This window comes from Trachurus japonicus, chromosome 7 (genome assembly GCF_045865225.1).
Source record: "Trachurus japonicus isolate A0001 chromosome 7, Traja_1.0".
In the NCBI taxonomy this organism is placed as follows: domain Eukaryota; kingdom Metazoa; phylum Chordata; class Actinopteri; order Carangiformes; family Carangidae; genus Trachurus; species Trachurus japonicus.
In genome coordinates this window covers 35206148-35278236 of record NC_140913.1, presented here as the reverse complement: position 1 = coordinate 35278236, position 72089 = coordinate 35206148, and the positions used below count along the sequence as shown (strand labels likewise).

The 72089-nt window shown below is 43.0% G+C and overlaps 2 protein-coding genes across 2 annotated transcripts in view; both read left to right on the top strand.

Annotated features, from left to right (window-relative positions):
- The window catches only part of LOC146985241 (uncharacterized), a 1637-nt gene extending 910 nt beyond the window's left edge, over positions 1–727 (top strand). Inside the window, exon 1 of the mRNA XM_085783190.1 lies at positions 1–727. This exon is cut by the window's left edge and continues 910 nt beyond it. Coding sequence (XP_085639316.1) covers positions 1–581 — 581 coding nt within the window. The 3' untranslated portion in view covers positions 582–727.
- A 39006-nt stretch (positions 728–39733) lies between these two features.
- Positions 39734–41531, top strand: LOC146985240 (uncharacterized). The gene has a single exon (XM_085783250.1). The coding sequence runs from the start codon at positions 39744–39746 to the stop codon at positions 41283–41285; it is 1542 nt and encodes a 513-aa protein (XP_085639376.1). The 5' UTR covers positions 39734–39743; the 3' UTR covers positions 41286–41531.
- The last annotated feature ends 30558 nt before the right edge of the window (positions 41532–72089 follow it).

Sequence of the window (72089 nt, the reverse complement as noted above, 5' to 3'; positions counted from 1 at the left end):
TTAAAATGCGCAAGTGCAACCTCGAACAGATCGACTTTGAAACCACCATCAAAATGCTGAGAGAAGGTCATCGTGCCATGACCCAAGTCAAAACACAGTGGACAAAGATGGTGCAGTTCTTCCAGATGATCTCCAACATTGTCAAAGTTAGACTCAGTAAAAAACTAAAGGACTTTGTTGATACAACTAAACTTGCAAATGAACTTTCCTATGACGATAAGCTCTTCTTAAAAGACGACCTGCACCAACAGGCCTTCCAAGCCTCCAGCATGGCCGGTCTGGTCAACATGCTCTCAGGGACCTACACTGAAGTGTCCAACAAGTTCCTGATGGACAGTGTCAGCAACCTGGGACAGCTCATGGTCATAGATAAAGATGACAAAGAGTTCCAAGCCAAACGTGAGAAGATGCACGAGTCATGTGAGAAAGCTCAGGAGGGAATTCTGGAGCTGGTCGAGAAGAACAAGAAAGAATATGATGAGAAGACCGAGGCCAGGATGCTGAAGATGGACAGAGAACTGAAGGCCGTTCTGCCAGCTCAACCACAGGAGACTGACAGGATCAGAGAAATCACTGAGTAACAGTTTGATGGATAATAAGATTGATTACTGCTCGGCTAATTCAAGCCATCAGATCTTCAAATCAGATGAAAACATGTCAGTGGACAATCACGATACAGAGAGAAGCCTCTCATGCTTTTAGCTAGTAATCATAGAGCCTTGTTAGTTTCCAACACACAGATGTGTTTGATCAAGTTTAAATTCATATCCTTAATTTTTTTCTCTTTCTTTCTTTTTATTAATACAAAGTACTGCTAGTCCTATATAGTAATGACACATATTAAATGTTGATATATGCATGTTGATATATATCTCACATGAGTTATTGATTTGAGAAATGATAATAAAACATAATCAATTTCTATTGTATAATGTCATTGCAGATGATTTTTTAGTGTCTAGTGCTTTTAGATTATAGAGTATTAATATGATGTTTTTGTCAAACTAAAAATAAAGTGAACAAATAAGATGACTCATCTATAACTGTCTGGTTTTCCCTCCATTTCCTGCACCACTTTCCACGCAACGTCACAATGAAGTCATGATCCAAGCCGAGATTAATATCCAACCACCGTAGTAGGAACATATGCAACATACCATAACAATATGGCCGACTCCTAACTTTCATTCGTGTACAGATGACGTTAAAATATCTTTGTTTAAAGCGTACTGTACACCACTGTAGACCGCATACCTGTGGGTTAACTACAAGAAAGCAAGTATGAAAAAGTTACAGGTTGCGTATAATGATGCATTAAGAATCTTACTTAAAAGACCTTGATGGTTAAGTGCGAGTGAAATGTTTGTAAATGCACATGTCAACACCTTTAATGCAGTACTCAGAAACCTGATGTATAGATTTATGTGTCGGCTTGATGCCTCAGAAAACCATATTATCAACAGTCTGACCCACATCAACTGTAGTTCCATCAGGTATCAATCTCTGTTCTGGAGACACTGGTACAGTTGTCTCTTTGTCTCTTTTTAACTTTATAGTAATTCTATTTTTGATATCAGTGGTGTAAATTTCTATTTCTATGTTTTAGCTTTTTTTATTGTCCGTGTTGCGTTGTCTGTTGTTGTGTTGTATTATGTCTTGTGTTGTGTTTTTGTTTTTTGCTATGGATCCAGAGTCCGAAATAAAGAAATATATATATATATAACTGAGCCGATGCAGCACTAGTGAGATGCTACCCCCTAGTGGCCAGGAGTAGTCCTCATATGTGAAAACAAGAACTAGTCAGAGGGGAAAAAACAGACACACGGACACCAAGAAAATGAAACACTATAATTCCTGTGACAGTGACAACTGCTGGCCACAGCTGGCCATGGTCGTCCAGGTCAATTGACATATGACACCAGGAGAGATCTGATCTGTTTGTTCAGACTACAGATGCATTGGCAGATATCCGATTTGAATCTGATTTATTTCCACATATAACGGGGCCTGACAATATCCGATTCCATGTGTATTTGTCCCGTTTACACATTCATTTTACAGATCTGATCTGAGCCACTTGAGAGGAAAACATCGGAATTGACCATCAGAATAAACCATGCAGTGTAAACACAGCCTTAAGCCGGGTTCAGACTACACAATTTCAGGCCGATTTTGACACGATTTCCTCGGGCCGACACATTTCCAGCATCGTCCAAAAACCACACTGTGTTGAAGACAGTGGAGAGTTGTATCTCAGTGTAAATGTCTGTACTTCCATCAGACTGAAACAACTTTCAGAACAGAGCCTGTGCAATTTATGAGGAATGTTGCTTATATGTAGCCTATATCATCAAGTTATTTCTGAGAGCTTTTATTTGTAGTAGATATATTATAAACAATTAGAAAATGAATTATCATCAATAAAAAGTCAAGAACACAGAAGCTTTCCACTCTCTTTACTTTCTCTTTGACTCAGAGCTGAATTATCACCACATCTGTGAACACAAACAGGAAGGGCTGCACCTCCTGTGGGATTTCTGCTTTTTTGTACACAGCAGATCTGGTGTAGATGTGGTTAAAAGTTTGGATTGTTACAGAGTGAAAGTACGGAAGCCGAGAACGGCCACGTCCATAATATTTTTTTATTATCGTTTTCTCGTGATAACGACTTATTATTTCGTTATCTCGAGATAACGAAGTCCGTTTTCTCGTGATAACGAATTAATTTATTTCGTTATCTCGAGATAACAAAGACCGTTTTCTCGTGATAACGAAATAATCATAGAATGTGTCGTTGACATGGTTGCCTAGCAACATGTTTCCCCGGTGCAATCGCTTCTGTTTACGGGGTTAATATAATCAAAGATATAAACCGTCTTTGATATAATCAAAGACGGTTTATATAATACATCCATGGTAGCAGCTGGTTAGCCGCTGTATGTTCGTAGCAGCAGGCTACTAAAGCGAGTCTGTTGGAAACACTACACATCTACAGATCTAACGTAACAGAAGAGATGTTTTCGTGGGATAATTGCCCAAAACCATGTGTAGAACTCAAATCAGTGAGCTGATTAATGTGATCACATCATCCTGATTTCAGCCTTCAAGAGCTGCCACTAACGTTAGTCTGCTCTGAGGAGCTGTCAACAATGAAGTACCGGTAAGTTACACTTAACGTTAGTTTGTTGACTGAGCTGGGTTTATTTAAGGGGCTACAAGTTAGCATAAACACATGAGAGTAGACTACGTTATGGCAGCTCCAGCTAAGGTAATGTTAGCTAGTTGCTGCTCAGATAAAGCTCATGAACACTGCTGTCTTGCCAAATTAACATTAGCCTACATGTCAGTGGTCGCAGGCAACAGGTGTCTGATGGTTCGAGATAAGGTTGTGATTTCTGACAGCAGCAGCAGCCAGTAGCTAACGTTAGCTTAGCTGAAACAGGATAGATGGGACCACCGGCCGGTAGCCCCTTAAATAAACCCAGCACAGTGACGTTATACAAACTAACGTTAAGTGTAACTTACTGGTAAGTTATTGTTGACAGCTGGTGTGGACAATAATCACACCAGTGAGTAGGCTAGAGTAGAAAAGTTAACTGCCCCATGCTCGACCTGAACAGTAGCCTCCTGTTGCTGGCAACCATGGCAACCATGTCAACGACACATTCTATGATTATTTCGTTATCACGAGAAAACGGACTTTGTTATCTCGAGATAACGAAATATTAAGTCGTTATCACGAGAAAACGGTAATAAAAAAAATGTATACGGACCTGGCCGTTCTCGGCTTCCGTATGAAAGTGTCTTCATTCACTGAACAAAACTTGTTAGCTAACTGTGTGTTTTTATTCCACAACTTCATATCTAACATTGACACAGTAAACAGGCTACACATGTTCAGTAAGTTAGTTTCAAACATCTCCTTTGATATTAACTCCGTGAGTGCTGTGTCAACACGTTCTCACTCCCAGTGCGTCAACAGCCTGACGAACGGTCACTGTCCCTCCTCGTCACATGCCTGACTCATTAGGTGCCCGTTTTTCGTCAGGTTTTGACGCGCTCGGCTTTCAGTTGATTCCAATGCAGTTCCCTTCGCGGCGATATGTGACGCTCAGAGCAAGTGATCCAGCCGACCCGGCTGCGGCACTGACAGACGCTGTGAGCAGAGGAAAACTTTTTTTTTTTTTTTTTAAACTTTTCCTTAAATCTTTATTGAACCTGATGCTGCTGTGTCTGACGTAGCTTTCGGCAAGGACGTCCTTTCGGTTATTTATTTATTTATTTAGTGATCATGGTGTTTGGTGCAGAATAATCAATCAATAAATAAATAAATTACGTCCTTGTCGGAAGCTGCGTCAGACCAGGAGGGGGGGGGGTGTGGATTCTACAGGTGAAGACCACTTCCGCGTTCAAAAAGCTGCTCTGTTTAATCAATATTCTGAAGAAAGATCTGATTATTAGCCATAACGCTGTAACCATCCAAGGAAGACTGTGTAACAATATTGTGTGCTTCTGCTGAGTCCAAAAGCCCTGTGTAATATCAACTTTATTTTAAGAAAACACGCTTTGTTTCCAATGTCATATCACGGAGAAGCACTACATTACCCATAATCCTCATATTTATCAGCGACGTGTCTGATTGGTTGAGCTTGCTGTTACCAGCAAATGAAAAAATAAAACAAATTGAGCTTATATTATTTTCTTAGTAACTAAAAGGTCTTAACATCTTTTTTGTTTTCAACATTGAATAAAAAAAGGGTGCTATATTGTTAAAATTCAACAATAAAGTGCATAAAAGTTGGCTTGACTTCTTTCTTTTTTTCTTTTTTTTCATAATTTTCACCAGCATCTTTCTGGTCCACATCACATCACATTTATTGTAATTTTTAATTCAATGAGTGACATTTTATTTTTTATCTGAAAAACATTATTATGAATTCAAGGGTCAGAGGTCACTGATTAGTGTTAAATTGAACCTTTTTGACCCTGTTTCCTTGAATAAATCACTAAGACTTTGATGCGGGAAGCTGAGATTTTGATTTGATTTTGTTCAGAGCACTAGGGACAAAGTTTCTGTAGAATTTCAGACCTGTCGGACGTCCAGAAGGGTCACAGCTGACTGTCCAGGCTCGTTTCTCGGCCTTCAAAGCCTAGATTTAGAAGCCTTTTGTCTAATAACGTCTACATCCTTGGGGTTGTAAGGCTGAAAGTTTCATGCATTTGTCCGGGGCCTAAGGCCATCCACCATGTGCAATTTCAAACCCGTGCGACCTTCACAAGTGTCAAAGGTCGCTGATCTGTGACCTTTTTGACCCCGTTTCCTTGAATAAAACACCAAGACTTTGATGCGGGAAGCTGAGATTTTGATAGGTTGTCCAGAATGTCTAGTAGATTGTGTGTGCAAAAGATTCAGAGCTCTGTGACATTCAGAAGGGTCACAAATAGCCAAAAAGCAATGCTCCTTTCTCTGACCTCTTATTAAAGGAGAAATGCAATTCTTTAATAGCTTCCAGATGCTTTGGCCTATCAGGCTGAATTTTTAGCTAAAGGAGCTGGTGTACGATCAGGAAGTAGGGGAGCTGTGCATAAAGCCAATTGGTAAGTGTCAAAGGTCACAGGGGTCAAACATCAAAGTGAATCCAGCCATTCCTGCTTTTTCTCAACAAAACATACACGCTTTAAGTTATCATCATGAAATATTAATAGGTTGTATATCAGAGAGTCCTCTATCAGAATATTTTGGTCCCGTAGCTCTAGGGGCCCCAGGGGGCCCCGGGGGGCCACTTGGCTTTCCCATGCTCCCACAGAGTTGGGTCTCGGGGTGATGGATAAGGGCCTCACCATGAGTCCACAGGCCATGTTTCAAGTGATTTGGTCGGTTTCTATGGAAACGGCGGCCTCAAGGATACAGAGGAATGCGACTGTTTGAAGCCCCGCCTCTCGAAAAGTAATGGCTCAATCAGGACCGAACACACATCTACGCGTTCGTCTTGGGCCCCCGAACCATATATCACGAAATCAGAACTGTACGACTTTTGGAAATGTGTTTTGTCTATTTCGGCTTTTCAGACTCAGAGTCTGTCAGACTTAAAGCGTGAGAGACCCTCTTAGTCGAGCGCGTCAAAACCTGACGAAAAACGGGCACCTAATGAGTCAGGCATGTGACGAGGAGGGACAGTGACCGTTCGTCAGGCTGTTGACGCACTGGGAGTGAGAACGTGTTGACAAGACGGACATTACATACGAGCAGCATGGAGGTATCTGGATGTTTTTTGGTGTGTCTTTTTGTTACAAAGACAGTTGGTATCCATTAGCAACCGTCATATGGACATGCACTGCTACGCCGAGACCCCCTGTAACTCAGAGAAGCCACGGAGGACTCTGAAACTTCTCCCAGCCCTTAGTCCACATGAGGGGGAGGAGATCATGAGTGAAATCTCAATTTTGGGTGAACTATCCCTTTAATATCAAATTGAATTTTGCTATAGGTTCTATATAGTATATTACCAATAATACTTTTATTTTAATTTCCACAGAGAAAGGTTATTTACGGTGGCCGTGAGGGGCCAGGACACTGCAAACTCCACAACACAACACATTAACTCTTTGACTGCCAGCCATTCTCACAGCAGCTTCCTCCAGCTTGCCAGGCATTTTCCAGCTTTTTGACTGATTTTCATAGACCCACCATATATTATGTACTGTTACTACATACACATTCAACCCATCAAATGAAAGATGAGAATCTCTACTTTTCCAGTCTTGTGAAATTGGCGGTTGAATATAGGTTAGTTTAGCCCAAAATGCCATTTTGGCACCAAAATCTTGAGAAAAAGAGGTTTTTGTGTCGGCTGTCATTTTCAGGTGGACCAGTACAATTGGCTCCATTATATTTTGCTTTAGTGACGCCTCAACATCTGTACAGTTGTTCTCTTGTAAACAACAACAAAATCAACACTGACAAATGACTTTTGATGTTTTGACAAAACATTTAGCTACTGACACACACTCGACTCAAACCTTTTTTCTTTCTTTTCTTTGAGTGAGGCTACAACTTTTTCTTTCCTTTTTTTAGTGTGTGTGTGTGTGTGTGTGTGTGTGTGTGTGTGTGTGTGTGTGTGTGTGTGTGTGTGTGTGTGTGTGTGTGTTCGGATCAGTTCGACAGGTTTTTGTAGCTAAAACACGGCACTTTAGATCAGATCCAGCTTTCTCTGGTCAGCAGGCAGCGTCCTCTCTCTGTCTCACACACACACACACACACACACACACACACACACAGCCTACAGCTCTGGCTGACGTGCCCCTAAACTCACAACCACAGACAGTCTATGTACGCTGAACAGACCACCTTTAGCTCACTCCACGTTCGCCGGCGCCGTCCGCTCCTTAAACACTGCTGATGCACTGGCTTGAATTCATATATGAAAGTATTAACCTAAATTATCCCCCATATTTGAAACAGTATCTTTTTTGTTTTACATCAACCCACCAAGTTAGACATACCTCTCAGCCCTTCACCGTTCACCGTTCCTCGAGTTAAAAAGGCCATCGGCAAAAGAGCCTTCAAGTTCAAAGCTCCTGCTGATTGGAATGATTTACTTGTGTAACGGAGGTCCGCAGACCTAAGTGACAGGTTGTGGCGGTAGCAGTACCGGAAGTAAACTCACTCACCCATAAAGGCTGTGCTAACCAATTTGTCAAGTGATTGTCAACTTCTTGGCGAAGCGGTTAGCATCGTCGCCTCCGGTGCGGGAGGTCGTAGGTTCGATTCTCACTCAGGGCAAGTCCGAACCAAACAATATCGGTCACACTTGCAAACATCAGATCCCTCCCTACTCTTAGTCTGTTCAAGCGTGCATTGTCATCTCACTTTAAAGTAACATTGCGGAGTTTTTCGGCCTTAAAATAATGTTTCCAGACTCATTGCAATGGTAGAAAAATGGTTAATAGGATGAATGGTGCTGCCGCTGCAGCCTGAGCCGGGTCGCCTCGGCTGAAACTGCACTATGTAACTTCCCTGCACGGGTACGAATCACCGCCCCCCCTCCTCCCCCCTCCCCTCTGCGTCGGAGAGAGACGTGGTGGGTAAAAGCGAAACTTACGGTCCCCTTCGGTCGTCGTCGCCGTTGTCGCCGCCGCCTCCCCCGACCACCCGCCACACAGTCTCCTTGCAAACGTGGGAAATACTGTCGTTTATTAATGGGAATAAACGCTGGATGCGCTGGCTGATAAGTTTCGTTTTCGTTTTTCCCCCCAGACGATAGCGCTTCTCAACCAGATGGTGGAAGCACTGCGCTGAAACTCCGCAATGTTACTTTAAGGTTGAATTTTCATGTATGACCTGAAACACTTGACTGTTCATGGGTTGTTGAGGCCCCCATTTTATTTCACCATCTCCCCATGAGATGGACCTACCTACTGCCCATTTCTGAGTAGCTGTACACTGATGCTATGTACAGCTACTATACACCATAACATGCTATGCATTCAAGTTAACTGCTTGTAATAGCGTACTATTTCTTGTATGCTTAGGCTGTAATGTTTGTAATGTCTGTATTATTCTTTCCAGTGTTTGTGTGTGAATGTTGTGTATGTTGTATTTGTTATGTGTTTTTGTTTTTTTTCCCTTATCCTTCTTTCTTATTTTTTACTTGGGACGATCTCGAAAACGAGGTGATACACCTCAAGGGGTTAATCCTAATAAATAAATTTGAATCAAACACACTAGATCGCAGGATTTTCAAGCTGCTATCCGAGTGATTTCTCGCAAAATCTGGCGACTTTCCAAACGCTCTTGATGACTAACGACGAGCGATCAACGGGGTTGTTGTTACTAACGTTTGTGCTTTGTATCACGGAGCTGCACGGAGCTTCGACGAGCTGCCGAGCCGCCATGAGCCCCGCCGCCGCCCCCTAAGCTCTCACCGGTGGCGAGCAGTGTCACGGAGCGGCGCTGCTGCAGTCAGACACCCGCTCCGCTACGTGGGGGGGGGATAGATACGCTATACTTTTATATCTCTCAACCCAAATGTGTTTTTCTGCACTTTATTTTGATGATACAAGTCTGATCTTCACAGAGGAGTAGGGCAAGACATTCAACATGGCGTTGCCATTAAAAAAACGCTAAGACGAGTTATCTTGTCTTTGGCAGACTACGCTTGGTGAAAGAGTTAAGAAAAACGCACTGCAAATTCCACAACACAACAGATTAAGAAAAACGCGTTGTTTCCAAGGGACACTTGAAAGTGATGCACAGCCACTGTGGTATCATACATTGACAAATCTGTTACCACTTACCTCTTTGAAAAAAACTCGTCCTCTATGGTCCTAATACAGATTGGTTTGAACATTCATTGATTCAGACCGGCAACAGGATGTGGGTCCGCTTCTGATTATGGTCCCCCTGGAAAACACTTCCGTTGTGTTGTGGTGCTTACCGCGCGTTTTTCTTAATGTGTCGTGTTGTGGAGTTTGCAGTGCATTTTTCTTAATGTGTTGTGTTGTGGAGTTTGCAGCGTGCTGGCCCCTCACGGCCACCGTAGTTATTATTGTAATTGCACTGGTAACTGACAGCTACTATCTCTCTTTCACAGAAAACAACTTCTCCTCAAGATGTTAGGTAAGCAAACACCACTACAACAGCTATATCAAGGCCTAAAATATCAGAATCAGAATACTTTATTGATCCCCAGGGGGAAATTTATTTTTGTTGCAACAACGTCTTGAACTCAAAGTGTACAAGTTAAAGAGCAAAGTAGTCAAGAAATATATTAGTAAGGGCAACATATGAAAATCTGGGAACTAAATCCTTACCAAGAAATTTCTTCACAATTGTCGTTAGGTACATGCGTAATATGATGTCTTAAAATGTTGAAATTCAACTCCCGTGGGAAACCCCTTAAAAAACTACTCAAAGTTGGGGTACCCGTAACTGGATTTTTGAACATTCCTAAATGTTAAATTTGGCCTTAAGTAACTTGTGAGGGGTCAAACTAGGGGTTTTTCATGACTCTGAGTTGATTGCAAACATTAGTTTTACGCCCAAAACACTCCTTGGTGGAGAAAAAAACAGCCACACCCACTTTTCTTGTTCATCGAAACCCCCACCACCACCAATAGAATGCATTACAGAGAAGCCATTCCTTAGCATTGCAGAGGCAAGGCAAGGCAAGGCAATTTTATTTGTATAGCCCGTTTTTACAAACAGTTTGTCTCAAAGGGCTTTACATGGCATCGTAACAACATCCTCTGTCCTTAGACCCTCACATCGACTGAGGAAAAACTCCATGGAAACCCTTTTAACAGGGAAAAATCGGAGAAACCTCAGGGTGAGCAACAGAGGAGGGATCCCTCACCCAGGACGGACAGACGGGACAGAGATGTTGTTACAGACAAGAAAACAGTTTACAGTTTGTCACAGAATGTGCGAAATATGGAAATGTTAGCAGGAGTTGATGAAGGCAGTCTCTGGTGAGGGGAGGGGGGGGGCAGGGAGAGCCGGTCAGCTCGATGGGAGGGCTGGGTGGCAGACTGGTCCATGGGAAGGAAGGGGAGGCCGGTCTAACAGCAGGGGAAGGGGAGGGAGGGGGGGCGGTGCAGGTGGCGGCTGGTGCAGAGAGATGGAGCTCCGGTGGATCTGCGGAAACACAGAGAGGTTGTGTCACTACTAAATACTCAATATAATATAACTTATATTCTAGCCCTTTTTCTATAGGACATTATACAGACCCTCCAGGATTTTGTGATGTCACGATTTCAACTATTAATGCAAATTCAATCATGAATTCTTTGGCCTTGCCACTGCAACTTTTCAGCAAATTTGCTATCATAGACCGCTGTGGCTAGCTGTGGTCAGCTGTGGCCACAGTGTTTCCATTACGTTCTTTTGCATGTCTGTGTTTTTATTACTAGTTATTGTTTTCATATAACATTAAGTTTTATGCGGATCGGGAGCGAGAGAGAAGGAAAGACATGAGGTGCACACCAGATTTCACATACCAGTAAAAACGGAAACATACACATAGCCTACACACACACACACACACACACATCTCACTATTGGGTACATGTACATTAAAATGTTGCTTTCTTCTACTTTTTATTTATTGCCATGGTAAATCGGCCTAAGTATTGTTTAGTGGTAGTTGTAGTTGGTTAGCATTAAAAGTGAGGAATTTTGGAGTTAGCTAGTGCTAGACATGTTGAAGCCATTTACAACCTTCGATCATTGACAGACATACTACTTTTTACACCTTATGTGTGTTATCTCCTTTTTTTTTCCAAGAACTTGAAATATGTCATGTCATTGCGTTGATAACATGCATAAGAAACTTAAAAATTGTGGTAACACTTTATTTGATGCCTATCTCTATAATGCATTATTATCATGCTTATAATGGGTTATAATAATAAAAGTTATAATGCAGTTATAGCACTGTATAACTACAGTTATAAACACTCATAAATGATCATAATGCTTTATAACAATAATCATAACACACTATAAAGCATTTTATCTTGACTTATAAGGTCAGGTATTAATATGTTATAACTATTAGGAACTCGCTGACAAAGCCCACATCGATAATGCATTATAAATATAGTTATAATGCATTACAATTGGCTCATAGTCGTGTATAACTATCATAATAAACACTCATAAATTATCATAAGGCTTTATAACAATAAGCATAAAACATTATAGAGCATTATAACTCCATTATAATACTTGACCTTAAGCCATTATAAAATGCTCTATGATGTGTTATGCTTATTGTTATAAAGCCTGATCATTTATGAGTATTTATAATGATGGTTATACACTTCTATAAGCCAATTATAACACATTATAACTATATTTATAATGCATTATCGATGTGGGCATTGTCAGCCAGTTACTAACAATTATAACGTATTATAATACCTGACCTTATAAGTCACAATAAAATGCTTTATAGTGTGTTATGATTATTGTTATAAAGCATTATGATCATTTATGAATGTTTATAATAGTTATACAATGCTATAACCACATTATAACTCATTATAAGTATGGTTATGCATTATAGAGATAGGCGTCAAAGTCTTACCAATATGGCTGTTAGTTGGCTAACAGTAAATAATATGGTTAGTTAGCCAACTCCTATGTACGACTGAATCTGATGACCATCTGACCATTTTATTTTCCTAAATGCTAGCTGACTGCTCCATTAGCTATCAAGCTAGGAAAACATGGTGTAGGCCTAATTGTCTTCACGAGGATTTTTGCAGTTAGGTTTAGTCTATTATAATAAAGGTGATCTACTGTACTCAATAGAATACATTAGAGATACAGTAAGCTATTCCTGTGCATGACAGAGGTTTTCTTTAATGTCACAAAAAAGCGTCTACTATTACTACTGAATACTTAATATAACTTATATTCTACCTTTTTGCATTGTTGGACATTAGTCTAGCACACACGTCAATGTCATGTCTGTCCTGCGATACTTTTATTTGGCCTTCAAGAAAAATATTTTGTTAATAATGGCCCACCAATATAGCATTCACATTACTCACATTACAAATCCCATAATACACTACAACAGCTACCATACGGTCATGACCAAGCAATAGGCCCAAGCTGGAATGAACAAGTTTGTGACACACTGCAACATCTATCTTTTTCCATTCTTCAAAAACGACCTCTTAGAGCCTGGATGCTCGATGGAGATTGATGCTCAGTGTGTGTGCAGATTAACATGATCATGTTTGCAATCAATGTAGCACCACTGTGTATTTTTTGTACTTTTCCTATCTTCATTTCAAACAAACTTGTTTCAGTTGTTGCTGGTATGTGAAATCTGGTGCATGTCCACTGTCTTTTCTCTCTCGCTGCTTGCTACCGGTCCGCATAATAAATTACATTTATAATAACTTTTTTAATAAATTTAGCGACACCACAAAATCCTGGAGGGTCTGTATAATGTCCTATAGAAAAAAGGGTAGAAAGTTATATTGAGTATTTAGTAGTATTATGTAACACAACCTCTGCAATGCTAAGGAATGGCTTCTCTGCAATACATTCTATTGGTGGTAGTGGGGGTTTCGATGAACAAGAAAAGTGAGTGTGGCTGTTTTTTTCTCCACCAAGGAGTGTTTTGGGCGTAAAACTATTGTTTGCGATCAACTCAGAATCATGAAAACCCCTAGTTTGACCCCTCACAAGTTACTTAAGGCCAAATTTAACATTTTGGATTGTTCAAAAATCCAGTTACGGGTACCCCAACTTTGAGTAGTTTTTTAGGGGGTTTCCCACGGGAGTTGAATTTCAACACTTTATTACATCATATTACGCATGTTCCTAAAGACAACTGTGAAGAAATTTCTTGGTAAGGATTTAGTTCCCAGATTGGTCAAATATCTGCTAAAATGCCCTTATTATATATAAAAAAAGAAATATAAATATATATAAAATAAAATAATATATATTTTTTTTATTTGATTTGATTTGATTTATTATTATTACTGTCACTATTACCGTATTCTGTACCATATTGTATACAAGTAATAGCACTCCACTAACCTCTCATCCACGTACACGCACACGCACACACACACACACACACACACACACACACACACACACACACACACACACACAGACACACACACACACACACACACACTTAACACTACATTCATCAACGTGGCATGTCTTTTCCTGTTGTTGTCTGTACTTATGTCAATTGCTTGTATGTTTGTCTATGTGGTTATATGTGTTTAGAACGTTTGTCTATCTTGTTTGTCTACGTTTGACTTGTCTATCACTTCACCAATAAAAATAATAATAATAATAAATGTTCATGTCTGAACTTAATGCAGGTCAGTTAATAAATATCTGCACCTAAAAAAATAAAAAAAATAAGAATAGCGGGCAGACCCTGTTCCATATGAGTTCAGTTTGTGAGTGAAAATAAAGATTTTTGCATTTGGGTCTAGTCCTCTGCAATTCCTAACATGTAAATGGTTCATGAGTTGTACAGACTATCTCTGGTATAGTCATATACAGTAGCTTTCTATACAGAGGTGTATGTTCTTGTTTCTTCTATGTAGAATGAAGCTGAGGCTAAGAGCTTGCGTCGCGTCTCTTCAATACCAGTTCTTCAGCTCGCTCTCATGTCAGTTTGTAATGAGTCATAGTCAGTTGATTTTCTGCTGAACTTCATTCGTAACAGACACTGTGCTTTAGTTTTGACCTGACAGGACTGAATGTGAGCCTCCGTCACGTCTTTTCAATACTGGTTCTTCAGCTTGCCTTCATGTCAGGTTGTAATGACAATAATATTTATTCGATTCTATTCTATTCTATTCTTCACGAGAAATACTATACTGTACATTATCCCTACTTTGCGGGCTCTTGCAGTAAAGGCAGAGATGGTCATTTCCGGCTCACTGAACTTGCTTCAGAAAATTGGATGAAACATGAAAGGGGAAACACTCCGGTCCGTGTACTTCACCGCCATTCGATTTTTCCTTTAAACACAACTGTCAAAAAATGAAAGTAAGCTGGTAATTTGGTTTTCCGTTTCAAACCAAAAAACAAAGAATCAGGCTGTTTTTTTTCCTTCTTGTGTTTTTGGTTTAAAAACGAAAAAACGAGGAGACCAAAATCAAATTAATTTTGATTGTTACAAAATCTCTCTTTTCGTTTTTGATAAAAAATAAATAAATAAAAAAGCCCAGTGCATTGAAGATACACTGACCTTCATTGGTCCGTGTACCTTTTGTCAGTTTGATATTCCATTTTAATCAAAAAACGGGAAAACGAAAATCCCGTGTTTTTTTCCTTTTTTCCTTTTCAAACAAAAACCAATAAATGAAAAAACAGAGTCGTTTTTCCGTTTTTGGTTTTCTGAATCAAAAACGAAAAACGAGAAAACCAAAATCAAATAACGGCCCAAATTTGTTTTTTGTGAATTCATTTGTTCGTTTTTCGTTTCATGTTTATCAATATAACGGCGGGCAGGCCGGAAGTGAAAGTGAAACGTAATAACTTCAAAATAAAAGCGTTCTTATTTTCATACAGACTACCGTTCTCTTTATACACTCATGACCTATTTTTTACTCTATGCTCGACACGTAGTAGCCTACATTTATTTCAGTTAAGTGGAACTATAAACTGCAGCTTATTGTTTGGGACAACGTGTAGGTTATTATTTTGAGTGTGAATGCATATTGTGGAAAACCTTCACCCTGCCTGCTGCCTGAGCGTCGTAGGCTACGTCACCAGCAGAGGTCCCCACCCACTGTCAAGACTGACACGGAAAAAAGAGTAGGCTATAGGCTAGTAAAAAAAAAAGTCAAGACTGACACGGCTTCAAATTACTGTAATGTTTGACTAATCTTGTAAATTATTTTAACTTTTTTTTTTTTTTTTTTTAATTCAATTTTGTTTTTTGTTTTGTTTGTTTGTTTTATGTTTTTAATTAATGTGACTATGTGTTGAAACTCTGCTGTCATTCTTGGCCAGGTCTCTCTTGCAAAAGAGATCTTGGATCTCAATGGGACAAACCTGGTTAAATAAAGGTTATAATAATAATAATAATGAGAATATGATTAACAGTTAAATTATGATGACCACAAGGTGGCGCAGTCGAGTAGACCATTGGCTTTAGGCTCAGCACCATGGATCTATGCTCAGAACACACTCCGAGTCAAATCCCTAGCTCCAGGTTGACTGAGCCTGAGCTGGGAAAACTCTGAGTTTTCGGTTTCAGAACAGCTGATCAGAATGAGTTCAATCACCCCTGAGTAGGCTATGTTGAGCCTGGGAAACAGGCGCGTTGACCGTGAGAAACAGCTGCGAATTTCACTCCAACCCAACTGGAGAGAGTTTAATGACGGTTTATGTGGAGCAAACATTAAAAAACATCAAAAGCAGCCGAAACCGTGTGGGCTGGCGTGGGAAGAGGAGTATGTTGTGTAGCTATAGCTCACTTGGTAAAGCAGGTGGCTTTCACGCAGTCAGCCTGGGATCAAATCTAAAGATAAGCTTTTAATATAAATGTTTCATTTAAACGCTTTTATTTTGAAACTCCAGTACCAGAGTTGTTGCCTAAGAGACGGGAAATAAAAAGTAGAGGAGCTACAGACAGCTACAAAGTGGCAGTGAAGGTATCCGGTTTGCCGTTCAGGATAGATTATTAACACATCGTGAGTAGGCCTAGTCTATCATACAGGTTATAGATTTTGGTCTGCAATGTATTTTCTCATTATTAGGCTATAAGAGTAGCCTATGTGGTTGTGTGGAATCTGTGGCCTCTGTTCAGATGTAATCTACTTCAAATCAACAGGAAGACATTTATCTTGCAATATTTGGCTTTGGTTTATTTAAATGCTGAATAGTTGCTATGGCCACCGAGGGGCCGACAGTATCTTCAATATCATAACAATTTCTAGCCTACTCGCACTGTCCCACATGAAACACGGTCTGTCTTATAACAGAGCGCTGTAGGCCTACGGCCCGAGCCCGACGAGCCGTGCTGCTGATGCGTTCACTGTCTCCGATGTAAAAAAAAAAAAAAAAAAAAAAAAAAAATTTTGAAAAGCTGCCGGTGAAAGATCTAATGACAAAAAATAAACATAAAGGGCCCTAATTTCCTGGCGCAACTCAGGGGGGCGCAGCGAAGCGAGCCCTGGCGCAGCTGGCGCAGTGGCATTTTCCTCCAGTGCAACAAGGTGCGCAGCGGATTCGGTAAATTGGCAGACTGCTGTGCGCTGAGATGGGAGTGGTCGCGCAGCAGGGGGAGGTGTCGACAGATTCGCCGTGGCGCAGTGACAATTTGTTGCCGATAGACGGCGCGGAGAGTGCGCCGAAAGCTCGCCAGCTCCAACCTGGTCTAATCTCAGCGCAAGGCGAAGTGCAGCCAGCGCAGTGGCAATTTGACTGCCCAGCGCGCAGTGCAGACACGTCACCAAGACCTCACAGGCAGATTTCCACAGTTCCAGGCACATTTAAATGCAATTAATAATAATAATAATAATAATCATCATCACAATAACCCCTATTTATTGTATCTGAATCAGCACATACACCTATATCTATATAGATTGTCCCGTCACACTGATGACAGATCAAAGGCTGTCGGCATGGAAACTCAGCCTGACTGAATGAACACAGATGAAACCAGGGAGGGACTGAGACAGCCGTGGATGTCCCAAGAGCAGGTGTTGACACTACACACTGTGCCGTTGCAGATGATCAGCTATTTATTTATTTATTTACTTATTGATTTATTAGGGGCCAGCGCCGCATCGTCACGCGACCATAACAAATAAAACTGAAAACAAATAAACTATCATCTCTCACAGCAAACCACAATCAGCCTCGGCATCATAGTGAGCAGATATTCACATCTCCATCTCAGGTAAATTCTAAAGAAAAAAGAAAAAGAGAGACGCTCCGCGATGCGTTTGTTTATGTTGTGATCTGTGCACACGTGTTTAAATATAGGTCACTAAATATGAGTGTCTTTATTAATGGAAAAGGGGTGTGTGTGTTTTGTTTTTTGTTTTTTTTTTACTGGGCAACAGCTCTCAATCTGTCAGAGCAAACCTGGATCACATCATAACCTCCTCCCTCCCAGACTACTTTTGCATCATCAGCCCGTGAGGTCTGTTCACGCGACCGGACACTGCCAGCTTGGACCGGACCAGAACATCAGTTTCCTCCCGTCTCACTTGCTGTGAGAGATGATAGTTTATTTGTTTTCAGTTTTATTTGTTATGGTCGCGTGACGATGCGGCTCAATAAATCAATAAGTAAATACATAAATATAGCAGATAATCGTGTAGTGTGGGGGGGGCACGGTGGCACAGTGGTTAGCACTGTTGCCTCACAGCAAGAAGGTCCTGGGTTTGAATCCCCGGCCGCCCAGGTCCTTTCTGTGTGGAGTTTGCATGTTCTCCCCGTGTCTGCGTGGGTTTCCTCCGGGTGCTCCGGTTTCCCCCACCACTAAAAACATGTCGGCTAGGTTAATCCTCCAGTCAGTGCCCCTGACCAAAGACACTGGCTCATAATCTGGAGTTGGTCCCCGGGCGCTGCACCGCGGCTGCCCACTGCTCCTCAGGGATGGGTTAAATGCAGAGAAAGAATTTCACTGTACTAGCTGTATATGTGACAAATAAAGTACCTTTACCTTTAGTGTCAACACAGCAGTAATCCATCCTCATCTTTCATCTGTGCAGCCTTTGATCTGTCATCAGTGTGACGGGACAGTCGATATAGATGTGCTGAATGTCTATGCTGTAATCTGTAGGTGCTGATTCAAATCTTCTCTTCCACGGTGAAATCAAACGTCTGCCTCGCGCACGCGGCGGATTTAAAGGCGAGGAGAGGAGCTCATTTGATTGGTGAAGATCTGACTCGGCTGTGTCAAACCCACTCCACGCCTTCTCTCCTCCCTCTATGCCATTTGCGCCTGTGGGAGGGAAGTAGGCGGGATGCGCCCCGCTGCGCTTCGAAGGAAAATTGCAAACTGCTCCTGGCCACTCCCCGTTGGCGAAGCCAACCAAAGTAGAGCCCTATGATTATCTCATAAAACCTAAAGGGAAACCACCAGTGTTGAACACATTACTGACCTACATGTGGTGACATAGTAAACAGTGGTGGTTTGACCAGTATCAGAATAGAGTATTACACAATTATATTAATATTATACCATATAATCAGAAGAGCACTCAGAGAGTTCAGACCTCCACCAACGTCAGACTAGACACAGAAAACCTCCAAGAAACAACAGCTAGTTCAGACTGAATGATCAACACCATCAGGGATCAGTGCAGCGGCTGAGAGATGAACATGGATGTTTCTGATGTTCGTCCATCTGAACGTGTCAGTGGAGGAAACACTTTATCATTAAACTCTTTGTTGTCATGGTGACTTACAAACAGTGAAACAACAACAATATAAAAGATCAACTGGATTAAAATCTGGATACCTGTTCTTTATGAGGTCACCTGGTGTTTCTTCAACCTGGAGATAAACATGAGAACATGTAATCAGATAAACACCAGCAGACCAGTGAACTCTGTATATTGTACCGTATCCACTGGGCTTGGTCTGTTAATGATTTACTACAGAGAGTTATTAAAGTTGTTTCTGTTTAACAGACACTGACTTACAGTAAATGGAAAGTGAAAATAAAGCATCAGGGAGGTCACAGGCTGTACAACACACACACTCTAGTCTACTTAGGTTTGTACAGTTTCTCTTTTAAATTTATTTTGGTATCAGTAAAGTATCTGTCTGTCTTCACATCCATCCATCCATTAAAAAAAAATCTCTTTATTGATGGAGTTAATTGAATTAGGACAATGCACATTAATTAACACATCAGTTCATTTCAAATCAAAGCTCTGAGCCAGCTGAAGTGTTTTCTCATTTTGAAATCTGCAACTGGAAATCATATCTGTGTCATTACGTGATCTGAAAGATTGTTGTATCCAGTGCATTAAAGCACTGTGTAAATATCAACATGTTTGGTGTGATTGTGTCTTGTTCTCAGCTTCTTTTCTTCTGTCACACTGAGGAGTCATTTCTGTCCTGTTTGGTATTTTATTTTTACTTCCTGCTGAACACTGTTGTATGTCAGTGTAAATGTCTACACTTCCATCAAGTGTGAACAAGACAAGGCAATTTTATTTGTATAGCCCGTTTTTACCAACAGTTTGTCTCAAAGGGCTTTACATCCCATCATAACAACATCCTCTGTCCTTAGACCCTCACATCCACTGAGGAAAAACTCCATGGAAAACCCTTTTAACAGGGAAAACCAGGAGAAAGCTCAGGGTGAGCAACAGAGGAGGGATCTCTCACCCAGGACGGACAGACGGGACAGAGATGTTGTTACAGACAAGAAAACAGTTTACCACAGAGAATGTGGGAAACATGGAAATGTTAACGACAGCTGAAGAAGAAAGCTTCTAGGCAAGGGAGGCAGGGAGAGCTGGCCAGCTCAATGAGAGGACTGAATGGCAACGACTGAGTATAACTACATATTAGTAGGGGTGTAACGATGCACAAAAATCACGGTTCGGTACGTACCTCGGTTTTGAGGTCTCGGTACAGTAAGAGAACAAAATGCACAACATAAATTTGCTTGTTGTTTATTAGGAATTTTTCTAAACCAAATTTACATGTTTTAGTCAAATGTAATTATTTTACTCACCTACTAATGTTATGTTGTAGGTACATTGGGCCTCATTCACCAATATCTTCTTAAGAACCTTCTTAGATTCTTTCTTAAGTTGTTCTTAAGAAGTTCCTTAAGAAAACCCTACGTCAGATTCATCAACGCGTTCGTAAGCCTCAGAATTGTTCGCAGCTGTGTTCCTACTTGATGGCCACGCCCTGAGGAGTGAATTCATGCTGATGCCCTCAGGGCAGCGCTATTGCGCAGCCAGGACCAAAACTAATCGCTACTCTGACTCTTTTATCCCGTCCTCTATCAGGCTTCTGAATAAGATTGTCATGCGTAGGTAGGTTAGTTTGGTTCTTTTCTCCTTTTTATTTTTTTATTGTTTTTTTACTTGCTTAAGTGTATGTGTGTGTGCGTGTAGGGGGCACACCATATCTTGGCTTATTTCCCCTGGCTCTTAAATGTTGAATGTCAATTCGAATGTGTTGCTGAGACTCTTTTCACGTCATGCTGGTTGTGGTATTGTGTTGTCCTTTGTTTGTTTATTTATGTATTTATTCACTATGGCAAGGTGCAACTGCAAACTGAATTGCCCATTGGGATCAATAAAGTTTTCTCTCTCTCTCTCTCTCTCTGAATGCCATCTCCTCGTAAGTTGAGGGCGTGTGCCAGGTGAGTCTAATTAACATAGGATTAGCATAGGTAACAGCCCCATCAATGCCCGTAAAAGGGCATGAGACTGCAGGGCCGTGTGCAAACAGCACCCACAGGCACTGAGCAGAGAAGGTGAAGTGAGAAAGAAAGTTGAAATGCTCAAATGAAAATCTGGGAGGGAGCACCAGACTCCACACGTAAAAAGAACTAAAGTAGTGAAGTGGCGATACTGCGGCAGGAATGAAACTAAGAAACAAACAAAAGGCTTATATTTAGTTTATATTTTTATATTTATATTTAGGCTGTATTTAGTATCAGCAGTGGATGCAGCTCTTCGGTTGTTATCAGAGAGGGGCGCATGACGTCCATCCGACTACCCATTTCTCCGACCATACATTTCTGTATTTTTGCGTCCATTAGTCCGACCACCCACTTCTCCGACTTAAGTAGGCTAGCCCTAACCCTTAACCTTACCCTAAACCTAACATTAACACTGTAGAATGGGTAGTCGGAGAAATGAGCCGTCGGACTGATGTATGCTCCCCATCAGAGAGACCACACTCTCAGGTTTGCCATCATAAATATCATCATATTATCACATATGAAAAAAAAAACTGTTGTGTGTAGTGTGAACACTTACAGTAAGTGCACTGTTACAGCCCCCCCCCGCAATGATTTGTCAATTATTATTATTAATATATATGATTATTAAAAACATCATAAAAGATAAGAAAATAATTCTTATTCAAATCATATAATATCATACAACTGCAGAACAAAAGAAAACGCTATAATCGGTTATTTTTGCAGAAGTCTCAGCACTTAAAAGTGCGTAAGTATACTCCTGACTGTTCGTAGATTTTGTTCTTAGTTAAGAACAAATTCTGGATAAGAAAACATTCATGAATGCCACAATCTTCGTAAAAACTTCGTAAGTAGGACTTAAGAACAAATTTGTTCTTAAAGGGATAGTTCACCCTAGAATGATATTTTGCTCATTATCTCCTCACCCTCATGTGGACTAAGGGCTGGAAGAAGTTTCAGAGTCCACCGTCCCTTCTCTGAGTTACAGGGGGTCTCAGCGTAGCAGTGCATGTCCATATAACGGTTGCAAAGGGACACCAGAGCTCTTCGTAAAAAAACACACACAAAAAAACATCCAAATACCTCCATGATGCTCGTATGTAATGTCCGTCTTGTGCTGAAGCCCCAAATTGCGTAATTGTCCCGAAAAAAATTAAATAAGTCCACATTCCAAGCATGTTTGTAGCGGAAGCTTCTCAAAGCTCCTCTTCCTGGTCCGTCCAAATCTCGCGTGATTTGCGCCGGCGTCAGTGCGGTTACTGCGAATCACGCGAGATTTGGACGGACCAGGAAGAGGAAATATCCAGGAAATATCATTCTAGGGTGAACTATCCCTTTAAGAACGGTTCGTGAATGAGGCCCATTGTCCCTGGTACAAATAAACGTATTAAACTAAACTAAGCCATTATACAAAATATGAAAAAAATATAATAGGCTACTGTTGTAAAGTGCTGCCTAATAAGTTCAATAAATTTTTCTCAAAATAACTAAACATATAAAATAAGCCTTACAATGAATAAAATATTCACAAATAAACAAAACATATAAAATATGATTTAAAAAAAAACTTCTCACACAACTTTTTTTTTTTTTTTTTTTTTACATGTGAAGTGCAGCACTAACAGTTGAAGCCAGTGACGGACGGACTGACCAGGGCAATGTGGGCAAATGCCACAACGGCTGCCTGATGATGCAACCGCTCGGCCGCAAATAAATAAATAAATGAATGAATAACGCAGATCATCACGATCGGCACAGTGCGTAATGTCAACACAGCAGCGACGTCAAACCTCTGTTTTCTCGCTAGCGGTAGCATTAGCGATAGCATTAGCAGTAGCATTAGCAATAGCCACGACGTAAACGGGCTGCACGTGTAGCTGCAGGCGGACTGTAAACACACACAACTTCTGTACCGAAACTCACTCGTTCTCAGCGCTGTACTGAACCGAACACCCCGTACCGAATCGATTCAATACAAACATGTACCGTTACACCCCTAATATTCAGTGTTGCACAGGCACTTTAATATAGGAGCAACAGCTGACTACTGACCTAAGTGACCTAAATGTGGTGACATAGTAAACAGTGGTGGTTTGACCAGTATCAGAATAGAGTATTACACAATAATATTAATATTATACCATATAATCAAAGGAGCACTCAGAGAGTTCAGACCTCCACCAACGTCAGACTGGGCGCATGACGTCTGTCCGACTACCCATTTCTCCGACCATACATTTCTTTATTTTTGCGTCCATTAGTCCGACCTCCCACTTCTCCGACTTAAAGCAGATATCAGTGGCACGGCCGTTTCGGCTAATGCTGTGTTCAAGGCAGGCTTTTGAAACCGTAAGTTACAGCTTCAAGTCACAACTAGGACTTGGTAGCGTTCCAGGTAACCCGTAGCTCGTGTTTTTACCGTCCTGTTGTCTGTGAAAGTTCCCTATAACGGCCACTCGTAACTTCCGACCCGTGAACTCGTACCAGATCGAACTGGTATGACTTCACAGGAAGGAAAAACACAAAGTACGAGTTTCCTTGAACGCACCACGAGTTAGCAGCCCCCGCCCTTGTCAGGCATCAATTGGTCCTCGTGCTACGTCACCACATTCACGCGCATCCCTTGGCTGCACACACAGCCCTTCATGCCGTTCTCTCCCCTCATTGGATAACACTTGTATCCCACAAGGAAAATTTTCTCCTCGGGTTACAGCAGAGCAGAGTGACGGAGAGACTCGTGTTTAGGCTGAAATACTTCATGTAAGTGATTGCTGACGGAAAATAGGACTATTTAGGACTTATATTAACAAAAACATTCCACTGATATCTGCTTTAAGTAGCTATAACCCTTAACCTTACCCTAAACCTAACCTTAACACTGTAGAATAGGTAGTCAGAGAAATAAGCCGTCAGACTTTTGGGCAGTCGGACTGACGTATGCTCCCCCGTCAGACTAGACACAGAAAACCTCCAAGAAACAACATCTAGTTCAGACTGAATGATCAACACCATCAGGGATCAGTGCAGCGGCTGAGAGATGAACATGGATGTTTCTGATGTTCTTCCATCTGAACGTGTCAGTGGAGGAAACACTTTATCATTAAACTCTTTGTTGTCATGGTGACTTACAAACAGTGAAACAACAACGATATAAATGATCAACTGGGTTAATATCTGGATACCTGTTCTTTATGAGGTCACCTGGTGTTTCTTCATCCTGGAAATAAAGATGAGAACAATCAGATAAACACCAGCAGACCAGTGAACTCTGTATATTATAGGCTACCGTTTCCATTGGCCTTGATCTGTTAATGATTTACTACAGAGAGTTATTAAAGTTGTTTCTGTTTAACAGACACTGACTTACAGTAAATGGAAAGTGAAAATAAAGCATCAGGGAGGTCACAGGCTGTACAACACACACACTCTAGTCTACTTAGGTTTGTACAGTTTCTCTTTTAAATGTATTTTGGTATCAGTAAAGTATCTGTCTGTCTTCACATCCATCCATCCATTAAAAAAAAAATATATATTTATGGATTTATGGAGTTCATTGAATTAGGACAATGCACATTAACCAACACATCAATCTATTTCAAATCAAAGCTCTGAGCCAGCTGAAGTGTTTTCTCATTTTGAAATCTGCAACTGGAAATCATATCTGTGTCATTACGTGATCTGAAAGATTGTTGTATCCAGTGCATTAAAGCACTGTGTAAATATCAACATGTTTGGTGTGATTGTGTCTTGTTCTCAGCTTCTTTTCTTCTGTCACACTGAGGAGTCATTTCTGTCCTGATAAGAGTCATAGAGGAATACTTAAAAAGTTTGTCTACAGCTTAGAATTTGAATGAAGTCTCTAGCAGAAAGTATGGTGAAGCTTTAGTGGCTGAAAGAAGTAAGGAGATTTGAAGAGTTTGAAGACTGTTCCAATGCATTCTCTATGGGGGGAAAAAAAATCAGAAAAAGTTAAATATTTGAAAAAGTATAAAAAGTATGAAAAATTTGAATACATCCGATAAAGTCCAGAAAAAGCTGCACGTTTTGAAATAGCACAAAGTATTAAGGACTAGAAGAAGACCGTAAAAAGGCGGAAAGTAGTAAGAATATAAAAAGAGAATAAAGAAAATGGCCGAACAGAAGAACAATAAGCCTCGACCCTCAGAACTTAAACAAAGCAATACAACGAGAACACTATCCTCTGAAGACTGTGGAGGAGGTTGTGGCTGAAATGCCAAGAGCAAAGGTCTTCTCAGTTGTGGATGCTAACCAAGGCTACTGGCAAATTCAATTGGATGATTAGAGCTTGAAACTATGTACCTTTAACTCACCCTCAGGAAGGTACAGGTTTAAGAGACTTCCCTTCGGAATATCTTCTGCTCCAGAAGTATTCCAGAGATGCCTGTCACAGCATCTAGAAGGACTTGACGGAGTCGTCAACGTGATGGATGACATTCTGGTGTGGGGTGAAGATAGAGAGTCACATGACAACAGACTAAGGAAGCTGTTAGATCGACTGAGGAGTATAAACTTGAAACTAAACCGAAACAAATGCAAAATTGGACTGAGTGAAATCACATCACATCACATCTGAGTGAAATCATTTTTGTTTTGGATTTTTTTCAGGGAAGATACCGATACTGATTATTAGTAATCAAGTAAACTGATATTCATTTGCAAGTTTCACACCATCATCCATCCATTATATTTACAACTATGATTATCTCATAAAACCTAAAGGGAAACCACCAGTGTTGAACACATTACTGACCTACATGTGGTGACATAGTAAACAGTGGTGGTTTGACCAGTATCAGAATAGAGTATTACACAATTATATTAATATTATACCATATAATCAGAAGAGCACTCAGACAGTTCAGACCTCCACCAACGTCAGACTAGACACAGAAAACCTCCAAGAAACAACAGCTAGTTCAGACTGAATGATCAACACCATCAGGGATCAGTGCAGCGGCTGAGAGATGAACATGGATGTTTCTGATGTTCTTCCATCTGAACGTGTCAGTGGAGGAAACACTTTATCATTAAACTCTTTGTTGTCATGGTGACTTACAAACAGTGAAACAACAACGATATAAATGATCAACTGGGTTAATATCTGGATACCTGTTCTTTATGAGGTCACCTGGTGTTTCTTCATCCTGGAAATAAAGATGAGAACAATCAGATAAACACCAGCAGACCAGTGAACTCTGTATATTATAGGCTACCGTTTCCATTGGCCTTGATCTGTTAATGATTTACTACAGAGAGTTATTAAAGTTGTTTCTGTTTAACAGACACTGACTTACAGTAAATGGAAAGTGAAAATAAAGCATCAGGGAGGTCACAGGCTGTACAACACACACACTCTAGTCTACTTAGGTTTGTACAGTTTCTCTTTTAAATGTATTTTGGTATCAGTAAAGTATCTGTCTGTCTTCACATCCATCCATCCATTAAAAAAAAAATATATATTTATGGATTTATGGAGTTCATTGAATTAGGACAATGCACATTAACCAACACATCAATCTATTTCAAATCAAAGCTCTGAGCCAGCTGAAGTGTTTTCTCATTTTGAAATCTGCAACTGGAAATCATATCTGTGTCATTACGTGATCTGAAAGATTGTTGTATCCAGTGCATTAAAGCACTGTGTAAATATCAACATGTTTGGTGTGATTGTGTCTTGTTCTCAGCTTCTTTTCTTCTGTCACACTGAGGAGTCATTTCTGTCCTGATAAGAGTCATAGAGGAACACTTAAAAAGTTTGTCTACAGCTTAGAATTTGAATGAAGTCTCTAGCAGAAAGTATGGTGAAGCTTTAGTGGCTGAAAGAAGTAAGGAGATTTGAAGAGTTTGAAGACTGTTCCAATGCATTCTCTATGGGGGGAAAAAAAATCAGAAAAAGTTAAATATTTGAAAAAGTATAAAAAGTATGAAAAATGTGAATACATCCGATAAAGTCCAGAAAAAGCTGCACGTTTTGAAATAGCACAAAGTATTAAGGACTAGAAGAAGACCGTAAAAAGGCGGAAAGTAGTAAGAATATAAAAAGAGAATAAAGAAAATGGCCGAACAGAAGAACAATAAGCCTCGACCCTCAGAACTTAAACAAAGCAATACAACGAGAACACTATCCTCTGAAGACTGTGGAGGAGGTTGTGGCTGAAATGCCAAGAGCAAAGGTCTTCTCAGTTGTGGATGCTAACCAAGGCTACTGGCAAATTCAATTGGATGATTAGAGCTTGAAACTATGTACCTTTAACTCACCCTCAGGAAGGTACAGGTTTAAGAGACTTCCCTTCGGAATATCTTCTGCTCCAGAAGTATTCCAGAGATGCCTGTCACAGCATCTAGAAGGACTTGACGGAGTCGTCAACGTGATGGATGACATTCTGGTGTGGGGTGAAGATAGAGAGTCACATGACAACAGACTAAGGAAGCTGTTAGATCGACTGAGGAGTATAAACTTGAAACTAAACCGAAACAAATGCAAAATTGGACTGAGTGAAATCACATCACATCACATCTGAGTGAAATCATTTTTGTTTTGGATTTTTTTCAGGGAAGATACCGATACTGATTATTAGTAATCAAGTAAACTGATATTCATTTGCAAGTTTCACACCATCATCCATCCATTATATTTACAACTATGATTATCTCATAAAACCTAAAGGGAAACCACCAGTGTTGAACACATTACTGACCTAAATGTGGTGACATAGTAAACAGTGGTGGTTTGACCAGTATCAGAATAGAGTATTACACAATAATATTAATATTATACCATATAATCAAAGGAGCACTCAGAGAGTTCAGACCTCCACCAACGTCAGACTGGGCGCATGACGTCTGTCCGACTACCCATTTCTCCGACCATACATTTCTTTATTTTTGCATCCATTAGTCCGACCTCCCACTTCTCCGACTTAAGTAGCTATAACCCTTAACCTTACCCTAAACCTAACCTCAACACTGTAGAATGGGTAGTCAGAGAAATGAGCCGTCAGACTTTTGGGCAGTCGGACTGACGTATGCTCCCCCGTCAGACTAGACACAGAAAACCTCCAAGAAACAACATCTAGTTCAGACTGAATGATCAACACCATCAGGGATCAGTGGAGCGGCTGAGAGATGAACATGGATGTTTCTGATCTGTTCGTCCATCTGAATGTGTCAATAGAGGAAACACTTTATCATTAAACTCTTTGTTGTCATGGTGACTCACAATCTGGAGCACAAGGGTTCCAGTGACATCATCGGTCTTGTGAAAGCCCCTCCCAGAGGTTAAATACCTGGGTCTCCACACCAGATAGTTGGACCAGTCCCAGCCTGGTCCGATGCTACATGAACTGATGAAGCCTCTTGGATGAAGGTGAAACGTCTTCCTAGACAAACAACCAAGTCCAGTTGCATTCGACTTAAATTTCCTTGAGATAACTATGACCTGGACAAATGAGAATATTCACAGGCTGTTAGACTGTTATAGAAACAGAGAGGGCTGCAGCCTCTGTGAGATTTCTGCTGCTTCTATTTGCACACAGCAGCATATGTAGAAGTGTTTAAAGTTTAAAGCATTATAGAGTGAAAGTGTCTCATTCACTGAATCCAATTATGTGTTTTTATTACACAACTTCATGTCTGACAGCTGGACAGAGTTAACATGCTACACATGTTCAGTAAGTTATAGTTTCAAACATCTCCTCTTATATTAATCAGGTTTATTACTGACGTCTCCCTGCACACAGCTTGTATAAACTTCAATGTAGTCACCAGTCTAAGATCAGTTAACGACCATGACTGTGATTTATCTCAGTGGACACATGTAAACTTAATGTAATGCAATTCTTCATGCAGTAATTTTCACTTGGTTCACACACACACACACACACACACACACACACACACACACACACACACACACACACACACACACACACTGTACACTGGGTTTCTTGGGGACTTTAAATTCCAACTATAAACTACGACACACCTGAAACTCAATCTTACACCCACACACACTTTCAGTGGGAGGAGCCATGTGTGTCTGGTATTTATTCCCCTGAAGAGTAGAAGTCAGTGCAGCAGGTACACTGACTGTTTGAAGAAGAACAAACCACACCATATCATTCTGGTAAGTGATCACTGTGAGCTTTCATGCAAACTGTAATATCTAAGTGTTTTAAATCTGCAGTGTAATATTAATAAAAAATTCATAACCTAAAAAATTACTTTTTGAAAAGACAATTAGCGTTTAGAAAAAACAAACAAAACAACACTACAGTTAAGAGGTCTCAATGTTAGACTGCCTAACAACAATATTGTAGCAGGAGAATCTTTCAAATGGATATTTTCTGTGGACATAAAATAGCTTCTCCTGACGGTCTACAGTTTACAGTGTAACAATGGCAGAGAAAGGCGAGTGAAGTCCTGTAGGATGACAGCAGCTCAGGTCACAACAACAGACATTAGACAGTTTCACACCAGTGTAATAAAGCACAAAATGAGAAAACCCCTGCTCAGAGAAATGGTTGTATTTGATATGCAGCAACATTTTTCTCTTTAATAACTAATTTTTTACTCATTATTGACAGTATTTTTCTCTCATAGGTTTTTGTCTGTTAGGTGAAACTGTATCTGTATGACTTAATCATCACAGAGAATATTCAGATTTTATGTGGAATTTAATGCAAATTTCTGAAAGGCACAATAATTGACTGATAATGGCCTTGTAAACATAAAAGAGAAATTTGGTGGAGCCCAACCCAAATACGGTATTCGGAAAGGTACAAATAACATGTTTTTTTACAAATACTATTTAGAGACAACTACATGTAGTTTCTAAGCGGAAGGGGGTGGGGACGAGGCGGGTCGAGGAGGAGCAGGAGAGAGGAGGGGATTGGATGGAGGGTACGAGCCAGTGGGAGCCAGATGGGGCGCACAGCGCCCATTGGTCAATTTGAATGGATTTTTTTGGTTCTTTTTGCTATTTATATTGTGTATATCGGACCACAGGACCATAATCGCTGTATAAACGATGTTAATAATAATTACCAATACTCCAAATTGTAGACCATAGCTTTAATTCACTCACAAAACTCTCAGGGGGAACCACTGGCACACGGGGCAGGACATGGAAAGAAATTTCATTTTCATTTATTAGTTTATTTCATAGGGACAGTGCACCACTAATCAACAGAGTTAAAAGAAAACTGTAAGTGGGCCAGAGTTAGCCAACAAGGCTAGTTTTCGTCCGTTGTCCCTGGCCAGATGTTAAAGGCAACCTAAAAGACAAAAAAAGGGGCAACAATTAAGTACTTTCAAGACACAACTTACATAACAATCTAGTAATCTATCTAGTAGTAAAAGCTCATAATAATAACAAGTAAGACAGGTAAGAAGTCTGACATGCAGCATAACAAAATGACGACTGTGGTGGAAAATTGCTGTGATTGGTATTCCCCATGTAATAAGAGGTAACATAGTCTTTGAAGTAGTTCTAGTAAGACCTTGTAACAATTAGTGGAGACATTTGTGTACTGACTACAATAAACCTGGGGGCAGAGAAAGGACACTAGGATGACCCATGTACACATTTGTTTACTAACTGATCCAAGTTGTAAATACCTACAGGGAAACCAACAACTGGGGTAGACATTCGTTGAGTAACACATCTGTTGGATTGTTTTATTGTCTGGGAATGAAGTAACCAGAGTCATAAAGTGGGGTATAAGAAGGGACTGCAACCTGTTCTTGGGGGCACTACTCTGAACTGCTACCTGCCATGTAGTTCCGTGTTCTGTTCCTTCTCCCCTTCTCTGTGGAGAATGGAGAATAAACTTGGGTGCATGCTACCTCTCCTGTCTTGTTCTTTGACTCGCCACCGGCAGAACCAAAATTTCCACGACAACGACGATCAGACCAAGACAAAGGGAGACACTGGGCCTTTCCCATTTCTCCACACTTGGCTCAGTGCGCTTGGTTACACAGACACTTTGGTGACGTTTTGCCTTCGTTTTGCCGCTGGGCCTTCAGTAGTCCGACCGGCTCCTGTTCTTACATTTTTCATGTTTTAAAACTAATAAACACAAAGTCTCGGCATCTGAAGGAGGTGATGCGTGAACGGGGAGCAGACCGTGGTGCTTTTTAATCACACACTCCGACCCCGCTTGTTGCAACTTTAGAAAATATAATCATGTGGGGAAAAAGACTTACAAACATGGACCAAAACGGCTCCATAATATGCACAAAAAATTAACCAAACAGCATTAAAGTAACATTGCAGAGTTTTTCGGCCTTAAAATAATGTGTCCAGACTCATTGCAATGATAGAAAAATGGTTAATAGGATGCAGGGGCGGAGTGGGGCACCAAAATCTACCGGCAAAATTCTGACCGCACCGGCCCACCATCCCCCCCCCCCCCCCCCCACACACACACACACACACACACCATTTACATATTTCTGTACCGCTCACCGCTCAAACAGAGCTATGTGTCATTCCATACGGCAAAATATATGAGTGCCAGAAGCAAAAGAAAAAAAAATAAATGTGGGTGACACAACTTAATAGGGGGTCTGGGGGTCTTCCCCCAGAATTTTTTTTATAAAGGCTACACCATTTCCCATATTCTGGTGCATTTTAACACATTGTTACTTTTATCTAGCTAAAAAAAAAAAAAAGAGTTAACACTGCTGACCATAACATTACATCCAGTCATGTTTACTCCTTTATTTCCCCCTCTCAACTACTCTACTCTGCAAATTGATTTTACTAACAGCGCGCTGCAAACGCCACGGTTTCGTTTGGGGTCTTGTCCTACTCACCAACAGCTTCAGTGCCCATGGAGAAGACAGAGCAGCTGCTGCTGTGATGTGAGAGGTTCCGGCTCGTAACGGTACCGCGGTCCGCGTACCGCCGCCCCCTGGCCCACTTACAGTAAAGCATGGACTCTGTTGTCTTGTTAAATTAATATACTTATAGATCCTACGTAACACACGGGCAGGACTGATCAGGTTTGCTGGGTAGCTTCCGTGAGTCGATCTGTTTTTAGCCGTAGCCGCTAATGATAACTTTCACAGTGATAGGCTGACGCATTTACCGTTTCCCATGAGGCTTTGCACCATTCTACATTAGTTTAAGAACAAACAAACAAATTAAATTGCTGGTTATTTTATATTTTGTGGTCATGAAAGTTCTGTAACATTGAACAGAAATAATTAGATAAAGATAGGAGGCTAAACAAAAATCATTTAGTAGGCTGGATTGATGAGAGTCTGATGCCTTGTCCACACGAGCCCGGGTATTTTTGAAACCGTGAACGTATGTTCCCGGTTGTATGTCCTGTCCACATGCAACCGTGCTTTTGGAACCCTGAAACCGTGTTTTTTTGAAACCGGGGTCCAGGGTGGGGTTTTGGGCCGGGGTTGGTTTCACCGGGTGCGTGTGGACACTGCAACCGTGATTGTTTTACTCGTTTACGTCATAGCTGCACACGTGCTGATGTAAACACTGCCAGCTGCAGAGGTTGTTTGCAGCGGTTTGCAGGTGAGCTCGCAAAAATGGAGATGACAAAGTGGATTTTTATCACTTTTTATTTTATTTTTTATTTTTTTTACATCATCTAAATGCTATTTGTATAGTTTTTCGATGAGAAAAATATAACGAAACGGTCGTCAGGACGATCCTCTTGTCAGCTCCAAACTCACCCTCAGTCACAGACCACAGCTGGTTTTCCACACAGCATCATTTACAGTAACAAGTGACGCTACAGATCAGCTGTTTTTAAAATGACAGAACTACTACAGTAGCGCCACAGTTTCTTATTCCCCACCTTGTTTGATTGAGAGCTTTTCGGGATGATTTTCATGAATGAACAGGCAATAGCCTATGTCACTGTCAGGCCGGGTACGACGGGGAGGGGGGGGGGGGGGGGGTCACTGCTGTCATGCAGTGATAAAAAAAGAGCCTATGCGGAGATGAGGAACGAGCCAAAAGCTGAAAATGTATACGTGACGTCCGCGGTCGATATAAAGTGGATATGTTTCATTCATCCATGTTTTGACAGACAACACAACAGCCAGAGTTGCGCCGCACCGACAGTCATGTGGCTCAGCAGCCAGGTGACGCACACAGCACAACAACACAGCGCACAACAACACACAGCACAAGAGTCAAGACACAGCGCAGCAACATGTGCAGGCTGCTGCAGCAGCACGTCAAAGGGACACCGCCGAAAATAAAATAAATAGGCTACACATTTTTATTAAATTAATTAATATTTAATTGTTGGACTGGGAGTCTGTGAAATAAAGCTATAATAACACGTAGTTTTGAAATGGTTTTTGCGCATGTTTACATCCATAAAATGACCAAAAATGAACACTATAAGCGGATTTCTTGATAACGAATTATTTAAACAGCATTTGTATAGAAATGATTCTGCCCCAAGCCTTTTGATCCAAGCGGTTTCCACTGTATTTTGATTGGTTAAAACAGCCTTCCACACGTGCATTGCGTCACTTGGTAGCGGATTCCACGGTTGCGTGTGTACGGAGTGTTTTTACACCACTGGTGTGGACGCGAAGCAAAACTCCGGTTGTGGATAAGGCCTTAGAAAAAGAAAAAAAAGCACCGCTGCTGTCGTAAAGCTCAGAGAGAGCGCGGTGGACAGCTGCGGACTGATTGAATGTGGAAGTAGCCTAATCCAAAATTATAATCACAATTTAAGTTCCTTTCACAAATTAACAGCTGTGCACTTTGCCCTAATGATGAGCAGTGGAAGTTGATACATTGCACTCATCTCTTATCATCTAAAGTAAAGTTCATACAGCACAAATACAAGTGACCAAAAGTGCAACAGGTGAAAATTAATTAAATATAAGAACATTATGCAGTCTGGTGCTTCAATAAATTGCCGATAACAATGTTCAAATGAGGTGTATAAATTATTTGGAAGGTGCCTGCTCAAACAATTGTATTCTTGTTTTCTTCCCTCAACCAATATTCGGCCAATATACTGTATTTTGTAACATATTTTATAATAATAAAAATAAATCTATTGCTATTTTTGCTCCATTGCTTTTTATGAGAAGCCATGTAGTACCAGTGGTCATAGAAAATATCATAGATGGTCACAGATATCGAAAATAGTTTGTATTGTCTCAAGAACAGTGTGCACAATTCTGTGCTAATGTGTTTTACAGATTTCACAAACCGTCAGACATCTTTATGCCCTGAATTTGAAGAAGCAGGCAGCGCTGGCAGATGCAATGATTCAGTGTGAGAAGCACATGAATAGCCCTAATTATGAAAAAAAGAAAAGAAAAAAGTACTGTAACTGTATGAAACACATTGATTTCTGATCAGAGTGACTGCTGACTTCACCAGAATCAACTAAGCCTGGCTGTTAGCCTGGTCTGGAGCAGGCTAGCTGCAGAGAATAAATTGCCATAGTAACTTGACCAGGATAAAGGTATCCAGCTTTCGAACAACCGACTTGAGGCTAAATTCAGCCAGGATAACCAACATATCCCGGCTTAATCCCTTATCTAGGTTTCGAACAACAGGCCCCAGGAAGACTAGTCGGTTACTACGGTACCAGCTAATTGGGATCCTTAGTAAACAATTAAACAGTCGCAACTGAGCCTCTAACTCTTCAATAAATAATATAAGTAATAAATAAGTTAAATCTGAGCACTAATTGGAATGAGGTCCATTTCACAGCTTTAATTTTACTTTCATGAGCTTACTTAGTTTGATGAACCCTGATTGTGATTATTATTAAAGACTAAATTATTATTCATTCTCAAACTAAGAAATTATTCTAAAAGAATTGAAGTGTTCTACAGTAGCTGAGCTACAAAATAAATATTGACATAATACGTTTGCAGATACGGTCTTCATGTGATGATTGTAATATCTAAAATACATGTGAAATACAGTGGAATCCGCTTATAATGATCACGTTTGTCCAGAGTCAATTTGATCACTATAAGTGGTTGATTACTAAAACCGAATTTTTATTATTTCACTTATTTTTTATGCAGAACATCATCTAAATGCCATTTGTATAGTTTTTCAATGAGAAAAATGTAATGAAACGGCTGTCAGCAGCGCGATCATTTCGTCAGCTCCAAACTCACCGGTCTGCACCTCGATCACAGACCACAGCTGGTTTTCCACACAGCATCATTTACAGTAACTCACGTGAAACCACTGGTTTCATACTACAGTGTAAACCGCTTAGTGGTCACAGATATAGTAATCAACCGCTTATATAGATCAAAAGGCTTGGGACGGAATCATTTCTATACAAATGCTGTTTAAATAATTCGTTTATAGTGATCTAGAAATCCGCTTATAGTGGTCATTTTTGGTCATTTTATGGATGAAAACATGCGCAAAACAATTTAAAAACTACGTGTAGCCTATTTATTATTTATTTCCGGCGATGTCCCTTTAACGTGCACTGCTGCAGCAGCCTGCACATGTCGCTGCGCTGTGTTGTTGTGCTGTGTGTTGTTGTGCTGTGCGTCAGCTGGCTGGCTGAGGCACATGACTGTGGGTGCAGCGCGGCTGTTTGTGTTGTCTGTTAAAACATGGATGAATGAAACCTATCGACTTTATATCGACCGCGGACGTCAGGAATAGATTTGGGGCTTTTGGCTCGTTCCGTTCAACACAGTCTCACCCCTTTGCGTCAAACGGTTGACGCTTGGTCAAGGCCCCTTACGTCAATATACTGACGTGGAGGGGGTACCCTCGAGGTCGTTTCTCGACGAATAGGGCCACTCATAGACTTGAATGCAAATCCCTCATCGTCGGATTTTGACGAAGGGGGGCGGGACCGTTTCTCCCTCACTCCCAGTGCGTCAACAGCCTGACGAACGGTCACTGTCCCTCCTCGTCACATGCCTGACTCATTAGGTGCCCGTTTTTCGTCAGGTTTTGACGCGCTCGGCTTTCAGTTGATTCCAATGCAGTTCCCTTCGCGGCGATATGTGACGCTCAGAGCAAGTGATCCAGCCGACCCGGCTGCGGCACTGACGGACGCTGTGAGCAGAGAATAACTTTTTTTTTTTTTTTTTTTTTTTTTACTTTTCCTTAAATCTTTATTGAACCTGATGCTGCTGTGTCTGACGTAGCTTTCGGCAAGGACGTCCTTTCGGTTATTTATTCATTTATTTAGTGATCATGGTGTTTGGTGCAGAATAATCAATCAATAAATAAATAAATTACGTCCTTGTCGGAAGCTGCGTCAGACCAGGAGGGGGGGGGGTTGTGGATTCTACAGGTGAAGACCACTTCCGCGTTCAAAAAGCTGCTCTGTTTAATCAATATTCTGAAGAAAGATCTGATTATTAGCCACAACGCTGTAACCATCCAAGGAAGACTGTGTAACAATATTATGTGCTTCTGCTGAGTCCAAAAGCCCTTTGTAATATCAACTTTATTTTAAGAAAACACGCTTTGTTTCCAATGTCATATCACAGAGAAGCACTACATTACCCATAATCCTCATATTTATCAGCGACGTGTCTGATTGGTTGAGCTTGCTGTTACCAGCAAATGAAAAAATAAAACAAATTGAGCTTATATTATTTTCTTAGTAACTAAAAGGTCTTAACATCTTTTTTGTTTTCAACATTGAATAAAAAAAGGGTGCTATATTGTTAAAATTCAACAATAAAGTGCATAAAAGTTGGCTTGACTTCTTTCTTTTTTCTTTTTTTTCATAATTTTCACCAGCATCTTTCTGGTCCACATCACATCATATTTATTGTAATTTTTAATTCAATGAGTGACATTTTATTTTTTATCTGAAAAACATTATTATGAATTCAAGGGTCAGAGGTCACTGATTAGTGTTAAATTTAACCTTTTTGACCCTGTTTCCTTGAATAAATCACTAAGACTTTGATGCGGGAAGCTGAGATTTTGATTTGATTTTGTTCAGAGCACTAGGGACAAAGTTTCTGTAGAATTTCAGACCTGTCGGACGTCCAGAAGGGTCACAGCTGACTGTCCAGGCTCGTTTCTCGGCCTTCAAAGCCTAGATTTAGAAGCCTTTTGTCTAATAACGTCTACATCCTTGGGGTTGTAAGGCTGAAAGTTTCATGCATTTGTCCAGGGCCTAAGGCCATCCACCATGTGCAATTTCAAACCCGTGCGACCTTCACAAGTGTCAAAGGTCACTGATTTGTGACCTTTTTGACCCCGTTTCCTTGAATAAAACACCAAGACTTTGATGCGGGAAGCTGAGATTTTGATAGGTTGTCCAGAATGTCTAGTAGATTGTGTGTGCAAAGATTCAGAGCTCTGTGACATTCAGAAGGGTCACAAATAGCCAAAAAGCAATGCTCCTTTCTCTGACCTCATATTAAAGGAGAAATGCAATTCTTTAATAGCTTCCAGATGCTTTGGCCTATCAGGCTGAATTTTTAGCTAAAGGAGCTGGTGTACGATCAGGAAGTAGGGGGCTGTGCATAAAGCCAATTGGTAAGTGTCAAAGGTCACAGGGGTCAAACATCAAAGTGAATCCAGCCATTCCTGCTTTTTCTCAACAAAACATACACGCTTTAAGTTATCATCATGAAATATTAATAGGTTGTATATCAGAGAGTCCTCTATCAGAATATTTTGGTCCCGTTGCTCTAGGGGCCCCGGGGGGCCACTTGGCTTTCCCATGCTCCCGCAGAGTTGGGTCTCGGGGTGATGGATAAGGGCTTCACCATGAGTCCACAGGCCAAGTTTCAAGTGATTTGGTCGGTTTCTATGGAAACGGCGGCCTCAAGGATACAGAGGAATGCGACTGTTTGAAGCCCCGCCTATCGAAAAGTAATGGCTCAATCAGGACCAAACACACATCTATGCGTTCGTCTTGGGCCCCCGAACCATATATTACGAAATCAGAACTGCACGACTTTTGGAAATGTGTTTTGTCTATTTCGGCTTTTCTGACTAAGAGGGTCTCTCACGCTTTAAGTCTGACAGACTCTGAGTCCCTAGTGCTCTGAACAAAATCAAATCAAAATCTCAGCTTCCCGCATCAAAGTCTTAGTGATTTATTCAAGGAAACAGGGTCAAAAAGGTTACATTTAACACTAATCAGTGACCTCTGACCCTTGAATTCATAATAATGTTTTTCAGATAAAAAATAAAATGTCACTCATTGAATTAAAAATTACAATAAATATGATGTGATGTGGACCAGAAAGATGCTGGTGAAAATTATGAAAAAAAAGAAAAAAAGAAAGAAGTCAAGCCAACTTTTATGCACTTTATTGTTGAATTTTAACAATATAGCACCCTTTTTTTATTCAATGTTGAAAACAAAAAAGATGTTAAGACCTTTTAGTTACTAAGAAAATAATATAAGCTCAATTTGTTTTATTTTTTCATTTGCTGGTAACAGCAAGCTCAACCAATCAGCCACGTCGCTGATAAATATGAGGATTATGGGTAATGTAGTGCTTCTCCGTGATATGACATTGGAAACAAAGCGTGTTTTCTTAAAATAAAGTTGATATTACAAAGGGCTTTTGGACTCAGCAGAAGCACATAATATTGTTACACAGTCTTCCTTGGATGGTTACAGCGTTATGGCTAATAATCAGATCTTTCTTCAGAATATTGATTAAACAGAGCAGCTTTTTGAACGCGGAAGTGGTCTTCACCTGTAGAATCCACAACCCCCCCCTCCTGGTCTGACGCAGCTTCCGACAAGGACGTAATTTATTTATTGATTGATTATTCTGCACCAAACACCATGATCACTAAATAAATGAATAAATAACCGAAAGGACGTCCTTGCCGAAAGCTACGTCAGACACAGCAGCATCAGGTTCAATAAAGATTTAAGGAAAAGTTAAAAAAAAAAAAAAAAAAAAAAAAAGTTATTCTCTGCTCACAGCGTCCGTCAGTGCCGCAGCCGGGTCGGCTGGATCACTTGCTCTGAGCGTCACATATCGCCGCGAAGGGAACTGCATTGGAATCAACTGAAAGCCGAGCGCGTCAAAACCTGACGAAAAACGGGCACCTAATGAGTCAGGCATGTGACGAGGAGGGACAGTGACCGTTCGTCAGGCTGTTGACGCACTGGGAGTGAGGGAGAAACGGTCCCGCCCCCCTTCGTCAAAATCCGACGATGAGGGATTTGCATTCAAGTCTATGAGTGGCCCTATTCGTCGAGAAACGACCTCGAGGGTACCCCCTCCACGTCAGTATATTGACGTAAGGGGCCTTGACCAAGCGTCAACCGTTTGACGCAAAGGGGTGAGACTGTGTTGAACGGAACGAGCCAAAAGCCCCAAATCTATTCCTGACGTCCGCGGTCGATATAAAGTCGATAGGTTTCATTCATCCATGTTTTAACAGACAACACAAACAGCCGCGCTGCACCCACAGTCATGTGCCTCAGCCAGCCAGCTGACGCACAGCACAACAACACACAGCACAACAACACAGCGCAGCGACATGTGCAGGCTGCTGCAGCAGTGCACGTTAAAGGGACATCGCCGGAAATAAATAATAAATAGGCTACACGTAGTTTTTAAATTGTTTTGCGCATGTTTTCATCCATAAAATGACCAAAAATGACCACTATAAGTGGATTTCTAGATCACTATAAACAAATTATTTAAACAGCATTTGTATAGAAATGATTCCGTCCCAAGCCTTTTGATCTATATAAGCGGTTGATTACTATATCCGTGACCACTATAAGCGGTTTCCACTGTAGTATGAAACCAGTGGTTTGAGCTATTCTCTGCATGACATCCTGTTTCTCTTTGTTTCCAACAGTTTGTAACATGGCCTCACAAGTTGCACTGACCAATGAGGTGCGGGAAGACACTGAGATGGTGATTAAGTCCTATGCAGACTGGGGGACATATCTAACTCCTGCTCCTCTCTCCATCGCTGTCATGGGAGAGCTGGTCTTCATCTCGCTATCTCAGCATGACTTCTCCATCAGAAAGAAGCGCCCAGAAGAAGGCAAGAGCCCCCCAAAAGAAGGCGAGAACCCCCCAATAGAAGGCAAGAACCCACCAAAAGAAGACTTCAAGTACATAAAGTACCCAGACTCCTTCAGGGCCTGTCTTATGCAGGTCTGCAACACTGGCTGGGGTGCATTCAATGAGGCTCACAAGAACATGGATCAGATCCGTCTTCACACAGCTGCAGTTCCTGATTACATCAACAAAGCTGTAAAATATCTCTTCAGTGACAACGACAAAATTGAAAAACTCATGCCACTTCAACTGGATAATATTCAGAAAATCTCAGAAACCTGCCTGACCCTAGCTACAAGTGTTGAGAAGAAGTTTATGGAGGTCATCAACTTAATAGAGGAGCTGTTGGAGGCTTCTTTAAATGCTGACAAAGTGCAAGGAGATGAGCTAAAGAGGGTTAAGAAAGAACTAGAGGCATCTGAATTAAAGAAGGAGCAAGCTGAACAGTGGAAAGAACAGCTCAAAGAAATGATGAAGATTAATTCAAAGGAAATGGAAAAGGCACAAGAAGAATACACGAAAGCCATGGATTCACTTCCCTCTGGGCAGGATATGATCGATATGGATTTTGGGGAAAGAATCCGATCATTTTTTACTTTCAGGTGGTCCGGGTCAGGAAAGTCTGCCAGCGAGAAAGCACAAGAGAACGCCCGTCTGCGCATTGAAGAACGCAGAGAACAACTTGATAAGGCACGACAGGCTCGTGAGAAGAACATGGAAGAAATGAAGCAGAGTGAGAAGGAGCTGACCGATATTCTGGTTGAAATGAGCAAGTGCAACCTCGAAGAGATCAACTTTGAAACCACCCTTGAAATGCTGGGAAAAGGTCTTGAGGCCATGGGCGAAATCAAATCACAGTGGGCAAACATGGTGCAGTTCTTCCAGATGATCTCCAACATTGTCAAAGTTAGCCTCAGTGGAAAACTAAAGGACTTTGCTGACACAACTGGTGAAGCAAAGGAACTTGACCATGATGAAAAGCTCCTCTTAAAAGACGACCTGTACGAACAGGCCTACAAAGCCTCCAACCTTGCCGGTCTGGTCAACATGCTCTCAGGGACCTACATTGAGGTGTCCAACAAGTTCCTGATGGACCGTGTGAACAACCTGGGTGAGCTCATGGTCATAGATAAAGATGACAAAGAGCTCCAAGCCAAACGTGAGAAGATGCACGAGTCACGTCAGGAAGCTCAGCAGGGAATTCGGGAGCTGGTCGAGAAGAACAAGAAAGAATTTGATGAGAAGACCGAGGCCAGGATGCTGAAGTTAGAGAGAGGACTGAAGGCCGTTCTGCCAGCTCAACCACAGGAGACTGACAGGATCAGAGAAATCACTCAGTAAGAGTTTGATGGATAAGAAGATAGATTACTGTCGGTCTAATGCAAGCCATCAGATCTTCAGATCAGATGAAGACAAGTCAGTGCATGTGTTTCTAGATAATCATGATACAGAGAGAAGCCTCTCATGCTTTTAGCTATAATCATAGAGCCTTGTTAGTTTCCAATAGTCAGATGTAACTGGTGTTTGATCAAGTTTAAATAATATGATAACATGATACTTTGTTTTTTCTTCTTTCTTCTTCCCATGTACAAAGTACCATGGTACACATGTGATACATATTAATGGATGGGCACATTAGCATAGCTTTTAAACAGCATTTTATCTCTTACATGAGTTATTGATTTGAGAAAATTAAGAAAACATATTCAATGTGTTATATGATGTCGTTGTCAATGATTGTTCAGTGTCTAGTGATTTAGGATCAGAGATTTAACATGATCAGGTTTTTAATAGGGCCCGACCGATATGGATTTTTTGGGGCCGATGCCGATTATTAGGGGGAAAAAAATCCGATAACCGATTAATCGGCCGATTATTATTTTTTTTATAAAGTTTTACAATTTTATTAATTTAAGTAATATATCTACATATATTATATAATATATAAATTAGGGCTGCCAAATTTCCATTGGTCAATTGGTTGCAGGAAAAAACAACAACATTTGGAGCCCTGTCTTGTCAAAATTAAGTCAAAATCAATGACTGAACTGTGAAAGGCTGTAGGGCTTTTATTTTGAAGGGCCAGATACAGGAAGTCATGACACGTGACACTTTTTTGTTGTTGTTGTTTTTACACGGCACGGCGGTCTCTCTCTCTCTCTCTCTCTCTCTCTCTCTCTCTCTCTCGCTCTCTTTTTTTTTTTTTGAAAAGCGACTTTTTCCAGTGTTGTTCCAGACGTTTCTGGTTTGTTGAACTCGACGTGGAAGCACGTATCACTGCTGTTTTCAATGTCTAGCGGGTGCTGCCGCGAGCCCCGGTCCCACAGCGCTCAGTGTGTCACGGAGCAGAGACATGATTGTCCCGCTGCAGTCAGAGACCCGCCCCGACGCCGCCCCCTCCGCCCCCCACACAGCCTGAGCTCAGTCACTCACCCTCCTCATCCACTGTGTTTATTGATAAACGGGCGTAGCTACTGCCGGTAATAACTGTAAAACCCGACCGGCTTGTTGAATCTCGGACCCAACACGGCCGGAGTCACGAGCATTAATTAATTAATTCACAACCCGACCGCGGTGTAAAAAAAAAGAAAAGAAAGCCAGCAGCAACACTGGTTTTGAGACAGTTAACAGTTAATCAAGTTGTTAATAAGCTGTGTGATGTGTGTGAGTGACAAGGCTGTGGCGGAGCGTGTCCTGCTGCAGATCAGTCACTCTGCAGGTGTGTTGGTGTTGGTGTGAGTCTATGGCTGTGAGGTGGTTAGTGGATGCAGTTGGATGCGCCCTCTACAGGATAAATAACCTAATGTCGGGGATCTTTTCAAATGGGGGAACATTTTCAAAGTAAAACCAAGTCTTATTCCCTGCATTTTATTTCTGAAAATATCGGCGACAATCGGCGAGTTTTGGCCGATTACCGATTATTCTCAAACGGGCTATAATCGGCCGATTTAATCGGCTCGCCGATAAATCGGTCGGGCCCTAGTTTTTATCAAACTGAAAATAAAGTGAACTAATAAGATGACTCATCTATAATTGTCTGGCTTTCCTTCCATTTCCTGCACTGCCTTCCACTCAACTTCACGATGAAGTAATGATGCATCATGAGCCAAAGATTTTATAAACAGCTGATGGTATCATTGATTATCATTTTATCATGCCATTATTTATAATGAACCAAATGTCTACTGTATTTAACAAATGTTTCCTCCCTCTATTCTGAGCAGACATCCTGCTGTTGTGAAACTGAAAAGAGTTTGATGGTTTTAAATAAGCTACACACACACACACACACACACGGAAAGTCTTTAAGAAAGAAACCTTCTTGTAGTAGATAATCAAACCCATCAGAGGTTTATTAGAATCTGCATTTGTTTGCAAAACAACCAAAGTGGAGTTCACAGAGTACTGACACACTGAAACACACACACACACACACACAATGGTCTTGGTGATCAATGTCGGTGTAATAACTGTACGCAGCTTATTGTGACAAACATACCAGACACTCTCACACACACACACACACACACACACACACACACCCCAGTGTGTGTCAGGGCTGCATGCGGACGGCCCCGTCCAGTCTGATGACCTCTCTGTTGATCATGGGGTTCTCAGCCAGTGATGTCACCAGGTGGGCAAACTCCGCGGGGTCTCCCAGGCGGGAGGGGAAGGGCACCTGTTGGCCAAGAAAGGAGCGCACCTTCTCTGGAAGGCCGGCCAGCAGCGGAGTGGAGAACACACCAGGAGGAGGAAGACGGACAATATTTATCTAGATGACAAGAACACCTCACAAACTTAAAGGGATATTCCTCTCTAAGTTTAGCCGATGTGGTTCTTAAACCTTTTTACATCAAGGACCCGAAATTGACACAATTTAGACCACAGACCCCCATTGGATAAAGATTTGAAGCAAACACCAGAAATACACAAACATTTGTTCTGAGACTGAAGAAGTCATACATGCATTGTCAACTTCTTCTTTGAACATGTCCACTCATAGTTTTCCTGGAATAAACAACATCATATATTTGCTCTTTGATTTATTTTCTGATTTTATAAATCATAGTTTCATAGTATTTTTGAATTCCTCACACTCTTCATGTGTTTTTACTTGTTCTTTAGATTCAGATTCAGAAAACCTCATGAGTCCCAAAAGGGCAATTCATTTCTACAGTCAGACCATTCATAACAATAGAAGATGTAATAAAGACAACCAAGATAAATACAGCGACTGTCATCCACAAAGGGTTAAATCACCTCAATTTGAATACATACTGTACTTATACTGTACTATCTTCAAAAATAAATTTACTCCATCTTGACTTGAATAATCATTTGTATTTCTAATTATTAAAGATGATGTTTATGTTTTCCAATACTCATTTACTATTTGATTTAAAGCCCACTATGTAGTTTAAAACAATGTTTCTAAACTAATAGAAGAATAGTTAATAGGATGAATGGTGCCTGGAACTGCACTATGTAACTTCCCTGTGCAGGTAGGAACACTGTGCTGAGCTCCAGCCCAGTCTCTCTGCTTCTCTCAGCCACACACCATGGCTAAAAGAAAAGGCTAAAATGGACTCAATAAAAGCATTACAAAACAGGATCATCATGGTTTTATCTACATAAAAAAGGACAATTTTCTTAAACAGTGCAAACGCTGTTGTCCTTTTTTACACACAGCTTCACAATTTTCTTGAAAGTTCAGTTTAAAATCAAGAATAGTCCCAAGGTATTTGTAGGATTCCCCACATTGACTGGCCTTTTATGGTTGTGTGGGTTTGTTTGAAGTCAATAAACAAATTGTTTGTTTTGGATATGTTAAGTTGAAGATGTGACTCTTCTCACCACTGCACAAGGTCATCAACTATATATAGGGCCATGGTCTCTTTCATTTTTCTGGAGCAGACTCACAACAACAGAATCATCTGCATACTTAATAATTGTTCTATTTTGATATTTGCTCCGGCACATGTTTGTGTAAAGGATGAACAGGGAGCCTGTGGAGCTGAAGCTGACCAGACAGGACTTCATTCACCCTTACTCTCTGTGAGACAAACTGTTTGTAAAAACGGGCTATACAAATAAAATTGCCTTGCCTTGGCTAGATGGTGTTGGAAAGTTTCAGAGTGAAAGTGTCTTCATTTACTAAATAAAACCTATTGTCAGATAACTGTGTGTTTTCATTACACAACTTAATGTAATGTATAATATCTAGACACAGTTAACGGTCTACACATGTTCAGTAAGTTATAGCATATTAAACAGGTTTATTACTGATGTCTCCTGCACATTCAGATATAAACTTTATTTAAAAGTGAATTTAGTCACAGCTTGTTCAGTGTCAGGCATCATTTTATTCTGAAAATCCAGGCAGGTGAGACAGGTGAGCTGCATCCTGTTAGTGAACATCAACCTGACACCTGCTCATGTTCACCATCAGGAGCTCAGAGGAGACGTGGCTTCAACACAACAGTCCAGTCACTACCAGAGTTTGATCTGTTCATTACATCATTATCACCAGAACATCTGGACCTGAGCTCAGTCTGCTGCTGCTGAGCTGCTTGACAATGTTTAACCTTCCTCTTTTTGTATCTAACACACACACATGGACGATGAGGAGCGTCTCTGAGTTGACCTTTGACCTCATCACTCTTCACATTCATCCAACCAGCAGAGACCAGCTTGGTTCTTGTGTCCTGTGCTCCTCAGGTTTGACCAGCAGGGGGCAGTCAGAGGACAGAGACTCTCTCTTCGACTCTGTAGCTCAGATCTCTGTAACTCTGCTGTTCAACTGTCCATGTGTCACCTCGGTCAACGTTCACCTGGAGGTTTCAATCTGCTGCTCTTCACCTGAGAGAGGAGGATGTTTTTATGATGCCATGTAAAATTGCCTTGTTTATTGTTAATTATTAAGATCCCCATTAGCTGCAGCAAAGCCACAGCTATTCTTCTTCTGTTCGTCTAACAGTATCACATATACAGTTGAAAACACAAAACATAAACATTATAAAAATTTAAAAAAAAAACAAAAAAAACAAGTGAACTCTCTGTGTTGTGCTACTGAAGCTGTTGCCATGGTGACTGTTAAACACAATGATAAAAAGATGAAGAGGAAACGGGTGTGGTCTGGTCTATTGTACAGTATTCAGCCTTGAACTGTTTATAAGGTCAGAGGGTTATTAGGGTCATTTCCTTTGGACAGATACTGATGGTATTTTCACTCTTTTACAGTCAATAGAAAGTGAAAATAAAAGAGTTCAGGGAGTTCACATGCAGGCTGTACCACACTAGCCTCCTCCTCTCCTCTCCTCTCCTCTCCTCTCTCCTCCTCTCCTCTCCTCTCCTCTCTCCTCCTCTCCTCTCCTCTCCTCTCCTCTCCCCTCCTCTCCTCTCCTCCTCTCTCCTCCTCTCCTCTCCTCTCCTCTCCTCTCTCCTCCTCTCCTCTCCTCTCCTCTCCTCTCCTCTCCTCTCCTCTCCTCTCTCCTCCTCTCCTCTCCTCTCCTCTCCTCTCCTCTCCTCTCCTCTCCTCCTCTCTCCTCCTCTCCTCTCCTCTCCTCTCCTCTCTCCTCCTCTCCTCTCCTCTCCTCTCCTCTCCTCTCTCCTCTACACTCTCCTCCTCTCTCCTCTCCTCTCCTCTCCTCTCTCCTCTCCTCTCTCCTCTACACTCTCCTCCTCTCTCCTCTCCTCTCTCCTCTCTCCTCCTCTCCTCCTCTCCTCTCCTCTCCTCCTCCTCCTCCTCCTCTCCTCTCCCCTCCTCTCCTCTCCTCCTCTCTCCTCTCCCCTCCTCTCCTCTCTCCTCTCCTCCTCTCTCCTCTCCTCTCCCCTCCTCTCCTCTCCTCCTCTCTCCTCCTCTCCTCTCCTCTCCTCTCCTCTCTCCTCCTCTCCTCTCCTCTCCTCTCCTCTCTCCTCTACACTCTCCTCCTCTCTCCTCTCCTCTCCTCTCCTCTCTCCTCTCCTCTCTCCTCTACACTCTCCTCCTCTCTCCTCTCCTCTCCTCCTCTCCTCTCTCCTCCTCTCCTCCTCTCCTCTCCTCTCCTCCTCCTCCTCCTCCTCTCCTCTCCCCTCCTCTCCTCTCCTCTCCTCTCCTCTCCTCCTCTCTCCTCTCCTCTGCATGCTGGGAGTGTGTGTGCTGCGGAGTGAGTCCTGAGTGAGAGTGGCTGGTGGTGAGTTTTCGGTGGTTTTCAAACTTTTTCTTCTGGTTTCTGACTGTGCTGGATGGTTGCATTGTAGGTTTTGTGACAGTTATTGTGCTAGTGGGCGCGGGGTCGGTGTCCCCGGCGGGGATGGCGTCCTCGAGGAGGACGCCGTCTCTCTCCATCCGACACGCGGTTCGGGTCCAGCCCGAGCCGTCGGTGCCGGTGGAGGAGGTTCTGCTGGCGGCAGGAGAGCGCGTGGGGCATGAGAACCTGAGCTACGCCTCCAGGCTAAACCGGAGTGTGGTGGTGTTTCTGAAGGAGGAGAGGTTTGTGGCGGAGCTGATAGCGAGCGGCGTCACGCTGAACGGGGTTTACCTGCAGGTCTCGCCGCTCGCTGCGCCCTCCACCCGGGTCATTGTGTCAGGTGTTCCCCCGTTTATCCCGGACGAGCTGCTGGAGGAGCAGCTGCTGCGCTTTGGGAAGCTGGCGAGCGGGTTTAAAGCGGCGTTCACACCGGACGCGATAGACGCGAATATAATCGCGCCAGACGCTTCCATCGCGCCGCTTGGTCATTTTGGATCATTCGCGTCCATCGCGTCATTCGCGCTAGACGCTCCGCCCGTTCATTTGAAAACCGGTGATCTCAACCTGCTCTCTTTCCACGTCAATCATGGCTCATATCACACCGTTGCTGCACTGTACTACTGCTGTACAAGTCTCAGAAACACCGGAAAACCACCCACCGTCGTGTCTGGGTTCACTGTGTGTGTGTCTGGGTTCACTCTGTGTAGAAGAGGCAGCGGTGCCACACACAGCTCAAATACAATTAGCTTCTCCTTCATGTTGTTCTGAGTGTAAACAACCGTACAGAGAAGTGACGTCGTCGGCTTGAACTCGTCGCTGATTGGATGTCACGGCGCGATGCCGCCTGAAAAGTTCAATATTTTCAACTTTATTCTCGCCGCTTCAGACGCGCCGCTTCATTCGCGCCGCGTCTCATCGCTCCAGACGCTCCATTTGCGCCGCCTCCGCCTGAATCGCGTGTCATCGCGCCATTTACATTGATTTTCAATGTAGAGTTGCCGCTCCATTCGCGTCTATCTCGTCCGGTGTGAACGCCCCTTTAGACGGTGGGTTTGGGCTGTAAGGATGAGAAACTGAAGCATGTGCAGTCCTTTAGGAGGCAGGTGTTTATGTTCCTCACGTGTCCGTCTCAGACGCTGGAGGTTTCATTCAGGGTCAGACATGAGGAGGGACATTACATGGTGTACGCCAGCACTGGTAGAATGAAATGTTTTGAGTGTGGAGATGTGGGCCACAAGCGGACTGCGTGTCCTCGCAGGGCGGCCGAGGCGCGCCCCGGGCCCGCGGCAGCAGCGGGCGCCGCTGCGGAGGACGCGGCAGACACCGCGGCTCCGGGGGAGGGCGATGCCCCCCCGCCGGACGCAGCCGATGGCACGGAAGAGCAGAGCGGGCAGGGAGAGAGTCAGGCTGGGGAACAGGAGGCCGAGACAGGCGGGGAAGCAGGGAATGAAGACAGGACAGCAGCTGCAGCAGCTGCAGCAGCTACAGCAGTGGAGGGACAGGGAGGAGCAGAGGAGGTGAATGGAGAGGGTTCAGGAGGCAGCAGAGGACAGACAGCTTCATCTGAACACAGTCAGGCTGCTGCAGATGGAGACTCAGGTGCAGTGGAGGGGGATGAGGATATGGACTTTGAGACCGACTCTGACTGTGTCTCTGTGGCAGATTCCCAGTCAGGGGGTGGAGATCTGTACACGCTGGAGGACATTAACCTGTTCCTCGATGAGACCTTTGGTAAGTCTGTGAAAGTGGCTGATCATTTTCCTGATGTTCAGAAGTTCATTAGGAGTGTGTCGACTCTACAGAGGGTTGTTGGCTTGGACTTGTTGGATGAGAAGAAACGTTTTCGGTTAAAGAAACACTTGACAGGGCTCAGGAAAGTGATTAGGGCAAACAGAGGGAAAGGGTCAAAAAGGCGAAAAATTCGTAAGTAAAATGATGATGATTGTGTTGCACCTGGTGGTTCTTCTCTTACTGTCTCTTTTTTCTGTCTCCATCTCTCTCTCTCAGTTTAAGATGCACCAGGTGAGGTTAGGCTCTTTAAACATTAACGGGGGGAGGAGTCAACAGAGGAGGGCGGTTATTTCAGAAATGATCACACAGAAAAAATTGAATATTATTTTTCTTCAGGAAACACACAGTGATGTAGTAAATGAGACAGACTGGGGTTTGTGGTGGCAGGGGCAGTATGTCCTGTCTCATGGGACAAACTTATCTGCCGGTGTGGCCGTCCTCTTTTCTCCGGGGCTGAACGTCCACATCCTGTCCACCACAGAGATAGAGACAGGCAGGGCTGTAGCAGTCAGAGCAGAAATACAGGACATCTCCTTCTGCTTTGTTAATATTTATGCTCCGAACCAGGGCTCACACAGGCTGGACTTTTTCCAGAAAGTAAAAGATTTCTTGCAGCAGTGTGATCAGAGTGAATGTGTGGTGATGGGGGGCGACTGGAATTGTACCACAGATTTCACAGTAGACAGGACAGGGGAGGAGCCTCACCTGCAGTCGTCAGCTTTATTGTCACGGGTGGTTTCAGAGTCAGGACTGGTGGATGTGTGGAGGCTTAAACATCCTCAGGCGAGGCAGTATACCTGGGTAAGGGTGGTTGATGGGAGGGTGAGGGCAGCCAGGCTGGACAGGCTCTACATCAGCCATGGCTACAGCAACAGGCTACTGAGCAGCCACATTCTCCCAGTAGGTTTCACTGACCATCATCTAGTCACTGTAGAGTTTCACAGCTCACCAACCACCAGAGGCAGCTCCTACTGGCACTTTAATGTGAGGCTGCTACAGGACCAAGTTTTCTGTCAGACTTTTCAGACTTTTTGGGGAACATGGAGGGACAGGAAGAGGGATTTTGTGTCTCTGAGTCAATGGTGGGAGGTGGGAAAGGCTCACATTAGGGTTTTCTGTCAGCAATACACAAGTCATTCCACAGCAACAGTCAGGAGAGTCATTAGGGACCTAGAAAAAGAAATTGGGGATTTGGAGAACAGTGTTCTTACTGGCAGCAGCACAGACAGCAGCAGACTCCATCTTAAAAAGCAGGAACTAGGGTCTTTCATGCAGGAGAGGGTTAAAGGGGCCCTGGTCAGGTCTCGCTTTATAAATATTAGAGACATGGATGCTCCCACTTCTTTTTTCTTTAATTTGGAGAGGTCTGTGTCGCAGACCAAGCAGATGGTCTGTCTCCGCCTCCCTGATGGCTCTTTATCCACGGACCCAGTGAAGATGAGGCAGCATGCTGTGGATTTTTACAGCGCCCTCTACAGGAGGGAGGACTGTTCCAGAGAGTGTGTGGACGAGCTGCTGCAGGACCTCCCTCAGCTGACGTCTGGGGACAGAGCGGTGCTGGATGCTGAGGTCTCTCTGAGGAGCTCACCGCTGCTGTGGCTCAGATGGCTTCTGGTCGCGCTCCTGGACTGGACGGACTCCCGGCGGATTTTTATAAACATTTTTGGAGGTGTCTTGGAACTGACCTGTGTGAGGTGCTGCGAGAGTCCTCTCAGACCGGCATCTTACCAACATCATGCAGGCTTGCAGTCCTCTCACTGCTGCCTAAGAAAGGCGATCTGGCTTTGCTGGAGAACTGGAGACCGGTTGCGTTGTTATGCACTGACTACAAACTTTTATCCAAAGTGCTGGCAAACAGACTCAGGAATGTAATGGGAATAATAATCCACAGGGACCAGTCATACTGTGTACCGGACAGAACCATTACTGACAATCTTTTTCTTGTGAGAGACTTACTGGACATTTGTAGATTGCAGAACATGGATGCTGGTATTATCTCTTTAGATCAGGAGAAAGCTTTTGATCGAATTGATCACGGTTTTCTTTTTTCCACGTTAAGAGCTTTTGGTTTTGGAGATGGTTTTGTTTCACTGTTGAGTTTGTTGTATAGTGAAGCTTGTTGTTTGGTCAAGGTGGGGGGGGGGGGCTGAGCTGTCCAGTGCAGGTACAGAGGGGCATTAGGCAGGGGTGTCCACTCTCTGGCCAGCTGTACTCGTTGGCCATTGAGCCACTTCTGGCTAAGTTGAGATCTAGGCTGTCTGGGATCAGTTTGCCGGGGTTGCTTCACCGGCCCCCACTGGTGGTTTCGGCCTATGCTGATGACGTTAATGTTTTTGTTCGGAACCAGGGAGATGTGTCTTTTTTAACACATGCCTTGGATCTTTTCAGCAAAGCTGCTTCAGCAAGGGTAAATTGGGGGAAAAGTGAGGCTTTGCAGTTGGGGTCGTGGGGGGAAACAGGGGCACCGGTGTTACCGGGGAACCTGAGCTGGGGAAGGCAGGGCATGAAGGTGCTGGGGGTGTTTCTGGGGAGTGAGGAGTTTCAGAAGAAGAACTGGGAGGGTGTGATGGAGAAAGTGTGTGCCAGACTGTCTAAGTGGAAATGGTTGCTCCCTCAGCTCTCCTACAGGGGCAGAGTCCTGATTGTCAATAACTTGGTTGCCTCGACCCTTTGGCACAAGCTGAGGGTCTTGCAGCCACCGAGGGGCCTGATTGAAGCCATCCAGAGGAAGACGGTGGATTTCTTCTGGTCGGGACACCACTGGCTGAGATCAGCGGTGCTGCACCTGCCGGTACATGAGGGTGGACAAGGACTGGTCAACATCGCGGCGCGGGTCGCGGCTTTCAGGCTGCAGACGGCCCAGAGACTCCTGTACAGCTTTGGTCTGCCGTGGATGGACACAGCCTGCCTGCTGCTGAGGAAGGCCGGTCGTCTCGGGTACGATAAACATCTGTTTCTGCTTGAGCTCAGCTCAGTGGACTTAAATGGTTTAACATCTTTTTACCAGTCGGTGCTCGAGGCGGCGCGGGTCTTCACGTTCCAGCGGAAGGCTGCAGTAACACCGGGGATGTGGCTCTTCGAAGAGCCGCTGCTGTGGAACAGTTTTATCTCCTCGGGGGTCCTGTCCTCCGACAGCCTCAGGATCAGACTGAGGGAGGCCGGCTGCCTGAAGCTGGGTCACCTCCTAAGGACCTCCATCCCCCACCTGGCAGAGCGACTTAGCATTAGGTCCAGCAGAGTGCTGCACAGGCTGGTGGCAGAGGTCTGTGGGTCCCTGCCGGAGGTTCTTAGGGGGTTCGTGAAGGACCGGACTGTTCTGGACCAGTGGGATGAGCAGCATGAGTACGTGTTTCCGGCCCTGATGGTTTCTCCTGCTGTTGGCCAGTGGTGTGAGGAGGAGGACCTCCTGCTGTCTCTAAAGACCCCACAGCTGGGAGACCTGGAGTCTCTGGGGAGAAAGGAGGCGTACAGCATCAGCGTGAAGGTGGCAGGCCTGCGCTCTCTGGCCGAGTTGAAGGTGTCGAGGTGGACTGAGTTTTTTGGCAGGGGCTCTTCTCCGGGAGGTTGTTGGCGGTCCCTGTACAAACCCCCCGTTGAAAAACGGACGGGCGACCTCCAGTGGAGGATTGTACATGGGGCCATAGCTACAAACAGGTATCTGGCACACCTTGATCCTAGCACGGGGGTCAGCTGCTCCTTCTGCTCCGACACTGAGACATTACAACATCTGTTTGTCCAGTGCCCCAGACTGGAGCCTCTGTTCAGGCTGCTGCAGGGCTGGGTTCAGGGGTTAGGGGAGCACTTCACTTCCTGTTTATACATCTATGGGCCACGCTACTCTGCAAGGAAGAAGGCATCACACACACTCATCAACTACATCTCAGGGTTAGCGAAGTTAGTCACTTGGAAAACACGTAAGAACAGGGTGAGGGGTCAGGGGTCACAGGAGGTGGTGGCTATGGTAACGGGGATGCTGGCAGCTCGGCTGAGGGTGGAGTTCAGCTTCTACAAGCTGACGGACCAAATAGAGGGTTTTGCGAAGACCTGGGCTGTAAATGGTGTTTTGTGTTCGGTCCAGGAGGACTCACTAGTCCTGAGTTTCTGAGTCTTTTCTGTTGTCGTCATTTGCTCAGTTGATCATGTCCTGGTTTTCTCTGTCGCAATTGTGTGATTGAATTTGATAGAGTTTTGTGACATAGTATGGACTGATAATAAAAGTTTGGTTTTAAAAATCAAAAAAAAATCTCCTCTCCTCCCTTCCCCTCCCCTCTCCTCTCCTCTCCTTTCCCCTCTCCTCTCCTCCCCTCTCCTCTCCTCTCCTTTCCTCTCCTCTCCTTTCCCCTCTCCTCTCCTCTCCTCTCCTCTCCTCTCCTCTCCTCTCCTTTCCCCTCTCCTCTCCTTTCTCCTCCTCTCCCCTCCCCTCCTCTCCTCTCCTTTCTCCTCCTCTCCCCTCCCCTCCCCTCCTCTCCTCCTCTCCTGTCCTCTCCTCTCCTTTCTCCTCCTCTCCCCTCCCCTCCTCTCCTCTCCTCTCCTCTCCTCTCCTCTCCCCTCCTCTCCTCTCTCTCCTTATTACACAACGTCATGTAATGTCTGACAGCTGTTAACATGCTACACATGTTCAGTAAGTTATAGCTTCAAACATCTCCTCTTATATTAATCAGGTTTATTACAGACGTCTCCCTGCACACAGGTTGTATCTGCTTCTGCTTCTGGCCATGTTAATGTTTGTTAGTTGTTTACATGGTTCTTATGAATGTTAATTAATGGATGTTAAAATAAGGGCCACTTGGCTTTTATATTATTTGAATTATCTTCTTATTGATTGGCTTATTCGTGAAAATAAGAGCTGTGGGTAGCCTAAACATTAACCTTATATTTTCAATATTTAAACTGTTGCACTCTAAAATGTGAATTTAAAACATTATATTTAATGCATTAGCATTCATCAAATTATTTATCAGTGACACAGTTAAAATTAGAGGAAATGTGAAAGTTTACTTGCAAGTTGATTTCGATGTGCGCCCCTAAATTTTCTGCTTCCGCTCCTAAAATTTTAAGTTAGGGGCCACTGTGCTACTAGTCAAAAAAGTTAGTCTGGAGCAAGGGCGCCGGAATGGGGGGGGCCAAGGGGCCATTGGCCCCCCCACTTTACGCCCCTGCCCTGCTCTACCGGTCACTGATCACCATAGGCTGCTATCCCGGTTTCAATAATTCCCCCGGTCCCACCCACATCAAATGAAATAAACAAATAAAACTATAGGCTAGAAGAATCTTTCATTTAAAATCAAATCTAATGCTACTCTGTCTGTAGTGCAGCCCAGTAGGCTAAATAGTCCCAATTCAAGTCTCTCCGGCCATATGATGCCCACGTGAATGCACAGCTGAACGAAGCTTCTCCGGCTTCCGTCGTCCTCCCTCCGCTTATTAGTCACCTTCACCTTCGTCACCTTCTCATCCTGTAGGCTTCATCCACAAACACTGTGGACCCAAGGGGGCAGTTGTCGGTCTGAGAAGTGAAGCTCACTTCCGCGTTCAAAAAACTGCAATCCCCTCGGCTGTCGCTGGGGGCTGGCTCCAGAAGGGAGCAACTCCAATTGAGCCCCATGTTAAAATAGCCGATTTTACAGCTTAAAAAAACATATTTACAGCCTGGTACATTTTATTTTTTTGGTCTCAACTGATAGTTTCTACCCCCGCACACACTCTGAGGGGGGTGAATTTTTTTTAAACTCTACCGTTTTACTGTTATTAGGTTTAAAGTTCTGGTCAATCAGGGCGCAGAACCGTTGAGTGACAGGTCCGGCGACCGCTGCTACGAGGCCAGTGGGCGGGTTCTCGGCCGGCCAACGGCCGCACCGCTCCAAATATGGCAGTAGAATCCAACATGGCGCAGTTCAAACCCCCGTAGTAGCGGCACAAAACAGACTCCCCCAAACCAATGGGTGACGTCACGGACGCTACGTCCATTCTTTTTACAGTCTATGTGTGGACCAAGTCAAAGTCCTTCCTAATTAATCAATATTAGAACGTCTCGTCTCTGACCAAGTGCACCATCTCAGAAAGTGCAACTTCTGCTCTGCCGGTGAGCGGTGTTTTACAGTTGTTACAGTCGTTTCACCTGGAGATGACGTACATGCCAGGTGATGAACCGGACTACAGCGGCGAGAGATTTATGACGTTACGTACAGTAATTCAATAATCAATATTAACTAGGGCGAGTATGGTGTCTGCTTATTTCCAGCATGTCACTGTCTGTTTACAAAATCACCATCTAGCTTATTCCTAAAGTTTGTGAAGTGTGTGTGGAGCGGTCAAGCGGACCTGCTGACAGATGTGCAGCTGACAGCCATGACATCACTAAACCTGAGCCACCAGCTGATCCTCCCTCGCGCACGTCCTGAGGGGAGCGTGCCTATGTTCCCTCAGCCCTATGTTCCCTCAGCCCTATGTTCCCTCTGGACTCTCTCTACCTATCTGGACTCTGTCTATCTGGCCTGTCTAGCCTCTACCTGGTCTTTTTACTAAACTTAACCAACTCCTTTCTTCATTGCCTAAACCCAACCAATGGTGGGACCAAAGGGCTGTGGGAATAGGGCCTAATTTTCAGTGACAACAAAAGTTAGAAATGAGGGAACATAGGGCTGAGGGAACATAGGGCCTAATTTTCAGTGACGACAAAAGTTAGAAATGAGGGAACATAGGGCTGAGGGAACATAGGGCTGTGGGAACATAGGGATGACCCCGTCCTGAGGACGGGACAAAGTCTCCTGGATATTATTTTTTCTTTTCCTTTATTCATTTCTAACTGGCTCGTTTTGCCAGTAAAAAACATAACTTGTGAGAAAAAGAAGAGACGCAGAAAACAACAAAATGGAAACATTGTAATAACTCCTGTGGCCACAGCTGGCCCGAGTGGTCTATAACAGCTGTCTTTATGAAGCGAGCACAGTCACGGACTGAGACAAAGTTATTTAGCTACATAAAGTCCAAACGTCTGTCTAAGCAGACGTTGACCTTAAAGCAGATATCAGTGGCACGCTGTTTCGGCTAATGCTGTGTTCAAGGCAGGCTTTTGAAACCGTAAGTTACAGCTTCAAGTCACAACTACGACTTGGTAGCGTTCCAGGTAACCCGTAGCTCGTGTTTTTACCGTCCTGTTGTCTGTGAAAGTTCCCTATAACGGCCACTCGTAACTTCCGACCCGTGAACTCGTACCAGATCGAACTGGTATGACTTCACAGGAAGGAAAAACACAAAGTACGAGTTTCCTTGAACGCACCATGAGTTAGCAGCCCCCGCCCTTGTCAGGCATCAATTGGTCCTCGTGCTACGTCACCACATTCACGCGCATCCCTTGGCTGCACACACAGCCCTTCATGCCGTTCTCTCCCCTCATTGGATAACACTTGTATCCCACAAGGAAAATTTTCTCCTCGGGTTACAGCAGAGCAGAGTGACGGAGAGACTCGTGTTTAGGCTGAAATACTTCATGTAAGTGATTGCTGACGGAAAATAGGACTATTTAGGACTTATATTAACAAAAACATTCCACTGATATCTGCTTTAAGCATTGTTCCTATTATTAAAACATGAATGACAAGAATAAGAGGTGAAAAGTAGCCGCTGCAGACTGATGCGCCACAGACCTGAGTGCTCATAAACTGTTACTTCGGCTTTTACAAAGGCTGATTTTCTGCTTGATCCATGATGATTAATTTACCTACAGAAAAACTAAATGCATGGTAGAAGTAACATTACTAATATTTTAGAGATCTCAAATTCACAAATGATGTTTTCTATTATTAAAATTCTGATTAAAAATTGGGTCAGGTCGGACCACGGGCTTCTTTTATTTTTTTATTTTTGCCGTGGTCCAGCCGAGAGACTGCTCGTGAGTCCGGCTGCATCAGGTCCAGGCTTCAACACCTGGATCGGACCGGGTCGGGTCGTTGAGAACCTAGCAGTTTATAGAAACTGCTCAAACGGGCTTCAAGAGGTGTATTCACAACATTTTATTTACTTAAACCTGCAGCCAGACCAGCACAGGAGACCGGAGTATAGGGCTTTCTTTTTTTTCTCTTCTTTTTTTTGAGAAGTTAGGGTAGGCATGACGGTCTGGGAGATGCTGGAGGAGGGGGATTACGCATGCATTGTGCTGGTATTACGCATCACAACCGGACACTACAAATGACTATTGCACCGACAGTGAGTGTGTAAATCTATGCCCCGTAACAACCCAACCTCCATGCCCCCCCACCTCTAAAATGAATCCGGCGCCGCTGGTCTGGAGCCCTGTGTGATAACATTTTATCCAACACCTACCTGCCGATGGGACAAGAAATGGACATTAGCCACGACATATTTACATTCTGAATGTTTATTAATATGTACTGAACCTGTTACCATTCCAACGGCCCGCCCGCGGGCCCCCGGGGGGGTTTTAAACAGGGAGGTGTCATAGAGGATGTCACCAGTCACTTGAAATAGTCATGCCACATATCGTTGGAAAGCTAAAACTCTTGTGATTAAAGATATGCCGACCATTCCTAAATATAATCATCACAGCAACACTCGAATCAGACTATAAACATGCTAACAAAGTTCGTAAAAAGCCGATATAACTCACGATTTGTGTCAGGGCAGGCTCAGGATCACAGGGTTTCCCCACAAACTTGGTGTCGTTACATTCAGAAAAGTCCAGTAAATCCAATCCAGTAAAGTATTTAGTCCAAAACACACGGTTGTACCGGTAGATAACCTCATCCCGCTGCTGCATCTTATGAAATTACGCATTGTATATCCAGTAAACTTCTTCTTCTTCTTCTTTTTTGTTTAACGGCGGTTGGCAACCAGCTTACCGGCGCATTACCGCCACCCCCTGAGCTGGAGTGTGAGCAGGAGAGTGTCAGGAAACAAAATATAGTAATAAAGAAAAAAAAAAAAGAAAAAAAAAACTCAAATCCTATGTTCCAAACCTGTCTCTTTTAAAAATGACAAGACCTTTCCATATACATTTGATGCCTCACTGAGGATACTCTCTAAGGAGAAGTGTATCTTTTCTTGTCTCACAGACTCTTCCATTTTCTTCCTCTCTTCTTCATATGCTGGACACCAAATTAATACATGTTCCACGGACTCTACCTCCCCACAAAGCTCACAATTTCCTGTTGGATGCTTCCCTATCATGTGTAGTGTTTTGTTTAATCCTGTGTGCCCTATCCTCAATCGGGTTAAAACTGCCTCTTCCCTCCTACTTCTACTGGCTCTCCTCCCACCACCAACCTGTTTTTGGATGTTATGCAGGTGCCTGCCTGTATCCACAAAATCCCACACCTCCTACCATGTTGTGCACATATGTTTTTTAATTATACTTTTTGCTTCAGCTTTACTCAATGGCACATCTAATTCCACCACATGGGACTTGAGCGCCTGCTTTGCCAATATATCAGCATCCTCGTTCCCTTCCACTCCCACATGTGCTGGGACCCATACAAAGCTGACCTGTATTTCCTCTTCATCCAGCTCATACATAATACTATAAATGTTACTTAGAATGTCCTGTCTACATGATCTTCCTGATTTAATGCTGGTCAGAGCTGCTACGCTATCAGATGCGACCACAGTACTCTGATGCCCGTTTTCTTTGACCCACTGCAGACTCATCAAAACAGCTATTAGCTCTGTGGTGTACACTGCCAGCTCATCTGTAGCTCTCTTTTTGATCCCCACCCTCTTCTCTGGAATATGAAACGCCACTCCTGTACGCCCGGTCTTAGGATCTTTGGATCCATCAGTGAATACCATTGTTCTGTTCGAAAATTTACTGTCCAAATATCTCTGTACTATGTATGACACTTGTTTCGGGCTCTTTTTAATTTCTCCCAGAAGCCCCAGGTCCACTTCTGCTGCCACCACCAGCCAGGGCGGGAAAGATGAACCTGCGCCTGTGGAGCAGTACCTGATGTTTTGCAGGCCTATGCTGTTTGCCCTGCTATTAGCCACCCACCCAAAGCTCATAAAATCTGACTTTGCGTGCTCTGCACATTCACACAAGACAGCCTTTGTTGGATGGCTTCCATCATGCCCTTGTAGACCGACCCAGTATGCCAGCATCATTTTCACCCTCCTGAGGCGCAACGGCATTTCCCCCATCTCCACCTGTACTGCAGCTACCGGAGAAGTCCTTAATGCTCCGCTGCACACCCTCAAAGCCAGGGTTTGTTCCACCTCCAGCTTCTTTAAATGACATTCTGCGGCAGACATGTACGCTGTACACCCATAATCCAGCGCAGCCCTCATAAGCGCCCAGTAGATATTGCGCAACGATGCCCTGGATGCCCCCCAATCCTGCCCTGAGAGACACCTTAGCAGATTATTTATCTTTTTACACTTTGTTTTAACTTTCCCTATATGCTGTCCCCACGTCAGTTTTTCATCAAACCAGACACCAAGAAATCGAACTATACTCACTTGTTCAAGTGTCTGACCATACAATTTTAATGATAGCAACTTATGCCTCTTAGCGAAACATATTACCTGAGTCTTGGGGACTGACACTTTAAAGCCCCACTTATTCGCCCACTGCTCCACCGTCTGGATTGCTTTTTGCATTTTACCTTGCAAATATGCCAAATTGCGACCTCTGACCCAGAGAGCCCCGTCATCTGCATACAGGGACTTCCCTACACTCCGGTCAACCTGTGCAAATACATCATTAATCATGATATTAAACAATATAGGACTACACACACTGCCCTGTGGGGTTCCATTCTCCACTGGGTACATTCTAGAGTGACAGTTTTTTACCTTAACCTCAATTACTCTTCCATGAAAAAAGTCCAAGATCCAATTGAACATCCTGCCCTCTATACCCATTGCCTCCAGTTTTATCAGCAACCCTTCTCTCCATAGCATATCGTATGCTTTTTCAATGTCAAACATGACTGCTATAACCATTTCTTTATTTGTCTGAGCCTTTCTAATTTCTGATTCCAAATACAAAATAGCATCCATAGTATTCCTCCCTTTGCGGAAACCACTCTGACACGGAGAGAACAGCTGTCTACTTTCCATTATATAGTTCAATCTCTCTGTAACCATTCTCTCCATCGTCTTCCCTAAATGGGACGTTAATGCTATGGGCCTATAACTAGATGCTTCTGAGGGATCTTTCCCTGGTTTTAATATGGGTACTATAACAGACTCTTTCCATGCCTTCGGAATTTTGCCCTTTACCCATATCAGGTTGAACAGCTTCAGTACCACCATCAGTGAAGCATCATCCAAATGCATCAGCATGCTATAGCATACATTGTCCTTCCCTGGAGCAGTTTGCCTGGCACTAGAGATGGCTTTCTTTAGCTCAAACAGGCTAAACCGACTCTCCGAGCTATCAGCTGTTGCTACCTTCCTTGCCCTGATGTTAGGATTATTTGCTAGTGTTGACTCTCTCTGCTGCTTTGCTAGATCTGACAGGTTCTCTGAGCTGTGCACTTTGACCAGAGTTTGGGCCAGCATCTCTGCCTTTTCCATGCTACTTACAGCTACTATGTTATTTCCTTGAAGCACTGGGATTTCCCGATATCCCCGAATGCCACTCATTCTTCTTATCATTCCCCAAATATCTGGTAACTTGGTCTCTCTGCCTATGGTATTACAATACTTTCTCCAATATGCCCGCTTTGCTGTTTTTATAGTTTTCCTGACTACTGCTTGAGCCTTTTTATACTGCATTAATGCCTCCATTGAGTGGAGTGCCTTCAGACGCCTAAACGCTCTATTTCTCTCCTTTACTGCCTTCCCACAGCTTTCATCCCACCACGGAACAGCCTTTTTGCTCTTATTCCCGCCACTTTTCGGAATTGACTCTTCTGCTGATGTCGTGATAAAAAAGCTCGTCCTTTGGGCCGTGAACTTATCCGACATTTACTTCAAAGACTCCAATTAAAACGCTGACCAAAGATGGATCCGACATAGAGTTGTCTTTTATTTACTCTTGAACAGAAGTAAAGTAAAAGCATACACCCCGAGTCACTTACAAAATACAAAGTACAGGAAAAAAGAGTTTCGACAGGAACAAACAAAACGAAGTGACTGACTTCATATCATCTAGGTGTGGTTTATATACTGGTGGGCAGGTGTTTATCTCAGCACTTTTCCATCCCACCTGTTTGAAGTCTGATCTGCTGACGGTGCACTTTATTCTGCGACCTTGGTTTCACCCTGATACTTTTCTCCGGATGTTTACCACTTTACTAGCCTTATTTGGACTGTTACCATAGACTTCCATACACTAGGCGCACCTTCTCGATCCTAGCCTGGTGGCCATTCCATGTAAGTGCGCCGGAAGCCAAAACTGCTAGCTCAGCAGAAAGTATTATAAGGGTCATACATAGTTCACATCCATCCCTGTTCACCACTATCGCCTTGGCCTCCTTCAGATTCTGTTGAAGTACACACTCTCCTCCATTAGGTGGTGCTAAGGAGCATGTTGTAATTTTGGAGATCAAAATGGCTGCCAGTAGTGATAATGCAATGTTGAAATGAAGCAATATAAGAACACAAAATAACTATACTTTAACTGTTCAAACCCACACAAAATGACATTTTAATGTAATGTAGTCATCATTGAAATAATAACACAGTTCATACGTGATCTTTAAAGGTGGCATAACACTCCGTTCACTGGTCTTGTTGTTATCAAACTTTTATGTCATTTCTCATGAAAAAATACCACCACATTATCCCTCCTTTGTGACTGGATAAGTCACATCTAAGTAAATGCTTGACCCGAGTTGATTCGGACACGTCAGTCTAAGTTTAGACATGGATTCTTCCCTAAGTCAATATAATGCAAACACTACTACTACCGGTGACATACAAACAATACTATGTGTGCATCAAAACCTTCTCCTTCATCATGTGAATAAATGATAACATCTCAAATGCAAAAAGTGATATATGAATATGAGCCCACCACGTCTAACATGCAAAAGATACAAGTCTCCTCAAAACATGATGCATGATGTCAATTTCATGTTTCTCCCCAGGGTTCTCAAACTTAGTTGCTAGAGTATAATCCTTTAATGAAATCAGGTAAAACACATTACGTGAGGTGAATATATGAAAGTAAAACATGTTACCTGAAATGAATACATGTAAAATCACACGTGGGCCTCATATTACTTTTCTTAGTGATTACTCAGGGCTCTCACGTGGCCCGTTCAGGATAACATCATGGAACCCGTGGCATGCAGGGCACCATACAACAGTATCAGAGACAGCTTTCTCGACCTTTGCCAACTTGGCCTTGCTCTTTCCACGTCTCTTCCGAGCAGTCGTCACCTTGTTCTTTCCCAATCTCCTCACATAGCGCAGATGGTGTTGCTCCATCTGTGGGAGGCCTGTGATTGAACGGCCAAAGAGACTGGCAAGCACTTGTGTCAGTATCTCCCAGTCCTCCTCCCAGTCCAGATCTGCAATTGTGAATTCCTGGCCGTTGAGCCACACACTCCTGCTTGGGGGTGGATGGAGCTTCTTGCACCTTCTCTCCCTTACCTCCCGTGCTTATCTTTATGTCTCCCGTCGGAGTCACAGGCGGAGTGGCCTTCCTTTTCCGGGACTTTTTAGTGGCTTTTTTACCCTTTGGAGCAGGTGCCACCTGCGGTGCAGGTGCCACCCGTAGAGCAGGCACCACTTGTGGTGTAGGTGCCACCTGTGGTGTAACCTCAACATCTCTTTCTTCATCTGATGACTCTGCCATGCTTGCATGACTGCCGTCGCTGTCCTCCGATGAATCGAGGACCGTTGCACGAACAACAGCAGGTGCATTCTGCCCTGCAGATGTTGAGGTCTGCCTCGCCACATGGCTTCTCAAAGCATATCTTGGCCCTGAATAGCTTGGGCCCGGCTGCTCCTCCCGCTGGTCACTGGTGGTTGACGGTCCTGCTTGATCCCACTGAGTTGCAGCCTCTGGTTGGTTGTATGTGGGCGAATCCCTGTAGGTGCTGCTATCTGGCAGTTGGTAGTTGGGTTGGTTCATCAGAGGATAACTGCCTGGGGCCAGGTGGTAGGTGCCCCATCCCGCCGGGAAGTTGTTCTGCCTCGTCTGGAGGTTGTTCTGACTCATCTGGAACTGCTGCCCCGCCACCATGCCATATGGGACCTGCTGCATCGGATTAGATTGACTAGTGTTGCTGTACCAATCGAGGCCTGGGAGGAAGTAATTGTACTGCCCGCCTTGTCCGTATTGGTCAGCCATGTCAATCTATATGGGCGACACATAAAGGTTGATTAAGACATCATTCCATTTTTTAAAATCTTCTAAATAATCCTTCTTTCTCTGCAACACTTTTCCTCCGACCACAACTTCAAATTCTCCTTTGTAAGACTCAGATCCAATTTTATATTTTTTCAATATCACTTTAAATGCTTCTGTTCCATGTCTAGACACAACATGGTGAGTGCTAAATATTAATGTTTCTTTGTAATGTATTGCTATTACCTCTATTTTACCCCTAGTGAACAATGGCATGCAACGTTTTCCCTCTAAATTGACAATGTCATATCTATATGATAAAGTAAGCCAATCACAATGTACAGTGAAATCTTCATTTATTTTATGAATATTAGTCTTCCGATTTTCACATTTCATGTCTTCTAGATAAATTTCATATGGCTGTGATATGAATGGATAAGCTTCAGGATGTACTGATTTGCGACTGTACTGTATACAAGTTTTTGATTCTTTGACTAAAATTGGTCCCAGGGGCAATTGATTTAAAATGGGTTGTAAGTTTTTATTATATTTCTTTTCGGATTTTGTTTTATTCCTTCCTCTGGTTCGTTGCATATTTATATATTTTGATAATTTATTTCCATTTCCTCATAATTTGGTTGTTCATCCACTTCATTTGCATCAATTATGATTGGAAATTGTCCCATGATTACCTTAGTTGCCTTATTTATCATAATTTTTACCATTGGAAGTACGCAACACAGGACAATGGCGGTTACCAACATTAAGATTCCAATTATCATTCCAACTATCCGCAGAATCTTCTTCCAGGACAATTTGTTTAACTCCCCCCAAACTTTTTCCAAAGTGATTGGTTTTGTGTTCCAATTGGAATTTGCAACGTGTTCATCTCTAAGTGTGCCCATTAATTTCAACAGTTGAGTCAAATTACCATTCTCACCTGTATGTAAAGGTATAATAGTACAACAGTCTTCTCCAATGTAGCTACAGAGTCCTTGTTCTGGTGCCAAAATTGTGTCGATGACGAATCTATTTTGCAGGGCCATTAACGAGGTGGCATGTAATTGCTCTCGCACCGCTCCTATTGAAGCCATGGACCAATTCATGAAAGTTTGTTGATTGTACCACAAGTAGTTAACCCATTTACTATTTCTGGCTATGCACTGTGAATTTATTATTGAACCAGCCAAAGGTATCCATCCTGTAGCCTGCCCAGATTGAATCCATGCATTACTTATAGCCAAATCATCCTCTGGCGTTCCCGTGGGTTCCTGATTCCATGATATGTAAACCTTCTCATCTTGGAACCATTTCTCGAACGGACTTCTTTTTAATCTTTTGTTTGGCGGGGTAAAAGGGTTTAACACTGCTATTTGACTAGTCATCATAATTGGGGCGCATAATCCAGTCCAATCTGCTGGCAGTCTAACTCTCAATTTATCACTACCTTCACATAACCAGAAAACATCAGCTAATGGTTTTGTGCCCTGAATCAGTGTTGGCATTTCCATAGTCTCTACATGAGTATTATTTTGGATCAGATACCAATTGCCGCCATCTCCTAATATCTGTTTACACTGCATGCTTGATTTTGATGTTGTATTGCAATAATAGATGCGTATAGGCAGTTTAGTTTTAGTCTGTGTGCTATTGAATGTTATATATTTGCACTTGATCCTTTGATCTTGGATAACCCGATCTCCATGTAATGCTCTTAACAGTAGTTCATCTCTGGCTATACAGAAAGGGTGGATCATTTCGGCCGCCACCTAAGTGCTTGGTGGAACCCACACGTTCAGGTCATCGGGCAATACCTTAGGACAAACACGAGTATCATTAGACCCCCCATCTACTGTTCCACTTGCCAATTTCATTACACAATAGCCAAAACATGTTGTTTTATTTTGACATACTATTGAGTCTGCCCCTGGGATGGGTAAGATTTTTGGCAGCCTTTTTGAATTGTAGCATGTAATACAGTCACTATCGCTCACTTGTTGGGCTGAGTATTTCATCCACTGATAAAACATATTAGCTTCTCCTCCTAATTTTGTCCATCTCATTTTTGGTGCTTGACGTCGTTTACGCGGTTCGGATTTAAGCGCTACCAATTGGGATGCTTCCTGTTTCATCATTGATTTGCGTGTCATATGATCAAGACACGATTCATTGTTACATTCCATTTTTAGATGTGTTACCAAATTTGTTTGACATTTGTCAGCAATTGGCAGGACTTCAGCTATTGTTTGTTCAGATACTCTAATCAAAGTTAGATTGTGCCTGGATGACCTTACATAGGTGAGCTTTATTATTTTGTCCATTGGTATTTGTTCATGTTTGACTGCCAATAGTCCTGCTGCCAAAGCACAGTCAATTAGTGATTGGTCAGGTTTTACATCAGCACTGTTTTGAGTCTGCATGCCATGTATCACTATCATCAGAAGGGCTAGTATTACACCTCCCCTAATTAAAGTGTGTTTATACTTTGCTTTCCTTCCGCCAATATTCTTTCTTCCACCGATAACATATTGTGCCCGTCTCATGGTGACTACATAGCTTTGTTTTTGGGTCTTTTGATTATTTATTCTGTTTTGTTTTGGTTTTGTGTCGCCATTAGTGAGTTTTAAGTCTCTCTCCATTTCTCTTCTGTGTCAGTCTTAGGGAATGTCTCTCTCTGTGTGATTCTTCGGGCTGCTTGATGTCCTGCAGGGAGGCGTGGCCTTCCCTTCGATTCCCCTGTGATAGGTTCTGTCCCTGCGGGGAGGCGTGGCCTTCCCCTGTTGATCTGGGCGAGTCTCTTGACGCTCCAGGTGGTTCTTCTGATTTACAGCAGTGGTTGAGGTGGTACCAAAGGGTCTTAACTTCTACTTTTAAGGCAGTAGGTGTAACTATGGTAACTTTGTAAGGACCCTCCCTTCTGGGCTGATTCCACTTGCGTTTGAAAACCTTCAGGTACACCCAGTCTCCTGGTTCAACGCTTTGAAGTGGTTCTGGAATGACAGCTTCTCTGTTTTCCACTGCGCCTTTGACCTGTTGAGATATAACTTTATAGATTCGAGACAATTGCTGTAAGTAACATGTCAATTCTTTTTCACATTGTTCAAGTGGGGGGCCTTTGTATGGGCCCCGGAAGAAGGGGACCGGCATCGGTCTTCCTGTGAGCATTTCATGCGGTGTTAGGTGTGTTAGTCTGTTAGTTTGCATTCGCATAGACATTAGAGCAAGAGGCAAAGCATCCATCCAAGTTAGTTTGTACTGACTGTCTGCTATGATTTTAGCTACTTTTGCTTTCAAAATCCCATTTGCTCTCTCCACTATTCCCTGTGACTGTGGGTGATAAACACATCCAAATTTCTGTTTTATTCCTAACATTTTAAATGCTGTTCTAATGATATTGGCTACAAAAGCTGCACCGTTATCTGAACTGATGATGTCTGGTATACCAAATCTAGGAAATACTTCTCTACACAAGAATTTTGCAGCCGATGCGTGGTCGGGTCCCTTTGTAGGCACCGCTTCAACCCATCGGCTGAATCTATCCACCACTACTAGAATGTATCTATATCCTTGGATTCGCTCTGTCATATCAATGTGATCCATGACTAAATGACGAAAAGGGCCATCGGGTGGTGGCATGTGTGAAATTGGTGCTGAAAAGTTTTTCCTCACATTATATGCACACACACTGCATTCATGCAACACTCTTTCCACAGTACTTGTTAAAAACGGTGACCACCAGACTTTTTGAATCCTCTTTATTACCTCCCCCCTCGCACAATGGTCAGCACCATGTGCGTCACGAATAGCAATTTTCAACAATGCACTAGGTATCACAAAATGCCCATGAACACTTCTCCACAAACCCTTCTCAGGACCATCATGAGTAACCTTGATTGCTCCACGATTAATCCAAACCGACTGTTCATATGGACCAGCCTTATCCTGTGCAGCTATTAAGGATGTTAAATCAGTAAGTGGTGTATCATTCTCAGCCATCAACACAGGACCTATAGTTGCATGCACTGCTGCACGCCTGGCTGCTTCATCTGCCACGTTGTTACCTTTAGCAATCAGTGTGTCTGTCTTCTGGTGAGCTGCACACTTCACAATAGCGACGGCTTGGGGGAGCTGCATAGCTTCTAAGAGAGCAGAGATAGCCTCACCATGTATTACAGGAGAGCCGTCTGCCCTCTTAAATCCTCTCTGTTTCCATATGTTTCCGTGCACATGACAAACTCCATAGGCGTACTGTGAATCTGTATATATATTGACACGTCTGTTCTGGCCTAAGTTACATGCAGCTGTCAGAGCTTTGATTTCTGCCAGCTGTGCTGAACAAGGCTGCGGTACTTTAACTGCTTGTTTTTCTTCAAAAGTGTTATCAGGTTTGAGTTCAATGACAGCATAGCCCGCATGATTTCCCACTGCGTCTTTAAAACAAGATCCATCCACAAACAAAGTGAGATCAGCAACAATTGGTTCATTGTACAAATCATCACGTGGTTTCAAAAATGTTTCCGTTGTTTCTATACAGTCGTGAGGGGATCCCTCCTCAGGTAACGTAATACGAGTTGCTGGATTAACAGTATTACAACGTTGGATTGACAGCTCAGGTGCAGATAAGATAACTTCATAACCTGTCTTTCTAGCCTGTGTCAAAACAAATCTTGGACTCGTTAGCAGGGCATGTAATTGGTGTGATGTATACAGTGTGACAGGGTGTCCCATGGTTAAAGCAGAGGCTTTCTGAAAAGCAAAAGCGGCTGCCGCCAGGCCCTGATAACATGGTGGAAGTCCAGCCTCTACATTATCTAGCTTAGTACTGTAATAAGCTAAGGGCTGTTTAACTGACCCAGTTTCCTGCATCAACATTGCACATGCATATCCAGATTTCTCTGCTACAAACAAGTGAAACGGTTTTGAGTAGTCTGGATTCCCTAATGCTGGAGCAGTCTGCAGATCTCTTTTCAAGGCCTCAAATGCCGCCTCAGCGTCCTCAGTCCATTGTAATTGAGCAGAGCGGCCTTTTTGCCCTGCAGCACGAATGAGTGCTCGTAATGGAGCGGCTTTAAGAGCATATTCAAAAATCCACAGTCTGCTATACCCCGTCAGGCCCAGGAAAGTCAACAACTGCCCTACCGTTTGCGGTTTGGGCGATTTAACTATCACTTGTAATTGGGAAGGAGCAATAAGCCTTTTATCCCCACACAGCCTCCTTCCCAGATACTCAACTTCCTCTTTGCAAAATTGTAGTTTCACTTTGCTGACCTTATGACCCCCCTTTGCAAGGGCTGTCAGTACTGCCATAGAATCCTTTTCACACTGCTCTTTTGTCGGACTGCAGATCAAAAGGTCGTCTACATATTGTATTAAAGTGCTTACAAGATCCAGATGAGTTAGATCATTAAACAGTACCCTGTTAAAGATTGTAGGACTATCCACAAATCCTTGGGGTAGCCGTGTGTAGGTGTACTGCTGACCTTCATACATGAAGGCAAAGAGAAACTGCGAGTCAGGATGTACTGGAACACTGAAAAACGCAGAACATAAGTCTATGACAGTGTACCACTTAGAACCAGCAGGTATGTTAGAGAGCAATGTATGTGGGTCAGGAACAACAGGTGTCTCAGCGTTCACAATGGCATTAATTGCTCTTAAGTCATGTACCAATCGATAATCATTGGAGTGTGGCTTTTTAATAGGGAAGATTGGAGTATTACAGAGACTTTTGTTAACTTTTATTAATACCCCCGCTTCCATCAGACCTGTAATTGTAGGCCGGATGCCTTCCACTGCCTGCTGCTTGAGGGGATATTGTCGTTTGTATGGCAGTGCAACATCCTTCCTAAGTGTCACACGTGTTGGTTCTGCTGACCTTACTAAACCCACATCAGTTTTGTGCTTTGACCACAATGTCTGTGGAACCTGTGTCAGCATTTCTTCGTGCTCTGTTGTGAGTGTCATTTGTTTAGTTGTGTCGTTATGTATCACTACTCTTCGCGCAGAACCCACATCACAAGCATCAATAGTTATTTTCAGATATTGTTTGTCAGGTGAAGCATGCATATTTCCTTCCCCAGTCGGCTCCCACTTAACTAACTGTGATGCGGCCTTCACCATCTCCCCCAGCTGATAAGATTCATAGTTCTCTCCCACCAACAAAGATATGTGTGGTGATGCCTTTGAAACCTGAAACCACTGCACAAGGTCTGCTGGAAGTTCCACAGCAGCGGCTGCTCCCTCCTTTCCCACATAAATAGCATAGCTAGTGAGACAAAATGTTCTGTTATTAATGCACGCTTTCCAGCAGGCCTCATAATCCACATTATGTTGTTCTTCATCATATAACAACGTACAATGAAGTGGCAACTGAGGTTCGTTTTTTATTCCTAAATTAACTTTAACCCATTCTTTCCATACTCCCCATGTCTTTTCTAAATTTGAATCAGAGTCTAATTGCAGCCAATACACAGCAGATGGGTTGTGCAGGGTTGGCAGGGGATTAGGTGTTTGTTGGAGTTGTGCCATAATTTTACATGTCATGGTGTCATTTGGAAAGTCCATTCTTAACCCATCAGGAGTACACGTGATATTGGTTTTTAGTTGACATAATATGTCTCTTCCTAATAGGTTAATTGGAGTTTTCTCATTATACAATAATGGTGCAATTACTGTTTTTCCTTCAATTATCATTGAAACCGGCTGAGTTAATGGTATTATTTGATTTTTCCCAGAGAAACCTATAGTTTTAACCGATGAATCCGAGAGAGGAAAGCTTTTGCCGGTTTTCCCTATGCACGAAAATCCCGCCCCCGTGTCTATCATAAAGGTGTGATCTTCACCAAATATTTTTACTGTTACAATTGGTTCGTCTTGAGATTGTTTTGAAATAATTGGTGTCATTAAGCTCCTCTCTGGTTTCTCTGGGCCCCCCTATTGGTGAATGTCCACAGGCCATGGCTTTATCAGGCAGTTTCTTCTCATATGTTCATTTGAACCACAGCCCCAGCACCTGAAGGTGATTGTTTTTTCATTTTGGCGGGGTTGGTATCGCTGTGTTGGAGCCATTTGTCTTCTTCCACGAAAAGATGGCCCTGCTCTCCGAGCGGGCTGTCTTCTGAGACTGTTATAGTTTCCACCTTCATTTACATTGGGAGATGGTATCTCTGCTGGTTGTCTTCCCCACTCCTGTTGATTCTGTGGTTGAAAGTACTCAGGTTGGGCTTGTTCCACAGTTGGTGCTGCTGTTATCACAGCTGCTTGGGTCTTTACTTTGTGTAGGAGCCATAATACATAGATATGCAAAAAAGAGTTGGAAACTAAGTTTGTATGTTAGATCTATGTGTTCTGTATCTATAGTGCAGAGTAGCGCGAGATTACCGCACCGACTGCCTCAGTTTGAATGAGAGCGGTGAGAGGGAGCACAGTTTTTCTACGGAGTGATGGATGTAAAATTGATTTTTCTTCAGTAAAGTTTTTGGTTTAAAACGGATACATCTCTTATTCATTCCTGTAAGAATCCCTGCCTTTCATCCTCTCACGTGACTTTGACAACACGAAGGAAAGCCACGACATTAGTAGAAAAACTGCTCTGAGAAGATTAATATGACGGAGCCGCGGATGCGTAACGAGCTTGTTAACTCGTTACCGGAGGATATCCAGGTGAAGCCCGACGCACGGCGTGGAGACCGGACTCAATACGACATCGTGGTATGTGCTTGATGCAATGAAACCTCCGCAAAAGGATTAAAAACAAGGCTTGAAGTCGGATCTGAACGAAGTTTTACGGTGAAGTTGCGGTTAAAGAAGTTGGCTTCTGAGTGGAATGCTCCGCACGCAACGAGGATAACACGTCTTTTGTGAAAGCCATTGAAGTTTGTGCATGTTTCAGAAGTTGTGCTGCACCTGTTGGATGTGTAAAGTGGACATTCTTTACTCATTTGCACGCAATTTATGCACTGCTTTGCTGAAGAATGGCCGAGGAAAAGGAGTTTATTGATGCGGCAGATGTGGAAAAAAAGAGAACAATTAAGCTGACGGAGAGGGCGCTGGAGGATAAGCTGCACAGACTTATTGGATCCAGAAGAGCCGTTTTAGCCAAGATCACTGGTAAGACAAAAGAAATTGAAAGTTTGATGAGTGATGATGACAATCTGCAAAAAGTGCAAATGCGCATGGACAATGATTTCTGTTCTCTGGTCTCGGAGTTTGAAGATGTAACTTACCTAGCGTGGGATCTTCTGTCAGAGGAAGAGAAGAATGCAGATAAAACCAGTTGGGTTGAACCTAAGATGCAGACAATCACTCAGTTTTCTAAAAAGGTTGAAAAATGGATGGATGCTGTGAATAAAAGCAAAAAGGAAAAAGAACATGTGTCAGCTACTGTTGATGTAAATGATGATGTGACTCCTGAAGATAGTGCATCACAAGTGTCAGTTAATCTATCAGGGAAAAAGAGTTCACTTTTGGGACGCACATCTGTCACATCCTCCAGAGCATCATCAGCTCGTGCTACTGAAGAAGCAAAGTTAGCTGGACTTGTAGAACGTGCTGCAGTTTTGAGTCAGAAGCAAGAGCTTGAGATGGAAGAAGCACGCATCAAAGCCAAGTTGGAAAGACTGAATTTAGAAGCAGCTATTGCAGAAAAACGAGCTACTGTAAAAGTTTTAAAGGAGTATGAGAGATCTGAAGATGGCATGAACAGCTATGTCCGCTCACATGTAACGAGTGGAGTTCAAGTAAAGAAAAGTGAAAGTAGACCATCTTCACTCACAAACAAGCCTGTAGCTGAAGTGAAGATACCGTCCAGATTGTTACAAAGTATAGAGCCACAGGTTGTTAAGCCAAGACGCACAGACAACACTGACA

Coding starts and splice junctions, on each gene's coding strand:
- LOC146985240 (XM_085783250.1), top strand. CDS start 39,744: ATGGCCTCACAAGTTGCACTGACCAATGAGGTGCGGGAAGACACTGAG.